Consider the following 72,089-nt stretch of genomic DNA (forward strand, 5'->3'; position numbering starts at 1 on the left):
AATATATTTCATCACTCATACACAGGGGATAACATTCTGGTTAATTGTTAAATTAGATGTCATCACTAATACACAGGGGATAATATACTGGTTAATTATTACTTTAGATGCCATCACGAAAACACAGTGCATAATATTCCGAATCATTGTTACATTAGATGCCATCACACATACACAGGCGATAATCTAATCAATTGTTAAATTAGATGTCATCACGAATACAAAGGGGATAATATTCTAGTTAATTGTTATACTAGATGCCACCACTATCACACAAAGTGCAATATACCAGTTAATTGTGAAATTAGATATCATCACTAATACACAGGTGATATTCTGGTTAATTGTTAAATTAGATGTCATCACTAATACACAGGGGTTAATATTTAGTTAATCGCTCAATTAAATGTCATCACTAATACACAGGTGATAATCCGCTTAATTGTTAAATTAAATGTCATCACTAATATACATGGCATAATACTCTGGTTAAATGGTAAATTAGATGTCACTAATACACAGGTGATAATATTCTAATTAATTGTTAAATTAGATGTCATCACTAATGGACAGGGGATAATATTCTAATTAATTGTTAAATTAGATGTCATCACTAATAAACAGGGGATAATATTCTAATTAATTGTTAAATTAGATGTCATCACCAATACATAGGTGATAATATTCTAATTAATTGCTAAATTAGATGTCATCACTAATACACAGGGGATAATATTCTATTTAATTGTTAAATCAGATGTCATCACTAATACACAGGTGATAATATTCTAATTAATTGTTAAATTAGATGTCATCACTAATACACAGGGGATAATATTCTAATTAATTGTTAAATTAGATGTCATCACTAATACACAGGGGATAATATTCTATTTAATTATTAAATTAGATGTCATCACTAATACACAGGGGACAATATTCTAATTAATTGTTAAATTAGATGTCATCACTAATACACAGGGGATAATATTCTAATTAATTGTTAAATTAGATGTCATGACTAATACACAGGGGATAATATTGTAATTAATTGTTAAATTAGATGTCATCACTAATACACAGGGGATAATATTCTAATTAATTGTTAAATTAGATGTCATCACTAATACACAGGGGATAATATTCTATTTAATTGTTAAATTAGATGTCATCACTAATACACAGGGGATAATATTCTAATTAATTGTTAAATTAGATGTCATTACTAATAAACAGGGGATAATATTCTAATTAATTGTTAAATTAGATGTCATCACGAATACACAGGTGATAATGATCTAATTAGTTGTTAAATTAGATGTCATCACTAATACACAGGTGATAATATTCTAATTAGTTGTTAAATTAGATGTCATCACTAATACACAGGTGATAATATGCTAATTAATTGTTAAATTAGATGTCATCACTAATACACAGGTGATAATATTCTAATTAATTGTTAAATTAGATGTCATCACTAATACACAGGTGATAATATTCTAATTAATTGTTAAATTAGATGTCATCACTAATACACAGGTGATAATATTCCAGTTAATTGTTAAATTAGATGTCATCACTAATACACAGGTGATAATATTCTATTTAATTGTTAAACTAGATGTCATCACTTAAACACAGGTGATAATATTCTAATTAATTGTTATATTAGATGACATCACTAATACACAGGGGATAATTTTCTAATTAATTGTTAAATTAGATGTCATCACTAATACACAGGTGATAATATTCTAATTAATTGTTAAATTAGATGTCATCACTAATACACAGGTGATAATATTCTAATTAATTGTTAAATTAGATGTCATCACTAATACACAGGTGATAATATTCTAATTAATTGTTAAATAAGATGTCATCACTAATACACAGGTGATAATATACTAATTAATTGTTAAATTAGATGTCATCACTAATGGACAGGTGATAATATTCTAATTAATTGTTAAATTAGATGTCATCACTAATACACAGGGGATAATATTCTAATTAATTGTTAAATTTCATGTCATCACTAATAAACAGGGGATAATATTCTAATTAATTGTTAAATTAGATGTCATCACTAATACACAGGTGATAATGATCTAATTAGTTGTTAAATTAGATGTCATCACTAATACACAGGTGATAATATGCTAATTAATTGTTAAATTAGATGTCATCACTAATACACAGGGGATAATATTCTAATTAATTGTTAAATTAGATGACATCACTAATGGACAGGTGATAATATTCTAATTAATTGTTAAATTAGATATCATCACTAATACACAGGTGATAATATTCTATTTAATTGTTAAATTAGATATCATCACTAATACACAGGTGATAATATTCTATTTAATTGTTAAATTAGATGTCATCACTAAAACACAGGTGATAATATTCCAGTTAATTGTTAAATTAGATGTCATCACTAATACACAGGGGATAATTTTCTAATTAATTGTTAAATTAGATGTCATCACTAATACACAGGTGATAATATTCTAATTAATTGTTAAATTAGATGTCATCACTAATACACAGGTGATAATATTCTAATTAATTGTTAAATTAGATATCATCACTAATACACAGGTGATAATATTCCAGTTAATTGTTAAATTAGATATCATCACTAATACACAGGTGATAATATTCTATTTAATTGTTAAATTAGATGTCATCACTTAAACACAGGTGATAATATTCCAGTTAATTGTTAAATTAGATGTCATCACTAATACACAGGTGATAATATTCTAATTAATTGTTATATTAGATGACATCACTAATACACAGGGGATAATTTTCTAATTAATTGTTAAATTAGATGTCATCACTAATACACAGGTGATAATATTCTAATTAATTGTTAAATTAGATGTCATCACTAATACACAGGTGATAATATTCTAATTAATTGTTAAATTAGATGTCATCACTAATACACAGGTGATAATATTCTAATTAATTGTTAAATTAGATGTCATCACTAATGGACAGGTGATAATATTCTAATTAATTGTTAAATTAGATGTCATCACTAGTACACAGGTGATAATATTCTATTTAATTGTTAAATTAGTTGTCATCATTAATACACAGGTGATAACATTCTAATTAATTGTTAAATTAGATGTCATCACTAATACACAGGGGATAATATTCTAATTAATTGTTAAATTAGATGTCATCACTAATACACAGGTGATAATATTCTAATTAATTGTTAAATTAGATGTCATCACTAATACTCTTTCTTTTGGGCCTCCTTATCTCGAGAGACAATGGATACGCGCCTGGAGGTGGTCAGTGGTTTGTGAAGCAGCGCCTGGAGTGGCTATAAAGGCCAATTCTGGAGTGACAGGCTCTTCCACAGGTGCTGCAGAGAAATATGTTTGTTGGGGCTGTTGCACAGTTGGCTCTCCCCTTGCGCCTCTGCCTTTTTTCCTGCCAACTACTAAGTCTCTTCGACTCGCCACAATTTAGCCCTGTCTTTATGGCTGCCCGCCAGCTCTGGCGAATGCTGGCAACTGACTCCCACGACTTGTGATCAATGTCACACGATTTCATGTCGCGTTTGCAGACGTCTTTATAACGGAGACATGGACGGCCGGTGGGTCTGATACCAGTGGCGAGCTCGCTGTACAATGTGTCTTTGGGGATCCTGCCATCTTCCATGCGGCTCACATGGCCAAGCCATCTCAAGCGCCGCTGACTCAGTAGTGTGTATAAGCTGGGGGTGTTGGCCGCTTCAAGGACTTCTGTGTTGGAGATATAGTCCTGCCACCTGATGCCAAGTATTCTCCGAAGGCAGCGAAGATGGAATGAATTGAGACGTCGCTCTTGGCTGGCATACGTTGTCCAGGCCTCGCTGCCGTAGAGCAAGGTACTGAGGACACAGGCCTGATACTCTCGGACTTTTGTGTTCCGTGTCAGTGCGCCATTTTCCCACACTCTCTTGGCCAGTCTGAACATAGCAGTGGAAGCCTTACCCATGCGCTTGTTGATTTCTGTATCTAGAGACAGGTTACTGGTGATAGTTGAGCCTAGGTAGGTGAACTCTTGAACCACTTCCAGAGCGTGGTCGCCAATATTGATGGATGGAGCATTTCTGACATCCTGCCCCATGATGTTCATCACTAATACACAGGTGATAATATTCTATTTAATTGTTAAATTAGTTGTCATCACTGATGCACAGGTGATAATATTCTAATTAATTGTTAAATTAGTTGTCATCACTAATACACAGGTGATAATATTCTATTTAATTGTTAAATTAGATGTCATCACTAATACACAGGTGATAATATTCTAGTTAATTGTTAAATTAGATGTCATCACTAATGGACAGGTGATAATATTCTAATTAATTGTTAAATTAGATGTCTTCACTAATGGACAGGTGATAATATTCTAATTAATTGTTAAATTAGATGTCATCACTAATACACAGGTGATAATATTCTAATGAATTGTTAAATTAGATGTCATCACTAATAGACAGGTGATAATATTCTAATTAATTGTTAAATTAGTTGTCATCACTAATGCTCAGGGGATAATATTCTAATTAATTGTTAAATAAGATGTCATCACTAATGGACAGGTGATAATATTCTAATTAATTGTTAAATTAGATATCATCAATAATACACAGGTGATAATATTCCAGTTAATTGTTAATTTGATGTCATCACTAATACACAGGTGATAATATTCTAATTAATTGTTAAATTATATGTCATCAATACACAGGGGATAATATTCTAATTAATTGTTGAATTAGATGGCATCACTAATGGACAGGTGATAATATTCTAATTAATTGTTAAATTAGATGTCATCACTAATACACAGGGGATAATATTCTAATTAATTGTTAAATTAGATGTCATCACTAATGGACAGGTGATAATATTCTAATTAATTGTTAAATTAGATGTCATCACTAATGGACAGGTGATAATATTCTAATTAATTGTTAAATTAGATGTCATCACTAATGGACAGGTGATAATCTAATTAATTGTTAAATTAGATGTCATCACTAATACACAGGTGATAATATTCTATTTAATTGTTAAATTAGATATCATCACTAATACACAGGTGATAATATTCTAATTAATTGTTAAATTAGATGTCATCACTAATACACAGGGGATAATATTCTCATTCATTGTTAAATGAGATGTCATCACTAATACACAGGTGATAATATTCTATTTAATTGTTAAATTAGATGTCATCACTAATAGACAGGTGATAATATTCCAGTTAATTGCTAAATTAGATATCATCACTGATACACAGGGGATAATATTATATTTAATTGTTAAATTAGATGTCATCACTGATACACAGGGGATAATATTCTAATTAATTGTTAAATTAGATGTCATCACTAATGGACAGGTGATAATATTCTAATTAATTGTTAAATTAGATGTCATCACTAATACACAGGGGATAATATTCTAATTAATTGTTAAATTAGATGTCATGACTAATACACAGGTGATAATATTCTAATTAATTGTTAAATTAGATATCATCACTAATACACAAGTGATAATATTCCAGTTAATTGTTAAATTAGATGGCATCACTCATACACAGGGGATAATATTCTAATTAATTGTTAAATTAGATGTCATCACTAATACACAGGTGATAATATTCTCATTCATTGTTAAATGAGATGTCATCACTAATACACAGGTGATAATATTCTATTTAATTGTTAAATTAGATGTCATCACTAATAGACAGGTGATAATATTCCAGTTAATTGCTAAATTAGATATCATCACTGATACACAGGGGATAATAGAACATAGAACATAGAACATAGAACATACAGCACAGAACAGGCCCTTCGGCCCACAATGTTGTGCCGATCCTTTGTCCTCTGTCAAGGACAATTTAATCTATACCCCATCATTCTCCTTTATCCATATACCTATCCAAAAGCCTTTTGAAAGTCCCTAAAGTTTCTGACTCAACAACTTCCCCGGGCAAGGCATTCCATGCCTCGACCACTCTCTGGGTAAAGAACCTTCCCCTGACATCCCCCTTATATCTCCCACCCTTCACCTTAAATTTATGACCCCTTGTAATGCTTTGCTCCACCCGGGGAAAAAGTTTCTGACTGTCTACCCTATCTATTCCCCTGATCATCTTATAAACCTCTATCATGTCACCCCTCATCCTTCTCCTTTCTAATGAGAAGAGGCCTAGAATGTTCAGCCTTTCCTCGTAAGACTTATTCTCCATTCCAGGCAACATCCTGGTAAATCTCCTCTGCACCCTCTCCAAGGCTTCCACATCCTTCCTAAAATGAGGCGACCAGAACTGCACACAGTACTCCAAATGAGGCCTTACCAAGGTCCTGTACAGCTGCATCATCACCTCACGGCTCTTAAATTCAATCCCTCTGCTAATGAACGCTAACACCCCATATGCCTTCTTCACAGCCCTATCCACTTGAGTTGCAACTTTCAATGATCTATGCACATAGACCCCAAGGTCTCTCTGCTCCTCCACATGCCCAAGAACCCTACCGTTAACCCAGTATTTTGCATTCATGTTTGTCCTTCCAAAATGGACGACCTCACACTTTTCAGGGTTAAACTCCATCTGCCACTTTTCAGCCCAGCACTGCAACCTATCCAAGTCCCTTTGCAGACGACAATAGCCCTCCTCGGTATCCACAACTCCACCAACCTTTGTATCATCTGCAAATTTACTGACCCACCCTTCGACTTCCTCATCCAAGTCGTTAATAAAAATCACAAACAGGAGAGGACCCAGAACTGATCCCTGCGGCACGCCACTGGTAACTGGGCTCCAGGCTGAGTATTTACCATCTAAGACCACTCTCTGCCTTCTATCAGTTAGCCAATTCTTAATCCAACTGGCCACATTCCCCACTATCCCATGCCTCCTGACTTTCTCCATAAGTCTACCATGGGGGACCTTATCAAATGCCTTACTAAAATCCATGTACACCACATCCACTGGTTTACCCTCATCCACTTGCTTGGTCACCTGCTCAAAGAATTCAATCAGGCTTGTGAGGCAAGACCTACCCCTCACAAAACCGTGCTGACTGTCCCGAATCAAGCAGTGTCTTTCCAGATGCTCAGAAATCCTATCCCTCAGCACCTTTTCCATCAACTTGCCTACCACCGAAGTAAGACTAACTGGCCTGTAATTCCCAGGGTTGTTCCTATTCCCTTTCTTGAACAGGGGCACAACATTTGCCACCCTCCAATCACCTGGTACCACCCCCGTCAGCAGAGAAGATGAAAAGATCATTGCCAGCGGCTCTGCAATTTCATCCCTTGCTTCCCATAACATCCTTGGATATACCCCGTCAGGCCCGGGAGACTTGTCTATCTTCAAGTTATTCAAAAACCCCAACACATCTTCCCTCCTAACGAGCACTTCCTCGAGCTTACCAGTCTGTTTCGCACCGTCCTCTTCAGTAATACACCCCTTCTCATTCGTAAATACCGAAGAGAAGTACTCATTCAAAACCTCACTTATCTCTTCCGGCTCAACACACAGTCTCCCGCTATTGTCCTTGACCGGACCTATGGTCCCCCTGGTCATCCTCATATTTCTGACATACGCGTAAAAGGCCTTGGGGTTTTCTTTTATCCTACCCGCCAAGCATTTTTCATGCCCTCTCTTAGCTCTCCTAATCCCTTTCTTCAGATCCTTCCTGGCCATCTTGTATCCCTCCAGAGCTATGCCTGTGCCCTTTTTCCTCAACTTTATATACGCATCCATCTTCTTCCTAACAAGACTCTCAACCTCTCTTGTCAACCACGGTTCCCTCACATGACCATCCCTTCCCTGTCTGACAGGGACATGCTTATCAATGGCCCCTACTATCTGCTCCTTGAAAAAGTTCCACATTTCGACCGTGCCCTTCCCTGCCAGCATATGCTCCCAACTTATGCTCCTCAGTTCCTGCCTGACAGCATCATATCTACCCTTCCCCCAATTGTAAACCTTGCCCTGTTGCACATACCTATCCCTCTCCATTACCACAGTGAATGCTACAGAATTGTGATCACTATCTCCAAAGTGCTCGCCCACCAACAGCTCTATCACTTGCCCTGGTTCATTACCTAGTACCAAATCCAATATTGCCTCCCCTCTGGTCGGGCAGTCTACATACTGAGTCAGAAAAGCTTCCTGGACATACTGCACAAACACTACCCCATCCAAACTATTCGATCTAAAGAGTTGCCAATCAATATTTGGGAAGTTGAAATCCCCCATAATTACTACCCTGTGACTTCTGCTCCTTTCCAAAATCTGTTTCCCAATCTGCTCTTCCACCTCCCTGCTGCTATTGGGGGGCCTATAGAAAACTCCCATCAAGGTGACTGCTCCTTTCCTGTTCCTGACCTCAACCCACAGTGCCTCAGTCGGCAGATCCTCCTCGAAAATTCTTTCAGCAGTTGTTACACTATTTCTAACTAACAATGCCACCCCCCCACCTCTTTTACCACCATTCCTAATCTTATGAAAACATCTATAACCAGGTACCTCCAAAAACCATTCCTCCCCCTCACCTATCCACGTTTCAGTGATGGCCACAACATCGTAGTCCCAAGTGCCCATCCACGCCTTCAATTCACTCACCTTATTCCTGATGCTTCTTGCGTTGAAGTATACGCACTTTAACCCTTCTCCGTGCCCATCTGTCCTCTGTGACAGTGCTACCTTCCCCAATACCTCACTACACTCTTTGTCTTTCTGAGTGGACCCACTGGTCCCTGGATTACAACTCAGGTTCCCATCCCCCTCCCAAACTAGTTTAAACCCTCCCGAACAGTACTAGCAAACCTCCCTCCCAGGATATTGGTGCCCCTCTGGTTCAGATGCAGCCCGTCCTGTTTGAACAGGTCCCATCTTCCCCAGAATGCAGTCCAATTATCCAAGAACTGGAAGCCCTCCCTCCTACACCATTCCTGCAGCCACGTGTTCAGCTGTGCTCTCTCCCTATTCCTAGCCTCACTATCACGTGGCGCCGGCAACAAACCAGAGATAACAACTCTGTCCGTCCGAGCTTTCAGCTTCCAGCCTAACTCCCTAAACTCACTTCTAACATCTGTGCCACCCTTCCTTCCTACGTCGTTGGTGCCAATGTGCACCACGACCTCTGGCTGCTCCCCCTCCCCTTTAAGGATCCTGAAGACGCGATCACAAACATTAATATTCTATTTAATTGTTAAATTACATGTCATCACTAATGGACAGGGGATAATATTCTATTTAATTGTTAAATTAGATGTCATCACTAATACACAGGTGATAATATTCTATTTAATTGTTAAATTAGATGTCATCACTAATACACAGGTGATAATATTCTATTTAATTGTTAAATTAGATGTCATCACTAATGGACAGGTGATAATATTCTATTTAATTGTTAAATTAGATGTCATCACTAATGGACAGGTGATGACATCTAATTTAACAATTAAATAGAATATTATCACCTGTGTATTAGTGATGACATCTAATTTAACAATTAATTAGAATATTATCACCTGTGTATTAGTGATGATATCTAATTTCACAATTAAATAGAATATTATCACTAATGGACAGGTGATAATATTCCAGTTAATTGCTAAATTAGATATCATCACTGATACACAGGTGATAATATTCTAATTAATTGTTAAATTAGATGTCATCACTAATACACAGGTGATAATATTCTAATTAATTGTTAAATTGGATGTCATCGCTAATACACAGGTGATAATATTCTATTTAATTGTTAAATTAGATGTCATCACTAATGGACAGGTGATAATATTCTAATTAATTGTTAAATTAGATGTCATCACTAATACACAGGTATTCTATTTAATTGTTAAATTAGATGTCAGCACTGATACACAGGTGATAATATTCTATTAAATTGTTAAATTAGATGTCATCACTAATACACAGGTGATAATATTCTAATTAATTGTTAAATTAGATGTCATCACGAATGGACAGGTGATAATATTCTATTTAATTGTTAAATTAGATGTCATCACTAATGGACAGGTGATAATATTCTAATTAATTGTTAAATTAGATGTCATCACTAATGGACAGGTGAAAATTTTCTAATTAATTGTTAAATGAGATGTCATCACTAATGCACAGGTGATAATATTCTATTTAATTGTTAAATTAGATGTCATCACTAATACACAGGTGATAATATTCCAGTTAATTGTTAAATTAGATATCATCACTAATACACAGGTATTCTATTTAATTGTTAAATTGGAAATCATCACTAATACACAGGGGATAATATTCTAATTAATTGTTAAATTAGATGTCATCACTAATACACAGGTGATAATATTCCAGTTAATTGTTAAATTAGATATCATCACTAATACACAGGGGATAATATTCTAATTAATTGTTAAATTAGATGTCATCACTAATACACAGGTGACAATATTCTAATTAATTGTTAAATTAGATGTCAGCACTGATACACAGGTGATAATATTCTAATTAATTGTTAAATTAGATGTCATCACTAATGGACAGGTGATAATATTCTATTAAATTGTTAAATTAGATGTCATCACTAATACACAGGTGATAATATTCTAATTAATTGTTAAATTAGATGTCATCACTAATACACAGGTGATAATATTCTATTAAATTGTTAATTTAGATGTCATCACTAATACACATTTGATAATATTCTAATTAATTGTTAAATTAGATGTCATCACTAATGGACAGGTGATAATAATCTAATTAATTGTTAATTTAGATGTCATCACTAATACACAGGGGATGAACATAGAACATAGAACATAGAAAAATACAGCACAGAACAGGCCCTTCGGCCCACGATGTTGTGCCGATCCTTTGTCCTCTGTCAAGGACAATTTAATCTATACCCCATCATTCTCCTTTATCCATATACCTATCTAAAAGCCATTTGAAAGTCCCTAAAGTTTCTGACTCAACAACTTCCCCAGGCAAGGCATTCCATGCCCCGACCACTCTCTGGGTAAAGAACCTTCCCCTGACATCCCCCTTATATCTCCCACCCTTCACCTTAAATTTATGACCCCTTGTAACGCTTTGCTCCACCCGGGGAAAAAGTTTCTGACTGTCTACCCTATCTATTCCCCTGATCATCTTATAAACCTCTATCATGTCACCCCTCATCCTTCTCCGTTCTAATGAGAAGAGGCCTAGAATGTTCAGCCTTTCCTCGTAAGACTTATTCTCCATTCCAGGCAACATCCTGGTAAATCTCCTCTGCACCCTCTCCAAGGCTTCCACATCCTTCCTAAAATGAGGCGACCAGAACTGCACACAGTACTCCAAATGAGGCCTTACCAAGGTCCTGTACAGCTGCATCATCACCTCACGGCTCTTAAATTCAATCCCTCTGCTAATGAACGCTAACACCCCATATGCCTTCTTCACAGCCCTATCCACCTGAGTTGCAACTTTCAACGATCTATGCACATAGACCCCAAGGTCTCTCTGCTCCTCCACATGCCCAAGAACCCTACCGTTAACCCAGTATTTTGCATTCGTGTTTGTCCTTCCAAAATGGACGACCTCACACTTTTCAGGGTTAAACTCCATCTGCCACTTTTCAGCCCAGCACTGCAACCTATCCAAGTCCCTTTGCAGACGACAATAGCCCTCCTCGGTATCCACAACTCCACCAACCTTTGTATCATCTGCAAATTTACTGACCCACCCTTCGACTTCCTCATCCAAGTCGTTAATAAAAATCACAAACAGGAGAGGACCCAGAACTGATCCCTGTGGCACGCCACTGGTAACTGGGCTCCAGGCTGAGTATTTACCATCTAAGACCACTCTCTGCCTTCTATCAGTTAGCCAATTCTTAATCCAAATGGCCACATTCCCCACTATCCCATGCCTCCTGACTTTCTCCATAAGTCTACCATGGGGGACCTTATCAAATGCCTTACTAAAATCCATGTACACCACATCCACTGGTTTACCCTCATCCACTTGCTTGGTCACCTGCTCAAAGAATTCAATCAGGCTTGTGAGGCAAGACCTACCCCTCACAAAACCGTGCTGACTGTCCCGAATCAAGCAGTGTCTTTCCAGATGCTCAGAAATCCTATCCCTCAGCACCTTTTCCATCAACTTGCCTACCACCGAAGTAAGACTAACTGGCCTGTAATTCCCAGGGTTGTTCCTATTCCCTTTCTTGAACAGGGGCACAACATTTGCCACCCTCCAATCACCTGGTACCACCCCCGTCAACAGAGAAGATGAAAAGATCATTGCCAGCGGCTCTGCAATTTCATCCCTTGCTTCCCATAACATCCTTGGATATACCCCGTCAGGCCCGGGAGACTTGTCTATCTTCAAGTTATTCAAAAACCCCAACACATCTTCCTTCCTAACGAGCACTTCCTCGAGCTTACCAGTCTGTTTCACAACGTCCTCTTCAGTAATACACCCCTTCTCATTCGTAAATACCGAAGAGAAGTACTCATTCAAAACCTCACTTATCTCTTCCGGCTCAACACACAGTCTCCCGCTATTGTCCTTGACCGGACCTACGGTCCCCCTAGTCATCTTCATATTTCTGACATACGCGTAAAAGGCCTTGGGGTTTTCTTTTATCCTACCCGCCAAGCATTTTTCATGCCCTCTCTTAGCTCTCCTAATCCCTTTCTTCAGATCCTTCCTGGCCATCTTGTATCCCTCCAGAGCTATGCCTGTGCCCTTTTTCCTCAACCTTATATACGCATCCTTCTTCTTCCTAACAAGACTCTCAACCTCTCTTGTCAACCACGGTTCCCTCACATGACCATCCCTTCCCTGTCTGACAGGGACATGCTTATCAATGGCCCCTACTATCTGCTCCTTGAAAAAGTTCCACATTTCGACCGTGCCCTTCCCTGCCAGCATATGCTCCCAACTTATGCTCCTCAGTTCCTGCCTGACAGCATCATATCTACCCTTCCCCCAATTGTAAACCTTGCCCTGTTGCACATACCTATCCCTCTCCATTACCACAGTGAATGCTACAGAATTGTGATCACTATCTCCAAAGTGCTCGCCCACCAACAGCTCTATCACTTGCCCTGGTTCATTACCTAGTACCAAATCCAATATTGCCTCCCCTCTGGTCGGGCAGTCTACATACTGAGTCAGAAAAGCTTCCTGGACATACTGCACAAACACTACCCCATCCAAACTATTCGATCTAAAGAGTTGCCAATCAATATTTGGGAAGTTGAAATCCCCCATAATTACTACCCTGTGACTTCTGCTCCTTTCCAAAATTGTTAAATTAGATGTCATCACTAATACACAGGTGATAATATTCTATTTAATTGTAAAATTAGATGTCATCACGAATACACAGGTGATAATATTCCAGTTAATTGTTAAATTAGATATCATCACTAATACACCGGTGATAATATTCTAATTAATTGTTAAATTAGATGTCATCACTAATACACAGTTGATAATATTCTAGTTGATTGTTAAATTAGTTGTCATCACTAATGGACAGGTGATAATATTCTAATTAATAGTTGAATTAGATATCATCACTAATACACAGGTGATAATATTCTATTTAATTGTTAAATTAGATGTCATCACTAATACACAGGTGATAATATTCTATTTAATTGTTAAATTAGATGTCATCACTAATACACAGGGGATAATATTCTAATTAATTGTTAAATTAGATGTCATCACTAATACACAGGGGATAATATTCCAATTAATTGCTAAATTAGATGTCATCACTAATGGACAGGTGATAATATTCTAATTAATTGTTAAATTAGATGTCATCACTAATACACGGGGGATAATATTCCATTTAATTGTTAAATTATATGTCATCACTAATACACAGGTGATAATATTCCATTAAATTGTTAAATTAGATGTCATCACTAATACACAGGTATTCTATTTAATTGTTAAATTGGATGTCATCACTAATGGACAGGTGATAATATTCTAATTAATTGTTAAATTAGATGTCATCACTAATACACAGGTGATAATATTCTAATTAATTGTTAAATTGGATGTCATCACTAATACACAGGTGATAAAATTCTATTTAATTGTTAAATTAGATGTCATCACTAATACACAGGTGATAATATTCTAATTAATTGTTAAATTAGATGTCATCACTAATGGACAGGTGATAATATTCTAATTAATTGTTAAATTAGATGTCATCACTAATACACAGGGGATAATATTCTAATTAATTGTTAAATTAGATGTCATCACTAATGGACAGGTGATAATATTCTAATTAATTGTTAAATTAGATGTCATCACTAATACACAGGTGATAATATTCCAGTTAATTGTTAAATTAGATGTCATCACTAATACACAGGGGATAATATTCTAATTAATTGTTAAATTAGATGTCATCACTAATGGACAGGTGATAATATTCTAATTAATTGTTAAATTAGATGTCATCACTAATACACAGGTGATAATATTCTATTTAATTGTTAAATTAGATGTCATCACGAATACACAGGTGATAATATTCCAGTTAATTGTTAAATTAGATATCATCACTAATACACAGGTGATAATATTCTACTTAATTGTTAAATTAGATGTCATCACTAATACACAGGTGATAATATTCTAATTAATTGTTAAATTAGTTGTCATCACTAATACACAGGGGATAATATTCTAATTAATTGTTAAATTAGATGTCATCACGAATACACAGGGGATAATATTCTAATTAATTGTTAAATTAGATGTCATCACTAATACACAGGTGAAAATATTCTATTTAATTGCTAAATTAGATGTCATCACTAATACACAGGGGATAATATTCTAATTAATTATTAAATTAGATGTCATCACTAATACACAGGTGATAATATTCTAATTAATTGTTAAATTCGATGTCATCACTAATGGACAGTTGATAATATTCTACTTAATTGTTAAATTAGATGTCATCACTAATACACAGGTGATAATATTCTAATTAATTGTTAAATTAGTTGTCATCACTAATACACAGGTGATAATATTCTATTTAATTGTTAAATTAGATGTCATCACTAATACACTGGGGATAATATTCCAATTAATTGTTAAATTAGATGTCATCACTAATGGACAGGTGATAATATTCTAATTAATTGTTAAATTAGATGTCATCACTAATACACAGGGGATAATATTCTAATTAATTGTTAAATTAGATGTCATCACTAATACACAGGGGATAATATTCTAATTAATTGTTAAATTAGATCTCATTACTAATACACAGGTGATAATATTCTAATTAATTGTTAAATAAGATGTCATCACTAATACACAGGGGATAATATTCCAATTAATTGTTAAATTAGATGTCTTCACTAATGGACAGTTGATAATATTCTAATTAATTGTTAAATTAGATGTCATCACTAATACACAGGGGATAATATTCTAATTAATTGCTAAATTAGATGTCATCACTAATACACAGGGGATAATAATCTAATTAATTGTTAATTTAGATGTCATCACTAATACACAGGTGATAATATTCTAATTAATTGTTAAATTAGATGTCATCACGAATACACAGGGGATAATATTCCAATTAATTGTTAAATTAGATGTCATCACTAATGGACAGGTGATAATATTCTAATTAATTGTTAAATTAGATGTCATCACTAATACACAGGGGATAATATTCTATTTAATTGTTAAATTATATGTCATCACAAATACACAGGTGATAATATTCTATTAAATTGTTAAATTAGATGTCATCACTTCTTTTGGGCCTCCTTATCTCGAGAGACAATGGATACGCGCCTGGAGGTGGTCAGTGGTTTGTGAAGCAGCGCCTGGAGTGGCTATAAAGGCCAATTCTGGAGTGACAGGCTCTTCCACAGGTGCTGCAGAGAAATTTGTTTGTTGGGGCTGTTGCACAGTAGGCTCTCCCCTTGCGCCTCTGTCTTTTTTCCTGCCAACTACTAAGTCTCTTCGACTCGCCACAATTTAGCCCTGTCTTTATGGCTGCCCGCCAGCTCTGGCGAATGCTGGCAACTGACTCCCACGACTTGTGATCAATGTCACACGATTTCATGTCGCGTTTGCAGACGTCTTTATAACGGAGACATGGACGGCCGGTGGGTCTGATACCAGTGGCGAGCTCGCTGTACAATGTGTCTTTGGGGATCCTGCCATCTTCCATGCGGCTCACATGGCCAAGCCATCTCAAGCGCCGCTGACTCAGTAGTGTGTATAAGCTGGGGGTGTTGGCCGCTTCAAGGACTTCTGTGTTGGAGATATAGTCCTGCCACCTGATGCCAAGTATTCTCCGAAGGCAGCGAAGATGGAATGAATTGAGACGTCGCTCTTGGCTGGCATACGTTGTCCAGGCCTCGCTGCCGTAGAGCAAGGTACTGAGGACACAGGCCTGATACTCTCGGACTTTTGTGTTCCGTGTCAGTGCGCCATTTTCCCACACTCTCTTGGCCAGTCTGGACATAGCAGTGGAAGCCATACCCATGCGCTTGTTGATTTCTGCATCTAGAGACAGGTTACTGGTGATAGTTGAGCCTAGGTAGGTGAACTCTTGAACCACTTCCAGAGCGTGGTCGCCAATATTGATGGATGGAGCATTTCTGACATCCTGCCCCATGATGTTCGTTTTCTTGAGGCTGATGGTTAGGCCAAATTCATTGCAGGCAGACGCAAACCTGTCGATGAGACTCTGCAGGCATTCTTCAGTGTGAGATGTTAAAGCAGCATCGTCAGCAAAGAGGAGTTCTCTGATGAGGACTTTAGGTACATTGGACTTCGCTCTTAGACGGGCAAGGTTGAACAACCTGCCCCCTGATCTTGTGTGGAGGAAAATTCCTTCTTCAGAGGATATCTGAATACACAGGTACACAGGTAATACACAGGTATTCTATTTAATTGTTAAATTGGATATCATCACTAATACACAGGGGATAATATTCTAATTAATTGTTAAATTAGATGTCATCACTAATGGACAGGTGATAATATTCCAATGAATTGTTAAATTAGATGTCATCAGTAATACACAGGTGATAATATTCTATTAAATTGTTAAATTAGATGTCATCACGAACACACAGGTGATAATTTTCTAATTAATTGTTAAATTAGATGTCATCACTAATACACAGGGGATAACATTCTAATTAATTGTTAAATTAGATGTCATCACAAATACACAGGTGATAATATTCCAGTTAATTGTTAAATTAGATGTCATCACTGATACACAGGTGATAATATTCTATGTAATTGTTAAATTAGATGTCATCACTAATGGACAGTTGATAATATTCTACTTAATTGTTAAATTAGATGTCATCACTAATACACATAGAACATAGAACATAGAACATACAGCACAGAACAGGCCCTTCAGCCCACAATGTTGTGCCGATCCTTTGTCCTCTGTCAAGGACAATTTAATCTATACCCCATCATTCTCCTTTATCCATATACCTATCCAAAAGCCTTTTGAAAGTCCCTAAAGTTTCTGACTCAACAACTTCCCCGGGCAAGGCATTCCATGCCTCGACCACTCTCTGGGTAAAGAACCTTCCCCTGACATCCCCCTTATATCTCCAACCCTTCACCTTAAATTTATGACCCCTTGTAACGCTTTGCTCCACCCGGGGAAAAAGTTTCTGACTGTCTACCCTATCTATTCCCCTGATCATCTTATAAACCTCTATCATGTCACCCCTCATCCTTCTCCTTTCTAATGAGAAGAGGCCTAGAATGTTCAGCCTTTCCTCGTAAGACTTATTCTCCATTCCAGGCAACATCCTGGTAAATCTCCTCTGCACCCTCTCCAAGGCTTCCACATCCTTCCTAAAATGAGGCGACCAGAACTGCACACAGTACTCCAAATGAGGCCTTACCAAGGTCCTGTACAGCTGCATCATCACCTCACGGCTCTTAAATTCAATCCCTCTGCTAATGAACGCTAACACCCCATATGCCTTCTTCACAGCCCTATCCACTTGAGTTGCAACTTTCAATGATCTATGCACATAGACCCCAAGGTCTCTCTGCTCCTCCACATGCCCAAGAACCCTACCGTTAACCCAGTATTTTGCATTCATGTTTGTCCTTCCAAAATGGACGACCTCACACTTTTCAGGGTTAAACTCCATCTGCCACTTTTCAGCCCAGCACTCCAACCTTTGTATCATCTGCAAATTTACTGACCCACCCTTCGACTTCCTCATCCAAGTCGTTAATAAAAATCACAAACAGGAGAGGACCCAGAACTGATCCCTGCGGCACGCCACTGGTAACTGGGCTCCAGGCTGAGTATTTACCATCTAAGACCACTCTCTGCCTTCTATCAGTTAGCCAATTCTTAATCCAACTGGCCACATTCCCCACTATCCCATGCCTCCTGACTTTCTCCATAAGTCTACCATGGGGGACCTTATCAAATGCCTTACTAAAATCCATGTACACCACATCCACTGGTTTACCCTCATCCACTTGCTTGGTCACCTGCTCAAAGAATTCAATCAGGCTTGTGAGGCAAGACCTACCCCTCACAAAACCGTGCTGACTGTCCCGAATCAAGCAGTGTCTTTCCAGATGCTCAGAAATCCTATCCCTCAGCACCTTTTCCATCAACTTGCCTACCACCGAAGTAAGACTAACTGGCCTGTAATTCCCAGGGTTGTTCCTATTCCCTTTCTTGAACAGGGGCACAACATTTGCCACCCTCCAATCACCTGGTACCACCCCCGTCAGCAGAGAAGATGAAAAGATCATTGCCAGCGGCTCTGCAATTTCATCCCTTGCTTCCCATAACATCCTTGGATATACCCCGTCAGGCCCGGGAGACTTGTCTATCTTCAAGTTATTCAAAAACCCCAACACATCTTCCCTCCTAACGAGCACTTCCTCGAGCTTACCAGTCTGTTTCACACCGTCCTCTTTAGTAATACACCCCTTCTCATTCGTAAATACCGAAGAGAAGTACTCATTCAAAACCTCACTTATCTCTTCCGGCTCAACACAGTCTCCCGCTATTGTCCTTGACCGGACCTATGGTTCCCCCTAGTCATCCTCATATTTCTGACATACGCGTAAAAGGCCTTGGGGTTTTCTTTTATCCTACCCGCCAAGCATTTTTCATGCCCTCTCTTAGCTCTCCTAATCCCTTTCTTCAGATCCTTCCTGGCCATCTTGTATCCCTCCAGAGCTATGCCTGTGCCCTTTTCCCTCAACCTTATATACGCATCCTTCTTCTTCCTAACAAGACTCTCAACCTCTCTTGTCAACCACGGTTCCCTCACATGACCATCCCTTCCCTGTCTGACAGGGACATGCTTATCAATGGCCCCTACTATCTGCTCCTTGAAAAAGTTCCACATTTCGACCGTGCCCTTCCCTGCCAGCATATGCTCCCAACTTATGCTCCTCAGTTCCTGCCTGACAGCATCATATCTACCCTTCCCCCAATTGTAAACCTTGCCCTGTTGCACATACCTATCCCTCTCCATTACCACAGTGATAATATTCTATTTAATTGTTAAATTAGATGTCATCACTAATACACAGGTGATAATATTCTAATTAATTGTTAAATTAGATGTCATCACTAATACACAGGGGATATATTCTAATTAATTGTTAAATTAGATGTCATCACTAATACACAGGTGATAATATTCTATTAAATTGTTAAATTAGATGTCATCACTAATACACAGGTGATAATATTCTAATTCATTGTTAAATTAGATGTCATCACTAATGGACAGGTGATAATATTCTAATTAATTGTTAAATTAGATGTCATCACTAATACACAGGGGATAATATTCGAATTAATTGTTAAATTAGATGTCATCACTAATACACAGTTGATAATATTCTACTTAATTGTTAAATTAGATGTCATCACTAATACACAGGTGATAATATTCTAATTAATTGTTAAATTAGATGTCATCACTAATACACAGGTGATAATATTCTATTTAATTGTTAAATTAGATGTCATCACTAATACACAGGTGATAATATTCTAATTAATTGTTAAATAAGATGTCATCACTAATGGACAGGTGATAATATTCTAATTAATTGTTAAATTAGATGTCATCACTAATACACAGGGGATAATATTCTAATTAATTGTTAAATTAGATGTCATCACTAATACACAGGTGATAATATTCTATTAAATTGTTAAATTAGATGTCATCACTAATGCACAGGTGATAATATTCTAATTAATTGTTAAATTAGATGTCATCACTAATGGACAGTTGATAATATTCTAATTAATTGTTAAATTAGATGTCATCACTAATACACAGGTGATAATATTCTAATTCATTGTTAAATAAGATGTCATCACTAATACACAGGGGATAATATTCCAATTAATTGTTAAATTAGATGTCTTCACTAATGGACAGTTGATAATATTCTAATTAATTGTTAAATTAGATGTCATCACTAATACACAGGGGATAATATTCTAATTAATTGTTAAATTAGATGTCATCACTAATACACAGGTGATAATATTCTATTAAATTGTTAAATTAGATGTCATCACTAATGCACAGGTGATAATATTCTAATTCATTGTTAAATTAGATGTCATCACTAATACACAGGGGATAATATTCTAATTAATTGTTAAATTAGATGTCATCACTAATACACAGGGGATAATAATCTAATTAATTGTTAAATTAGATGTCATCACGAATGGACAGGTGATTATTTTCTAATTAATTGTTAAATTAGATGTCATCACTAATGGACAGGTGATAATATTCTAATTAATTGTTAAATTAGATGTCATCACTAATACACAGGTGAAATTATGACGCGATTAGGCAAGATTTAGGATGTGTAGGATGGGGAAGGAAACTGCAGGGGATGGGCACAAACGAAATGTGGAGCGTATTCAAAGAGCAGCTAATGCGTGTCCTTGATAAGTATGTACCTGTCAGGCAGGGAGGAAGTTGTCGAGCAAGGGAGCCATGGTTTACTCAAGAAGTTGAAGCGCTTGTCAAGAGGAAGAGGGCGGCTTATGTTAGGATGAGACGTGAAGGCTCAGTTAGGGCGCTTGAGAGTTACAAGCTAGCCAGGAAGGATCTAAAGGGAGGGCTAAGAAGAGCAAGGAGAGGACACGAGAAGTCATTGGCGGATAGGATCAAAGAAAACCCTAAGGCTGTCTATAGGTATATCAGGAATAAACGAATGATAAGAGTTAGAACAGGGCCAATCAAGGATAGTAGTGGGAAGTTGTGTGCGGAATCAGAGGAGATAGGGGAAGCGTTAAATGAATATTTTTCGTCAGTATTTACAGTAGAGAAAGAAAATGTTGCCGAGGAGAATACTGAGATTCAGGCTACTAGGCTAGATGGGATTGAGATTCACAAGGAGGAGGTGTTAGCAATTTTGGAAAGAGTGAAAATAGATAAGTCCCCTGGGCCAGATGGGATTTATCCTAGGATTCTCTGGGAAGCCAGGGAGGAGATTGCAGAGCCGTTGTTGTTGATCTTCAAGACGTCATTGTCGACAGGAGTAGTGCCGGAGGACTGGAGGATAGCAAATGTTGTCCCCTTGTTCAAGAAGGGGAGTAGAGACAGCCCTGGTAATTATAGACCTGTGAGCCTTACTTCGGTTGTGGGTAAAATGTTGGAAAAGGTTATAAGAGACAGGATTTATAATCATCTTGAAAAGAATAAGTTCATTTGAGATAGTCAGCACGGTTTTGTGAAAGGTAGGTCGTGCCTCACAAACCTTATTGAGTTTTTCGAGAAGGTGACCAAACAGGTGGATGAGGGTAAAGCCGTGGATGTGGTGTATATGGATTTCAGTAAGGCGTTTGATAAGGTTCCCCACGGTAGGCTATTGCAGAAAATACGCAAGTATGGGGTTGAAGGTGATTTAGAGCTTTGGATCAGAAATTGGCTAGCTGAAAGAAGACAGAGGGTGGTGGTTGATGGCAAATGTTCATCCTGGAGTTTAGTTACTAGTGGTGTACCGCAAGGTTCTGTTTTGGGGCCACTGCTGTTTGTCATTTTTATAAACGACCTGGATGAGGGTGTAGAAGGGTGGGTTAGTAAATTTGCGGATGACACGAAGGTCGGTGGAGTTGTGGATAGTGTCGAAGGGTGTTGTAGGGTACAGAGGGACATAGGCTGCAGAGCTGGGCTGAGAGATGGCAAATGGAGTTTAATGCGGAGAAGTGTGAGGTGATTCACTTTGGAAGGAGTAACAGCAATGCAGAGTACTGGGCTAATGGGAAGACTCTTGGTAGTGTAGATGAGCAGAGAGATCTTGGTATCCAGGTACATAAATCCCTGAAAGTTGCTACCCAGGTTAATAGGGCTGTTAAGAAGGCATATGGTGTGTTAGCCTTTATTAGTAGGGGGATCGAGTTTCAGAGCCACGGGGTCATGATGCAGCTGTACAAAACTCTGGTGAGGCCGCACCTGGAGTATTGCGTGCAGTTCTGGTCACCGCATTATAGGAAGGATGTCGAAGCTTTGGAAAGGGTGCAGAGGAGATTTACTAGGATGTTGCCTGGTATGGAAGGAAGGTCTTACGAGGAAAGGCTGAGGGACTTGGGGTTGTTTTCGTTAGAGAGAAGGAGGAGGAGAGGTGACTTAATAGAGACATACAAGATAATCAGAGGGTTAGATAGGGTGGATAGTGAGAGTCTTTTTCCTCGGATGAGGATGGCAAACACGAGGGGACATAGCTTTAAGTTGAGGGGTGAAAGATATAGGACAGATGTCAGAGGTAGTTTCTTTACGCAGAGAGTAGTAGGGGCGTGGAACGCCCTGCCTGCAACAGTAGTAGACTCGCCAACTTTAAGGGCATTTAAGTGGTCATTGGATAGACATATGGATGTAAATGGAATAGTGTAGGTCAGATGATCGGCACAACATCGAGGCCGAAGGGCATGTACTGCGCTGTAATATTCTAATTCTAATTCTAATTAATTGTTAAATGAGAGGTCATCACTAATACACAGGTGATAATATTCTATTTAATTGTTAAATTAGATATCATCACGAATACACAGGGGATAACATTCTATTTAATTGTAAAATTAGATATCATCACGAATACACAGGGGATAATATTCTAATTAATTGTTAAATTAGATGTCATCACTAATGGACATGTGATAATTTCCTAATTAATTGTTAAATTAGATATCATCACTAATGGACAGGTGATAATATTCTAGTTAATTGCTAAATTAGATGTCATCACTAATGGACAGGTGATAATATTCTATTTAATTGTTAAATTAGATGTCATCACCAATACACAGGGGATAATATTCTAATTAATTGTTAAATTAGATGTCATCACTAATGGACAGGTGATAATATTCTAATTAATTGTTAAATTAGATGTCATCACTAATACACAGGGGATAATATTCTATTTAATTGTTAAATTAGATGTCATCACTAATGGACAGGTGATAATATTCTATTTAATTGTTAAATTAGATGTCATCACCAATACACAGGGGATAATATTCTAATTAATTGTTAAATTAGATGTCATCACTAATGGACAGGTGATAATATTCTAATTAATTGTTAAATTAGATGTCATCACTAATACACAGGGGATAATATTCTATTTAATTGTTAAATTAGATGTCATCACTAATACATAGAACATAGAAAAATACAGCACAGAACAGGCCCTTCGGCCCACGATGTTGTGCCGATCCTTTGTCCTCTGTCAAGGACAATTTAATCTATACCCCATCATTCTCCTTTATCCATATACCTATCTAAAAGCCGTTTGAAAGTCCCTAAAGTTTCTGACTCAACAACTTCCCCAGGCAAGGCATTCCATGCCCCGACCACTCTCTGGGTAAAGAACCTTCCCCTGACATCCCCCTTATATCTCCCACCCTTCACCTTAAATTTATGACCCCTTGTAACGCTTTGCTCCACCCGGGGAAAAAGTTTCTGACTGTCTACCCTATCTATTCCCCTGATCATCTTATAAACCTCTATCATGTCACCCCTCATCCTTCTCCGTTCTAATGAGAAGAGGCCTAGAATGTTCAGCCTTTCCTCGTAAGACTTATTCTCCATTCCAGGCAACATCCTGGTAAATCTCCTCTGCACCCTCTCCAAGGCTTCCACATCCTTCCTAAAATGAGGCGACCAGAACTGCACACAGTACTCCAAATGAGGCCTTACCAAGGTCCTGTACAGCTGCATCATCACCTCACGGCTCTTAAATTCAATCCCTCTGCTAATTAACGCTAACACCCCATATGCCTTCTTCACAGCCCTATCCACTTGAGTTGCAACTTTCAACGATCTATGCACATAGACCCCAAGGTCTCTCTGCTCCTCCACATGCCCAAGAACCCTACCGTTAACCCAGTATTTTGCATTCGTGTTTGTCCTTCCAAAATGGACGACCTCACTTTTCAGGGTTAAACTCCATCTGCCACTTTTCAGCCCAGCACTGCAACCTATCCAAGTCCCTTTGCAGACGACAATAGCCCTCCTCGGTATCCACAACTCCACCAACCTTTGTATCATCTGCAAATTTACTGACCCACCCTTCGACTTCCTCATCCAAGTCGTTAATAAAAATCACAAACAGGAGAGGACCCAGAACTGATCCCTGTGGCACGCCACTGGTAACTGGGCTCCAGGCTGAGTATTTACCATCTAAGACCACTCTCTGCCTTCTATCAGTTAGCCAATTCTTAATCCAACTGGCCACATTCCCCACTATCCCATGCCTCCTGACTTTCTCCATAAGTCTACTATGGGGGACCTTATCAAATGCCTTACTAAAATCCATGTACACCACATCCACTGGTTTACCCTCATCCACTTGCTTGGTCACCTGCTCAAAGAATTCAATCAGGCTTGTGAGGCAAGACCTACCCCTCACAAAACCGTGCTGACTGTCCCGAATCAAGCAGTGTCTTTCCAGATGCTCAGAAATCCTATCCCTCAGCACCTTTTCCATCAACTTGCCTACCACCGAAGTAAGACTAACTGGCCTGTAATTCCCAGGGTTGTTCCTATTTCGTTTCTTGAACAGGGGCACAACATGTGCCACCCTCCAATCACCTGGTACCACCCCCGTCAACAGAGAAGATGAAAAGATCATTGCCAGCGGCTCTGCAATTTCATCCCTTGCTTCCCATAACATCCTTGGATATACCCCGTCAGGCCCGGGAGACTTGTCTATCTTCAAGTTATTCAAAAACCCCAACACATCTTCCCTCCTAACGAGCACTTCCTCGAGCTTACCAGTCTGTTTCACACCGTCCTCTTCAGTAATACACCCCTTCTCATTCGTAAATACCGAAGAGAAGTACTCATTCAAAACCTCACTTATCTCTTCCGGCTCAACACAGTCTCCCGCTATTGTCCTTGACCGGACCTACGGTCCCCCTAGTCATCCTCATATTTCTGACATACGCGTAAAAGGCCTTGGGGTTTTCTTTTATCCTACCCGCCAAGCATTTTTCATGCCCTCTCTTAGCTCTCCTAATCCCTTTCTTCAGATCCTTCCTGGCCATCTTGTATCCCTCCAGAGCTATGCCTGTGCCCTTTTCCCTCAACCTTATATACGCATCCTTCTTCTTCCTAACAAGACTCTCAACCTCTCTTGTCAACCACGGTTCCCTCACATGACCATCCCTTCCCTGTCTGACAGGGACATGCTTATCAATGGCCCCTACTATCTGCTCCTTGAAAAAGTTCCACATTTCGACCGTGCCCTTCCCTGCCAGCATATGCTCCCAACTTATGCTCCTCAGTTCCTGCCTGACAGCATCATATCTACCCTTCCCCCAATTGTAAACCTTGCCCTGTTGCACATACCTATCCCTCTCCATTACCACAGTGAATGCTACAGAATTGTGATCACTATCTCCAAAGTGCTCGCCCACCAACAGCTCTATCACTTGCCCTGGTTCATTACCTAGTACCAAATCCAATATTGCCTCCCCTCTGGTCGGGCAGTCTACATACTGAGTCAGAAAAGCTTCCTGGACATACTGCACAAACACTACCCCATCCAAACTATTCGATCTAAAGAGTTGCCAATCAATATTTGGGAAGTTGAAATCCCCCATAATTACTACCCTGTGACTTCTGCTCCTTTCCAAAATCTGTTTTCCAATCTGCTCTTCCACCTCCCTGCTGCTATTGGGGGGCCGATAGAAAACTCCCATCAAGGTGACTGCTCCTTTCCTGTTCCTGACCTCAACCCACAGTGCCTCAGTCGGCAGATCCTCCTCGAAAATTCTTTCAGCAGTTGTTACACTATTTCTAACTAACAATGCCACCCCCCCACCTCTTTTACCACCATTCCTAATCTTATGAAAACATCTATAACCAGGTACCTCCTAGAACCATTCCTCCCCCTCACCTATCCACGTTTCAGTGATGGCCACAACATCGTAGTCCCAAGTGCCCATCCACGCCTTCAATTCACTCACCTTATTCCTGATGCTTCTTGCGTTGAAGTATACGCACTTTAACCCTCCTCCGTGCCCATCTGTCCTCTGCGACAGTGCTACCTTCCCCAATACCTCACTACACTCTTTGTCTTTCTGAGTGGACCCACTGGTCCCTGGACTACAAGTCCGGTTCCCATCCCCCTCCCAAACTAGTTTAAACCCTCCCGAACAGTACTAGCAAACCTCCCTCCCAGGATATTGGTGCCCCTCTGGTTCAGATGCAGCCCGTCCTGTTTGAACAGGTCCCATCTTCCCCAGAATGCAGTCCAATTATCCAAGAACTGGAAGCCCTCCCTCCTACACCATTCCTGCAGCCACGTGTTCAGCTGTGCTCTCTCCCTATTCCTAGCCTCACTATCACGTGGCGCCGGCAACAAACCAGAGATAACAACTCTGTCCGTCCGAGCTTTCAGCTTCCAGCCTAACTCCCTAAACTCACTTCTAACATCTGTGCCACCCTTCCTTCCTACGTCGTTGGTGCCAATGTGCACCACGACCTCTGGCTGCTCCCCCTCCCCTTTAAGGATCCTGAAGACGCGATCACAAACATCACGGACCCTGGCACCAGGGAGGCAGCAAACCATCCGTGCGTCTCGCTTGCGCCCACAGAACCGCCTGTCGGTACTCCTCACCATCGAGTCCCCGATGACTAGTGCTCTCCCGTTCTCCCTCCTTCCCTTCTGAGCCACAGTGCAGGACCCCGTGCCAGAGGCCCGTTCACTGCAGCCTGCCCCCGATAGGCCGTCCCACCCAACAGTATCTAAAACTGTATACTTGTTGCTGAGGGGAACGACCACAGGAGATCCCTGCACTGACCTCTTCCCACCTCTAACTGTTACCCAGCTGCCTTTGTTTTGTGGAGTAACGACATCCCTGTAGCTTCTATCTATCACCCCCTCAGCTTCCCGAATGATCCTCAGTTCATCCAGCTCCAGCTCCAGTTCCCTAACACGGTCTGATAGGAGCTGGAGACGGATGCACTTCCAGCAGGTGAAGTCGGCAGGGTCACCGGAGGTTCCCCTTACCTCGAACATACTGCAGGAGGAGCACTGCACTCCCCTGGCTGCCATTTCTTTTACTCAATTACCCCTTAATTAAGTACAAATATAGATATTAACAAAAACAGTGAAATAGCTTACCTGTTCAGTCCTTTTTGGTTAGAGGAGGAGGGTAAAAAGGGTCTTATTATTAGGTTAGAGGAGGAGGATGGTGGGAGACACTACATGTGTAGTGTCTCGGGTTAAGTCTGCTCCGCACCTTTAAAGAAAATACCTACCCAGGAGTCCTTGCTGCCGTCCAGCTTCCGGTTCCTCCCGCGCCAAAAGTAGCTTGAACACAAGGAAAACAGCAAGTACAACTTTTAAAACACAGTTCCTGGTGCCTTCACTTACCCACCGAAGAGTCGCTACCTTCTCCTGCTGCTCCGCCGGGAAATACACAGGGGATAATATTCTAATTAATTGTTAAATTAGATATCATCACTAATACACAGGGGATAATATTCTAATTAATTGTTAAATTAGATGTCATCACTAATACACAGGGGATAATATTATAATTAATTGTTAAATTTGATGTCATCACTAATGGACAGGTGATAATATTCTAATTAACTGTTAAATTAGATATCATCACTAATACACAGCTGATAGTATTCTATTTAATTGTTAAATTAGATGTCATCACTAATACACAGGGGATAATATTCTAATTAATTGTTAAATTAGATATCAAACCTTATACACAGGTGATAATATTCTAATTAATTGTTAAATGAGATGTCATCACTAATACACAGGGGATAATCTATTTAATTGTTAAGTTAGATGTCATCACTAATACACAATGGATAATATTCGAATTAATTGTTAAATTAGATATCATGACAAATGCACAGGGGATAATATTCTATTTAATTGTTAAATTAGATGTCATCACTAATGCACAGGGGATAATATTCTAATTAATTGTTAAATTAGATATCATCACTAATACACAGGGGATAATATTCTAATTAATTGTTAAATTTGATGTCATCACTAATGGACAGGTGATAATATTCTAATTAACTGTTAAATTAGATATCATCACTAATACACAGCTGATAGTATTCTATTTAATTGTTAAATTAGATGTCATCACTAATACACAGGGGATAATATTCTAATTAATTGTTAAATTAGATATCAAACCTTATACACAGGTGATAATATTCTAATTAATTGTTAAATGAGATGTCATCACTAATACACAGGGGATAATCTATTTAATTGTTAAGTTAGATGTCATCACTAATACACAATGGATAATATTCTAATTAATTGTTAAATTAGATATCATGACAAATGCACAGGGGATAATATTCTATTTAATTGTTAAATTAGATGTCATCACTAATGCACAGGGGATAATATTCTAATTAATTGCTAAATTAGATGTCATCACTAATACACAGGTGATAATATTCTAATTAATTGTTAAATTAGATGTCATCACTAATACACAGGGGATAATATTCTATTTAATTGTTAAATTAGATGTCATCACTAATGGACAGGTGATAATATTCTAATTAATTGTTAAATTAGATATCATCACTAATACACAGGTGATAATATTCTAATTAATTGTTATATTAGATGTCATCACTGATGGACAGGTGATAATATTCTAATTAATTGTTAAATTAGATATCATCACTAATACACAGGGGATAATATTCTATTTAATTGTTAAATTAGATGTCATCACTAATGGACAGGTGATAATATTCTAATTAATTGTTAAATTAGATATCATCACTAATACACAGGTGATAATATTCCAATTAATTGTTAAATTAGATGTCATCACTAATGGACAGGTGATAATATTCTAATTAATTGTTAAATTAGATGTCATCACTAATACACAGTGGCTAATATTCTAATTAATTGTTAAATTAGATGTCATCACTAATGGGCAGGTGATAATATTCTAATTAATTGTTAAATTAGATATCATCACTAATACACACGTGATAATATTCTATTTAATTGTTAAATTAGATGTCATCACTAATGGACAGGTGATAATATTCCAATTAATTGATAAATTAGATATCATCACTTAGACACAGGGGATAATATTCTAATTAATTGTTAAATTAGATGTCATCACTAATACACAGGGGATAATATTCCAATTAATTGTTAAATTAGATGTCATCACTAATACACAGGGGATAATATTCTAATCAATTGTTAAATTAGATGTCATCACTAATACACGGGGATAATATTCTAATTAATTGTTAAATTAGATCTCATCACTAATACACAGGGGATAATATTGTAACTAATTGTTAAATTAGAAGTCATCACTAATACACAGGGGATAATATTCTAATTAATTGTTAAATTAGATGTCATCACTACTGCACAGGGGATAATACTCTAATTAATTGTTAAATTAGATGTTATCACTAATACACAGGGGATAATATTCTAATTAATTGTTAAATTAGATGTCATCACTAATACACAGGGGATAATATTCTTATTAATTGTTAAATTAGATGACATCACTAATGGACAGGTGATAATATTCTAATTAATTGTTAAATTAGATGTCATCACTAATGGACAGGTGATAATATTCTAATTAATTGTTAAATTAGATGTCATCACTAATACACAGGGGATAATATTCTATTTAATTGTTAAATTAGATGTCATCACTAATACACAGGTGATAATATTCTAATTAATTGTTAAATTAGATGTCATCACTAATACACAGGGGATAATATTCTAATTAATTGTTAAATTAGATGTCATCACTAATGGACAGGCGATAATATTCTAATTAATTGTTAATTTAGTTGTCATCACTATTGGACAGGTGATAATATTCTAATTAATTGTTAAATTAGATGTCATCACTAATGAACAGGTGATAATATTCTAATTAATTGTTAAATTAGATGTCATCACTAATGGACAGGTGATAATATTCTAATTAATTGTTAAATTAGATGTCATCACTAATACACAGGGGATAATAATCTAATTAATTGTTAAATTGGATGTCATCACTAATACACAGGGGATAATATTCTAATTAATTGTTAAATTAGATATCATCACTAATACACAGGGGATAATATTCTAATTAATTGTTAAATTAGATGTCATCACTAATACACAGGGGATAATATTATAATTAATTGTTAAATTTGATGTCATCACTAATGGACAGGTGATAATATTCTAATTAACTGTTAAATTAGATATCATCACTAATACACAGCTGATAGTATTCTATTTAATTGTTAAATTAGATGTCATCACTAATACACAGGGGATAATATTCTAATTAATTGTTAAATTAGATATCAAACCTTATACACAGGTGATAATATTCTAATTAATTGTTAAATGAGATGTCATCACTAATACACAGGGGATAATCTATTTAATTGTTAAGTTAGATGTCATCACTAATACACAATGGATAATATTCGAATTAATTGTTAAATTAGATATCATGACAAATGCACAGGGGATAATATTCTATTTAATTGTTAAATTAGATGTCATCACTAATGCACAGGGGATAATATTCTAATTAATTGTTAAATTAGATATCATCACTAATACACAGGGGATAATATTCTAATTAATTGTTAAATTAGATGTCATCACTAATACACAGGGGATAATATTATAATTAATTGTTAAATTTGATGTCATCACTAATGGACAGGTGATAATATTCTAATTAACTGTTAAATTAGATATCATCACTAATACACAGCTGATAGTATTCTATTTAATTGTTAAATTAGATGTCATCACTAATACACAGGGGATAATATTCTAATTAATTGTTAAATTAGATATCAAACCTTATACACAGGTGATAATATTCTAATTAATTGTTAAATGAGATGTCATCACTAATACACAGGGGATAATCTATTTAATTGTTAAGTTAGATGTCATCACTAATACACAATGGATAATATTCTAATTAATTGTTAAATTAGATATCATGACAAATGCACAGGGGATAATATTCTATTTAATTGTTAAATTAGATGTCATCACTAATGCACAGGGGATAATATTCTAATTAATTGTTAAATTAGATGTCATCACTAATACACAGGTGATAATATTCTAATTAATTGTTAAATTAGATGTCATCACTAATACACAGGGGATAATATTCTATTTAATTGTTAAATTAGATGTCATCACTAATGGACAGGTGATAATATTCTAATTAATTGTTAAATTAGATATCATCACTAATACACAGGTGATAATATTCTAATTAATTGTTATATTAGATGTCATCACTGATGGACAGGTGATAATATTCTAATTAATTGTTAAATTAGATATCATCACTAATACACAGGGGATAATATTCTATTTAATTGTTAAATTAGATGTCATCACTAATGGACAGGTGATAATATTCTAATTAATTGTTAAATTAGATATCATCACTAATACACAGGTGATAATATTCCAATTAATTGTTAAATTAGATGTCATCACTAATGGACAGGTGATAATATTCTAATTAATTGTTAAATTAGATGTCATCACTAATACACAGTGGCTAATATTCTAATTAATTGTTAAATTAGATGTCATCACTAATGGGCAGGTGATAATATTCTAATTAATTGTTAAATTAGATATCATCACTAATACACACGTGATAATATTCTATTTAATTGTTAAATTAGATGTCATCACTAATGGACAGGTGATAATATTCCAATTAATTGATAAATTAGATATCATCACTTAGACACAGGGGATAATATTCTAATTAATTGTTAAATTAGATGTCATCACTAATACACAGGGGATAATATTCCAATTAATTGTTAAATTAGATGTCATCACTAATACACAGGGGATAATATTCTAATCAATTGTTAAATTAGATGTCATCACTAATACACGGGGATAATATTCTAATTAATTGTTAAATTAGATCTCATCACTAATACACAGGGGATAATATTGTAACTAATTGTTAAATTAGAAGTCATCACTAATACACAGGGGATAATATTCTAATTAATTGTTAAATTAGATGTCATCACTACTGCACAGGGGATAATACTCTAATTAATTGTTAAATTAGATGTTATCACTAATACACAGGGGATAATATTCTAATTAATTGTTAAATTAGATGTCATCACTAATACACAGGGGATAATATTCTTATTAATTGTTAAATTAGATGACATCACTAATGGACAGGTGATAATATTCTAATTAATTGTTAAATTAGATGTCATCACTAATGGACAGGTGATAATATTCTAATTAATTGTTAAATTAGATGTCATCACTAATACACAGGGGATAATATTCTATTTAATTGTTAAATTAGATGTCATCACTAATACACAGGTGATAATATTCTAATTAATTGTTAAATTAGATGTCATCACTAATACACAGGGGATAATATTCTAATTAATTGTTAAATTAGATGTCATCACTAATGGACAGGCGATGATATTCTAATTAATTGTTAATTTAGTTGTCATCACTATTGGACAGGTGATAATATTCTAATTAATTGTTAAATTAGATGTCATCACTAATGGACAGGTGATAATATTCTAATTAATTGTTAAATTAGATGTCATCACTAATACACAGGGGATAATAATCTAATTAATTGTTAAATTGGATGTCATCACTAATACACAGGGGATAATATTCTAATTAATTGTTAAATTAGATGTCATCACTAATACACGGGATAATATTCTAATTAATTGTTAAATTAGATGTCATCACTAATGGACAGGTGATAATATTCTAATTAACTGTTAAATTAGATATCATCACTAATGCACAGGGGATAGTATTCTATTTAAATGTTAAATTCGATGTCATCACTCATCCACAGGGGATAATATTCTAATTAATTGTTAAATTAGATGTCATCACTAATACACAGGGGATAATATTCTAATTAATTGTTAAATTAGATGTCATCACTAATGGACAGGTGATAATATTCTAATTAATTGTTAAATTAGATGTCATCACCAATACACAGGGGATAATATTCTAATCAATTGTTAAATTAGATGTCATCACTAATGGACAGGTGATAATATTCTAACTAATTGTTAAATTAGATATCATCACTAATACACAGGGGATAATATTCTATTTAATTGTTAAATTAGATGTCATCACCAATGGACAGGTGATAATATTCTAATTAATTGTTAAATTAGATGTCATCACCAATGGACAGGTGATAATATTCTAATTAATTGTTAAATTAGATGTCATCACTAATGGACAGGTGATAATATTCTATTTAATTGTTAAATTAGATGTCATCACTAATACACAGGTGATAATATTCCAGTTAATTGCTAAATTAGACATTATCACTAATACACAGGTGATAATATACTATTTAATTGTTAAATTAGATGTCATCACTAATACACAGGTGATAATATTCTAATTAATTGTTAAATTAGATGTCATCACTAATGGACAGGTGATAATATTCTAATTAACTGTTAAATTAGATATCATCTCTAATGCACAGGGGATAGTTTTCTATTTAAATGTTAAATTAGATGTCATCACTCATCCACAGGGGATAATATTCTAATTAATTGTTAAATTAGATGTCATCACTAATACACAGGGGATAATATTCTAATTAATTGTTAAATTAGATGTCATCACTAATAGACAGGTGATAATATTCTAATTAATTGTTAAATTAGATGTCATCACTAATGGACAGGTGATAATATTCTAATTAATTGTTAAATTAGATGTCATCACTAATACACAGGGGATAATAATCTAATTAATTGTTAAATTGGATGTCATCACTAATACACAGGGGATAATATTCTAATTAATTGTTAAATTAGATGTCATCACTAATACACGGGATAATATTCTAATTAATTGTTAAATTAGATGTCATCACTAATGGACAGGTGATAATATTCTAATTAACTGTTAAATTAGATATCATCACTAATGCACAGGGGATAGTATTCTATTTAAATGTTAAATTCGATGTCATCACTCATCCACAGGGGATAATATTCTAATTAATTGTTAAATTAGATGTCATCACTAATCCACAGGGGATAATATTCTAATTAATTGTTAAATTAGATGTCATCACTAATGGACAGGTGATAATATTCTAATTAATTGTTAAATTAGATGTCATCACTAATGGACAGGTGATAATATTCTAACTAATTGTTAAATTAGATGTCATCACTAATACACTGGGGATAATATTCTAATTAATTGTTAAGTTAGATGTCATCACTAATGGACAGGTGATAATATTCTAATTAACTGTTAAATTAGATATCATCACTAATACACAGGGGATAGTATTCTATTTAATTGTTAAATTAGATGTCATCACTAATACACTGGGGATAATATCCTAATTAATTGTTAAATTAGATGTCATCACTAATACACAGGGGATAATATTCTAATTAATTGTTAAATTAGATGTCATCAGTAATACACAGGTGATAATATTCTAATTAATTGTTAAATTAGATGTCATCACTAATACACAGGGGACAATATTCAAATTAATTGTTAAATTAGATGTCATCACTAATACACAGAGGATAATATTCTAACTAATTGTTAAATTAGATATCATCACTAATACACAGGGGATAATATTCTATTTAATTGTTAAATTAGATGTCATCACCAATGGACAGGTGATAATATTCTAATTAATTGTTAAATTAGATGTCATCACTAATGGACAGGTGATAATATTCTATTTAATTGTTAAATTAGATGTCATCACTAATACACAGGTGATAATATTCCAGTTAATTGCTAAATTAGACATCATCACTAATACACAGGTGATAATATACTATTTAATTGTTAAATTAGATGTCATCACTAATACACAGGTGATAATATACTAATTAATTGTTAAATTAGATGTCATCACTATTGGACAGGTGATAATATTCTAATTAACTGTTAAATTAGATATCATCTCTAATGCACAGGGGATAGTATTCTATTTAAATGTTAAATTAAATGTCATCACTCATCCACAGGGGATAATATTCTAATTAATTGTTAAATTAGATGTCATCACTAATACACAGGGGATAATATTCTAATTAATTGTTAAATTAGATGTCATCACTAATGGACAGGTGATAATATTCTAATTAATTGTTAAATTAGATGTCATCACTAATGGACAGGTGATAATATTCTAATTAATTGTTAAATTAGATGTCATCACTAATACACAGGGGATAATATTCTAATTAATTGTTAAATTGGATGTCATCACTAATACACAGGGGATAATATTCTAATTAATTGTTAAATTAGATGTCATCACTAATACACGGGATAATATTCTAATTAATTGTTAAATTAGATGTCATCACTAATGGACAGGTGATAATATTCTAATTAACTGTTAAATTAGATATCATCACTAATGCACAGGGGATAGTATTCTATTTAAATGTTAAATTAGATGTCATCACTCATCCACAGGGGATAATATTCTAATTAATTGTTAAATTAGATGTCATCACTAATACACAGGGGATAATATTCTAATTAATTGTTAAATTAGATGTCATCACTAATGGACAGGTGATAATATTCTAATTAATTGTTAAATTAGATGTCATCACTAATGGACAGGTGATAATATTCTAATTAATTGTTAAATTAGATGTCATTACCAATACACAGGGGATAATATTCTAATCAATTGTTAAATTAGATGTCATCACTAATACACTGGGGATAATATTCTAATTAATTGTTAAGTTAGATGTCATCACTAATGGACAGGTGATAATATTCTAATTAACTGTTAAATTAGATATCATCACTAATACACAGGGGATAGTATTCTATTTAATTGTTAAATTAGATGTCATCACTAATACACTGGGGATAATATTCTATTTAATTGTTAAATTAGATGTCATCACTAATACACATGGGATAATATTCTAATTAATTGTTAAATTAGATGTCATCACTAATGGACAGGTGATAATATTCTAATTAATTGTTAAATTAGATGTCATCACTAATACACAGGGGATAATATTCTAATTAATTGTTAAATTAGATATCATCACTAATACACAGGGGATAATATTCTAATTAATTTTTAAATTTGATGTCATCACTAATACACAGGGGATAATATTCTAATTAATTGTTAAATTTGATGTCATCTCTAATGGACAGGTGATAATATTCTAATTAACTGTTAAATTAGATGTCATCACTAATACACAGGGGATAATATTCTAATTAATTGTTAAATTAGATATCAAACCTTATACACAGGTGATAATATTCTAATTAATTGTTAAATGAGATGTCATCACTAATACACAGGGGATAATATTCTATTTAATTGTGAAGTTAGATGTCATCACTAATACACAGTGGATAATATTCTAATTAATTGTTAAATTAGATATCATGACTAATGCACAGGGGATAATATTCTATTTAGTTGTTAAATTAGATGTCATCACTAATGCACAGGGGATAATATTCTAATTAATTGTTAAATTAGATGTCATCACTAATACACAGGTGATAATATTCTAATTAATTGTTAAATTAGATGTCACCACTAATACACAGGGGATAATATTCTATTTAATTGTTAAATTAGATGTCATCACTAATGGACAGGTGATAATATTCTAATTAATTGTTAAATTAGATATCATCACTAATACACAGGTGATAATATTCTAATTAATTGTTATATTAGATGTCATCACTAATACACAGGGGATAATATTCTAATTAATTGTTAAATTAGATGTCATCACTGATGGACAGGTGATAATATTCTAATTAATTGTTAAATTAGATATCATCACTAATACACAGGGGATAATATTCTATTTAATTGTTAAATTAGATGTCATCACTAATGGACAGGTGATAATATTCTAATTAATTGTTAAATTAGATATCATCACTAATACACAGGTGATAATATTCCAATTAATTGTTAAATTAGATGTCATCACTAATGGACAGGTGATAATATTCTAATTAATTGTTAAATTAGATGTCATCACTAATACACAGTTGCTAATATTCTAATTAATTGTTAAATTAGATGTCATCACTAATGGGCAGGTGATAATATTCTAATTAATTGTTAAATTAGATATCATCACTAATACACAGGTGATAATATTCTATTTAATTGTTAAATTAGATGTCATCACTAATGGACAGGTGATAATATTCCAATTAATTGATAAATTAGATGTCATCACTAATACACGGGGATAATATTCTAATTAATTGTTAAATTAGATCTCATCACTAATACACAGGGGATAATATTCTAATTAATTGTTAAATTAGATGTCATCACTAATACACAGGAGATAATATTCTAATTAATTGTTAAATTAGATGTCATCACTAATACACGGGGATAATATTCTAATTAATTGTTAAATTAGATGTCATCACTAATACACTGGGGATAATATTCTTATTAATTGTTAAATTAGATGTCATCACTAATGGACAGGTGATAATATTCTAATTAATTGTTAAATTAGATGTCATCACTAATGGACAGGTGATAATATTCTAATTAATTGTTAAATTAGATATCATCACTAATACACAGGTGATAATATTCTATTTAATTGTTAAATTAGATGTCATCACTAATGGACAGGTGATAATATTCCAATTAATTGATAAATTAGATATCATCACTTAGACACATGGGATAATATTCTAATTAATTGTTAAATTAGATGTCATCACTAATACACAGGGGATAATATTCTAATTAATTGTTAAATTAGATGTCATCACTAATACACAGGAGATAATATTCTAATTAATTGTTAAATTAGATGTCATCACTAATACACGGGGATAATATTCTAATTAATTGTTAAATTAGATCTCATCACTAATACACAGGGGATAATATTGTAACTAATTGTTAAATTAGATGTCATCACTAATACACAGGGGATAATATTCTAATTAATTGTTAAATTAGATGTCATCAATACTGCACAGGGGATAATACTCTAATTAATTGTTAAATTAGATGTTATCACTAATACACAGGGGATAATATTCTAATTAATTGTTAAATTAGATGTCATCACTAATACACTGGGGATAATATTCTTATTAATTGTTAAATTAGATGTCATCACTAATGGACAGGTGATAATATTCTAATTAATTGTTAAATTAGATGTCATCACTAATGGACAGGTGATAATATTCTAATTAATTGTTAAATTAGATGTCATCACTAATACACGGGATAATATTCTATTTAATTGTTAAATTAGATGTCATCACTAATACACAGGTGATAATATTCTAATTAATTGTTAAATTAGATGTCATCACTAATACACAGGGGATAATATTCTAATTAATTGTTAAATTAGATGTCATCACTAATGGACAGGCGATAATATTCTAATTAATTGTTAATTTAGTTGTCATCACTATTGGACAGGTGATAATATTCTTATTAATTGTTAAATTAAATGTCATCACTAATGGACAGATGATAACATTCTAATTAATTGTTAAATTAGATGTCATCACTAATACACAGGTGATAATATTCTAATTAATTGTTAAATTAGATGTCATCACCAATGGACAGGTGATAATATTCTAATTAATTGTTAAATTAGATGTCATCACTAATACACGGGATAATATTCTAATTAATTGTTAAATTAGATGTCATCACTAATGGACAGGTGATAATATTCTAATTAACTGTTAAATTAGATATCATCACTAATGCACAGGGGATAGTATTCTATTTAAATGTTAAATTAGATGTCATCACTCATCCACAGGGGATAATATTCTAATTAATTGTTAAATTAGATGTCATCACTAATACACAGGGGATAATATTCTAATTAATTGTTAAATTAGATGTCATCACTAATGGACAGGTGATAATATTCTAATTAATTGTTAAATTAGATGTCATCACTAATGGACAGGTGATAATATTCTAATTAATTGTTAAATTAGATGTCATCACCAATACACAGGGGATAATATTCTAATCAATTGTTAAATTAGATGTCATCACTAATACACTGGGGATAATATTCTAATTAATTGTTAAGTTAGATGTCATCACTAATGGACAGGTGATAATATTCTAATTAACTGTTAAATTAGATATCATCACTAATACACAGGGGATAGTATTCTATTTAATTGTTAAATTCGATGTCATCACTAATACACTGGGGATAATATACTAATTAATTGTTAAATTAGATGTCATCACTAATACACAGGGGATAATATTCTAATTAATTGTTAAATTAGATGTCATCACTAATACACAGGTGATAATATTCTAATTAATTGTTAAATTAGATGTCATCACTAATACACAGGGGATAATATTCAAATTAATTGTTAAATTAGATGTCATCACTAATACACAGAGGATAATATTCTAATTAATTGTTAAATTAGATATCATCACTAATACACAGGGGATAATATTCTATTTAATTGTTAAATTAGATGTCATCACTAATACACATGGGATAATATTCTAATTAATTGTTAAATTAGATGTCATCACTAATGGACAGGTGATAATATTCTAATTAATTGTTAAATTAGATGTCATCACTAATACACAGGGGATAATATTCTAATTAATTGTTAAATTAGATATCATCACTAATACACAGGGGATAATATTCTAATTAATTGTTAAATTAGATGTCATCACTAATACACAGGGGATAATATTATAATTAATTGTTAAATTTGATGTCATCACTAATGGACAGGTGATAATATTCTAATTAACTGTTAAATTAGATGTCATCACTAATACACAGGGGATAATATTCTAATTAATTGTTAAATTAGATGTCATCACTACTGCACAGGGGATAATACTCTAATTAATTGTTAAATTAGATGTTATCACTAATACACAGGGGATAATATTCTAATTAATTGTTAAATTAGATGTCATCACTAATACACAGGGGATAATATTCTTATTAATTGTTAAATTAGATGTCATCACTAATGGACAGGTGATAATATTCTAATTAATTGTTAAATTAGATGTCATCACTAATGGACAGGTGATAATATTCTAATTAATTGTTAAATTAGATGTCATCACTAATACACAGGGGATAATATTCTATTTAATTGTTAAATTAGATGTCATCACTAATACACAGGTGATAATATTCTAATTAATTGTTAAATTAGATGTCATCACTAATACACAGGGGATAATATTCTAATTAATTGTTAAATTAGATGTCATCACTAATGGACAGGCGATAATATTCTAATTAATTGTTAATTTAGTTGTCATCACTATTGGACAGGTGATAATATTCTAATTAATTGTTAAATTAGATGTCATCACTAATGGACAGATGATAACATTCTAATTAATTGTTAAATTAGATGTCATCACTAATACACAGGTGATAATATTCTAATTAATTGTTAAATTAGATGTCATCACCAATGGACAGGTGATAATATTCTAATTAATTGTTAAATTAGATGTCATCACTAATACACGGGATAATATTCTAATTAATTGTTAAATTAGATGTCATCACTAATGGACAGGTGATAATATTCTAATTAACTGTTAAATTAGATATCATCACTAATGCACAGGGGATAGTATTCTATTTAAATGTTAAATTAGATGTCATCACTCATCCACAGGGGATAATATTCTAATTAATTGTTAAATTAGATGTCATCACTAATACACAGGGGATAATATTCTAATTAATTGTTAAATTAGATGTCATCACTAATGGACAGGTGATAATATTCTAATTAATGGTTAAATTAGATGTCATCACTAATGGACAGGTGATAATATTCTAATTAATTGTTAAATTAGATGTCATCACCAATACACAGGGGATAATATTCTAATCAATTGTTAAATTAGATGTCATCACTAATACACTGGGGATAATATTCTAATTAATTGTTAAGTTAGATGTCATCACTAATGGACAGGTGATAATATTCTAATTAACTGTTAAATTAGATATCATCACTAATACACAGGGGATAGTATTCTATTTAATTGTTAAATTAGATGTCATCACTAATACACTGGGGATAATATACTAATTAATTGTTAAATTAGATGTCATCACTAATACACAGGGGATAATATTCTAATTAATTGTTAAATTAGATGTCATCACTAATACACAGGTGATAATATTCTAATTAATTGTTAAATTAGATGTCATCACTAATACACAGGGGATAATATTCAAATTAATTGTTAAATTAGATGTCATCACTAATACACAGAGGATAATATTCTAATTAATTGTTAAATTAGATATCATCACTAATACACAGGGGATAATATTCTATTTAATTGTTAAATTAGATGTCATCACTAATACACATGGGATAATATTCTAATTAATTGTTAAATTAGATGTCATCACTAATGGACAGGTGATAATATTCTAATTAATTGTTAAATTAGATGTCATCACTAATACACAGGGGATAATATTCTAATTAATTGTTAAATTAGATATCATCACTAATACACAGGGGATAATATTCTAATTAATTGTTAAATTAGATGTCATCACTAATACACAGGGGATAATATTATAATTAATTGTTAAATTTGATGTCATCACTAATGGACAGGTGATAATATTCTAATTAACTGTTAAATTAGATGTCATCACTAATACACAGGGGATAATATTCTAATTAATTGTTAAATTAGATATCAAACCTTATACACAGGTGATAATATTCTAATTAATTGTTAAATTAGATATCATGACTAATGCACAGGGGATAATATTCTATTTAATTGTTCAATTAGATGTCATCACTAATGCACAGGGGATAATATTCTAATTAATTGTTAAATTAGATGTCATCACTAATACACAGGTGATAATATTCTAATTAATTGTTAAATTAGATGTCACCACTAATACACAGGGGATAATATTCTATTTAATTGTTAAATTAGATGTCATCACTAATGGACAGGTGATAATATTCTATTTAATTGTTAAATTAGATGTCATCACTAATACACAGGTGATAATATTCCAGTTAATTGCTAAATTAGACATCATCACTAATACACAGGTGATAATATACTATTTAATTGTTAAATTAGATATCATCACTAATACACAGGTGATAATATTCTAATTAATTGTTAAATTAGATATCATCACTAATACACAGGTGATAATATTCCAATTAATTGTTAAATTAGATGGCGCAGTGGCGCAGTGGTTAGCACCGCAGCCTGACAGCTCCAGGGACCCGGGTTCGATTCCGGGTACTGCCTGTGTGGAGTTTGCAAGTTCTCCCTGTGTCTGCGTGGGTTTTCTCCGGGTGCTCCGGTTTCCTCCCACAAGCCAAAAGACTTGCAGGTTGATAGGTAAATTGGCCATTATAAATTGTCACTAGCATAGGTAGGTGGTAGGGAAATATAGGGACAGGTGGGGATGTTTGTTGGGAATATGGGATTAGTGTAGGATTAGTATAAAATGGGTGGATGATGTTCGGCACAGACTCGGTGGGCCGAAGGGCCTGTTTCAGTGCTGTATCTCTAATCTAATATTCCAATTAATTGTTAAATTAGATGTCATCACTAATGGACAGGTGATAATATTCTAATTAATTGTTAAATTAGATGTCATCACTAATACACAGTTGCTAATATTCTAATTAATTGTTAAATTAGATGTCATCACTAATGGGCACGTGATAATATTCTAATTAATTGTTAAATTAGATATCATCACTAATACACAGGTGATAATATTCTAATTAATTGTTAAATTAGATATCATCACTAATACACAGGTGATAATATTCTAATTAATTGTTAAATTAGATGTCATCACCAATGGACAGGTGATAATATTCTAATTAATTGATAAATTAGATGTCAGCACTAATACACAGGGGATAATATTCTAATTAATTGTTAAATTAGATGTCATCATTAATACACAGGGGATAATATTCTAATTAATTGTTAAATTAGATGTCATCACTAATACACAGGGGATAATATTCTAATTAATTGTTAAATTAGATCTCATCACTAATACACAGGGGATAATATTGTAATTAATTGTTAAATTAGATGTCGTCACTAACACACATGGGATAATATTCTAATTAATTGTTAAATTAGATGTCATCACTACTACACAGGGGATAATATTCTAATTAATTGTTAAATTATATATCATCACTAATACACAGGGGATAATATTCTATTTAATTGTTAAATTAGATGTCATCACTAATACACAGGGGATGATATTCTAATTAATTGTTAATTTAGATGTCATCACTAATGGACAGGTGATAATATTCTAATTAATTGTTAAATTAGAAGTCATCACTAATACACAGGGGATAATATTCTAATTAATTGTTAAATTAGATATCATCACTAATACACAGGGGATAATATACTAATTAATTGTTAAATTAGATGTCATCACTAATACACAGGGGATAATATTCTAATTCATTGTTAAATTAGATGTCATCACTAATGGACAGGTGATAATATTCTAATTAACTGTTAAATTAGATATCATCACTAATACACAGGGGATAGTATTCTATTTAATTGTTAAATTAGATGTCATCACTCATACACAGGGGATGATATTCTAATTAATTGTTAAATTAGATATCATCACTTATACACAGGTGATAATATTCTAATTAATTGTTAAGTTAGATGTCATCACTAATACACAGGGGATAATATTCTATTTAATTGTTAAGTTAGATTTCATCACTAATCCACAGTGGATGATATTCTAATTAATTGTTAAATTAGATATCATGACTAATGCACAGGGGATAATATTCTATTTAATTGCTAAATTAGATGTCATCACTGATACACAGGGGATAATATTCTAATTAATTGTTACATTAGATGTCATCACTAATACACAGGAGATAATATTCTAATTAATTGTTAAATTAGATGTCATCACTAATACACAGGGGATAATATTCTATTTAATTGTTAAATTAGATGTCATCACTAATGGACAGGTGATAATATTCTAATTAATTGTTAAATTAGATATCATCACTAATACACAGGTGATAATATTCTAATTAATTGTTAAATTAGATGTCATCACTAATACACAGGGGATAATATTCTAATTAATTGTTAAATTAGACGTCATCACTAATGGACAGGTGACAATATTCTAATTAATTGTTAAATTAGATATCATCACTAATACACAGCTGATAATATTCTATTTAATTGTTAAATAAGATGTCATCACTAATGGACAGGTGATAATATTCTAATTAATAGTTAAATTAGATATCATCACTGATACACAGGTGATAATATTCTAATTAATTGTTAAATTAGATGTCATAACTAATACACAGGGGATAATATTCTAATTAATTGTTAAATTAGATGTCATAACTAATACACTGGGGATAATATTCTAATTAATTGTTAAATTAGATGTCATCACTAATGGACAGGTGATAATATTCTAATTAATTGTTAAATTATATGTCATCACTAATACACAGGTGAGAATATTCTATTTAATTGTTAAATTAGATGTCATCACTAATGGACAGGTGATAATATTCTAATTAATTGTTAAATTAGATGTCATCACTAATGCACAGGGGATAATATTCTAATTAATTGTTAAATTAGATGTCATCACTAATGGGCAGGTGATAATATTCTAATTAATTGTTAAATTAGATATCATCACTAATACACAGGTGATAATATTCTATTTAATTGTTAAATTAGATGTCATCACCAATGGACAGGTGATAATATTCTAATTAATAGATAAATCAGATGTCATCACTAATACACAGGGGATAATATTCTAATTAATTGTTAAATTAGATGTCATCATTAATACACAGGGGATAATATTCTAATTAATTGTTAAATTAGATGTCAACACTAACACACAGGGGATAATATTCTAATTAATTGTTGAATTAGATGTCATCACTACTACACAGGGATAATATTCTAATTAATTGTTAAATTAGATGTTATCACTAATACACAGGGGATAATATTCTAATTAATTGTTAAATTAGATGTCATTACTAATACACAGGGGATAATATTCTTATTATTTGTTAAATTAGATGTCATCACTAATGGACAGGTGATAATATTCTAATTAATTGTTAAATTAGATGTCATCACTAATGGACAGGTGATAATATTCTAATTAATTGTTAAATTAGATGGCATCACTAATACACAGGTGATAATATTCTAATTAATTGTTAAATTAGATGTCATCACTAATACACAGGGGATAATATTCTAATTAATTGTTAACTTAGATGTCATCACTAATGGGCAGGTGATAATATTCTAATTAATTGTTAAATTAGATATCATCACTAATACACAGGTGATAATATTCTATTTAATTGTTAAATTAGATGTCATCACCAATGGACAGGTGATAATATTCTAATTAATTGATGAATTAGATGTCATCACTAAAACACAGGGGATAATATTCTAATTAATTGTTAAATTAGATGTCATCACTAATACACAGGTGATAATATTCTAATTAATTGTTAAATTAGATGACATCACTAATACACAGGGGATAATATTCTAATTAATTGTTAATTTTGATGTCATCAATAATACACAGGGGATAATATTCTAATTAATTGTTAAATTAGATATCATCACTAATACACAGGGGACAATATTCTATTTAATTGTTAAATTAGATGTCATCACTAATACACAGGTGATAATAAAATATTTAATTGTTAAATTAGATGTCTTCACCAATACACAGGGGATAATATTCTATTTAATTGTTAAATTAGATGTCATCACTAATACACAGGGGATAATATTCTAATTAATTGTTAAATTAGATGTCATCACTAATACACAGGGTATAATATTCTATTTAATTGTTAAATTAGATATCATCACTAATACACAGGGGATAATATTCTATTTAATTGTTAAATTAGATGTCATCACTAATACACAGGGGATAATATTCTAATTAATCGTTAAATTAGATGTCATCACTAATGGACAGGTGATAATACTCTAATTAATTGTTAAATTAGATGTCATCACTAATACACAGGTGATAATATTCTAATTAATTGTTAAATTAGATGTCATCACTAATACACAGGGGATAATATTCTATTTAATTGTTAAATTAGATGTCATCACTAATGGACAGGTGATAATATTCTAATTAATTGTTAAATTAGATATCATCACTAATACACAAGTGATAATATTCTAATTAATTGTTAAATTAGATGTCATCACTCATACACAGGGGATAATATTCTAATTAATTGTTAAATTAGACGTCATCACTAATGGACAGGTGACAATATTCTAATTAATTGTTAAATTAGATATCATCACTAATACACAGGTGATAATATTCTATTTAATTGTTAAATTAGATGTCATCACTAATGGACAGGTGATAATATTCTAATTAATTGTTAAATTAGATATCATCACTAATACACAGGTGATAATATACTAATTAATTGTTAAATTAGATGTCATAACTAATACACAGGGGATAATATTCTAATTAATTGTTAAATTAGATGACATCACTAATACACAGGGGATAATATTCTAATTAATTGTTAAATTTGATGTCATCACTAATACACAGGGGATAATATTCTAATTAATTGTTAAATTAGATATCATCACTAATACACAGGGGATAATATTCTATTTAATTGTTAAATTAGATGTCATCACTAATACACAGGGGATAATATTCTAATTAATTGTTAAATTAGATGTCATCACTAATACACAGGGGATAATATTCTATTTAATTGTTAAATTAGATATCATCACTAAGACACAGGGGATAATATTCTATTTAATTGTTAAATTAGATGTCATCACGAATACACAGGGGATAATATTCTAATTAATCGTTAAATTAGATGTCATCACTAATGGACAGGCGATAATATTCTAATTAATTGTTAAATTAGATGTCATCACTAATACACAGGGGATAATATTCTATTTAATTGTTAAATTAGATGTCATCACTAATGGACAGGTGATAATATTCTAATTAATTGTTAAATTAGATATCATCAGTAATACACAGGTGATAATATTCTAATTAATTGTTAAATTAGATGTCATCACTAATACACAGGTGATAATATTCTAATTAATTGTTAAATTAGACGTCATCACTAATGGACAGGTGACAATATTCTATTTAATTGTTAAATTAGATGTCTTCACCAATACACAGGGGATAATATTCTATTTAATTGTTAAATTAGATGTCATCACTAATACACAGGGGATAATATTCTAATTAATTGTTAAATTAGATGTCATCACGAATACACAGGGGATAATATTCTAATTAATCGTTAAATTAGATGTCATCACTAATGGACAGGCGATAATATTCTAATCAATTGTTAAATTAGATGTCATCACTAATACACAGGGGATAATATTCTATTTAATTGTTAAATTAGATGTCATCACTAATGGACAGGTGATAATATTCTAATTAATTGTTAAATTAGATATCATCAGTAATACACAGGTGATAATATTCTAATTAATTGTTAAATTAGATGTCATCACTAATACACAGGTGATAATATTCTAATTAATTGTTAAATTAGACGTCATCACTAATGGACAGGTGACAATATTCTAATTAATTGTTAAATTAGATATCATCACTAATACACAGGTGATAATATTCTATTTAATTGTTAAATTAGATGTCATCACTAATGGACAGGTGATAATATTCTAATTAATTGTTAAATTAGATATCATCACTAATACACAGGTGATAATATACTAATTAATTGTCATCAGGTGGCAGGACTATATCTCCAACACAGAAGTCCTTGAAGCGGCCAACATCCCCAGCTTATACACACTACTGAGTCAGCGGCGCTTGAGATGGCTTGGCCATGTGAGCCGCATGGAAGATGGCAGGATCCCCAAAGACACATTGTACAGCGAGCTCGCCACTGGTATCAGACCCACCGGCCGTCCATGTCTCCGTTATAAAGACGTCTGCAAACGCGACATGAAATCGTGTGACATTGATCACAAGTCGTGGGAGTCAGTTGCCAGCATTCGCCAGAGCTGGCGGGCAGCCATAAAGACAGGGCTAAATTGTGGCGAGTCAAAGAGACTTAGTAGTTGGCAGGAAAAAAGACAGAGGCGCAAGGGGAGAGCCAACTGTGCAACAGCCCCAACAAACAAATTTCTCTGCAGCACCTGTGGAAGAGCCTGTCACTCCAGAATTGGCCTTTATAGCCACTCCAGGCGCTGCTTCACAAACCACTGACCACCTCCAGGCGCGTATCCATTGTCTCTCGAGATAAGGAGGCCCAAAAGAATTGTTAAATTAGATGTCATAACTAATACACGGGGATAATATTCTAATTAATTGTTAAATTAGATGTCATCACTAATGGACAGGTGATAATATTCTAATTAATTGTTAAATTAGATATCATCACTAATACACAGCTGAGAATATTCTATTTAATTGTTAAATTAGATGTCATCACTAATGGACAGGTGATAATATTCTAATTAATTGTTAAATTAGATATCATCACTAATACACAGGTGATAATATACTAATTAATTGTTAAATTAGATGTCATAACTAATACACAGGGGATAATATTCGAATTAATTGTTAAATTAGATGACATAACTAATACACAGGGGATAATATTCTAATTAATTGTTAAATTAGATGACATCACTAATACACAGGGGATAATATTCTAATTAATTGTTAAATTAGATATCATCACTAATACACAGGTGATAATATTCTATTTAATTTTTAAATTAGATGTCATCACTAATGGACAGGTGATAATATTCTAATTAATAGTTAAATTAGATATCATCACTAATACACAGGTGATAATATTCTAATTAATTGTTAAATTAGATGTCATAACTAATACACAGGGGATAATATTCTAATTAATTGTTAAATTAGATGTCATAACTAATACACTGGGGATAATATACTAATTAATTGTTAAATTAGATGTCATCACTAATGGACAGGTGATAATATTCTAATTAATTGTTAAATTAGATGTCATCACTAATACACAGGTGAGAATATTCTATTTAATTGTTAAATTAGATGTCATCACTAATGGACAGGTGATAATATTCTAATTAATTGTTAAATTCGATGTCATCTCTAATGCACAGGGGATAATATTCTAATTAATTGTTAAATTAGATGTCATCACTAATGGGCAGGTGATAATATTCTAATTAATTGTTAAATTAGATATCATCACTAATACACAGGTGATAATATTCTATTTAATTGTTAAATTAGATGTCATCACCAATGGACAGGTGATAATATTCTAATTAATTGATAAATCAGATGTCATCACTAATACACAGGGGATAATATTCTAATTAATTGTTAAATTAGATGTCATCATTAATACACAGGGGATAATATTCTAATTAATTGTTAAATTAGATGTCATCACTAATACACAGGGGGTAATATTCTAATTAATTGTTAAATTAGATGTCATCACTAATACACGGGGATAATATTCTAATTAATTGTTAAGTTAGATCTCATCACTAATACACAGGGGATAATATTGTAATTAATTGTTAAATTAGATGTCAACACTAACACACAGGGGATAATATTCTAATTAATTGTTAAATTAGATGTCATCACCAATGGACAGGTGATAATATTCTAATTAATTGATGAATTAGATGTCATCACTAAAACACAGGGGATAATATTCTAATTAATTGTTAAATTAGATGTCATCACTAATACACAGGTGATAATATTCTAATTAATTGTTAAATTAGATGACATCACTAATACACAGGGGATAATATTCTAATTAATTGTTAATTTTGATGTCATCAATAATACACAGGGGTTAATATTCTAATTAATTGTTAAATTAGATATCATCACTAATACACAGGGGACAATATTCTATTTAATTGTTAAATTAGATGTCATCACTAATACACAGGTGATAATATTCTATTTAATTGTTAAATTAGATGTCTTCACCAATACACAGGGGATAATATTCTATTTAATTGTTAAATTAGATGTCATCACTAATACACAGGGGATAATATTCTAATTAATTGTTAAATTAGATGTCATCACTAATACACAGGGTATAATATTCTATTTAATTGTTAAATTAGATATCATCACTAATACACAGGGGATAATATTCTATTTAATTGTTAAATTAGATGTCATCACTAATACACAGGGGATAATATTCTAATTAATCGTTAAATTAGATGTCATCACTAATGGACAGGTGATAATATTCTAATTAATTGTTAAATTAGATGTCATCACTAATACACAGGGGATAATATTCTATTTAATTGTTAAATTAGATGTCATCACTAATGGACAGGTGATAATATTCTAATTAATTGTTAAATTAGATATCATCACTAATACACAAGTGATAATATTCTAATTAATTGTTAAATTAGATGTCATCACTAATACACAGGGGATAATATTCTAATTAATTGTTAAATTAGACGTCATCACTAATGGACAGGTGACAATATTCTAATTAATTGTTAAATTAGATATCATCACTAATACACAGGTGATAATATTCTATTTAATTGTTAAATTAGATGTCATCACTAATGGACAGGTGATAATATTCTAATTAATTGTTAAATTAGATATCATCACTAATACACAGGTGATAAAATACTAATTAATTGTTAAATTAGATGTCATAACTAATACACAGGGGATAATATTCTAATTAATTGTTAAATTAGATGACATCACTAATACACAGGGGATAATATTCTAATTAATTGTTAAATTTGATGTCATCACTAATACACAGGGGATAATATTCTAATTAATTGTTAAATTAAATATCATCACTAATACACAGGGGATAATATTCTATTTAATTGTTAAATTAGATGTCATCACTAATAAACAGGGGATAATATTCTAATTAATTGTTAAATTAGATGTCATCACTAATACACAGGGGATAATATTCTATTTAATTGTTAAATTAGATATCATCACTAAGACACAGGGGATAATATTCTATTTAATTGTTAAATTAGATGTCATCACGAATACACAGGGGATAATATTCTAATTAATCGTTAAATTAGATGTCATCACTAATGGACAGGCGATAATATTCTAATTAATTGTTAAATTAGATGTCATCACTAATACACAGGGGATAATATTCTATTTAATTGTTAAATTAGATGTCATCACTAATGGACAGGTGATAATATTCTAATTAATTGTTAAATTAGATATCATCAGTAATACACAGGTGATAATATTCTAATTAATTGTTAAATTAGATGTCATCACTAATACACAGGTGATAATATTCTAATTAATTGTTAAATTAGACGTCATCACTAATGGACAGGTGACAATATTCTATTTCATTGTTAAATTAGATGTCTTCACCAATACACAGGGGATAATATTCTATTTAATTGTTAAATTAGATGTCATCACTCATACACAGGGGATAATATTCTAATTAATTGTTAAATTAGATGTCATCACTAATACACAGGGTATAATATTTTATTTAATTGTTAAATTAGATATCATCACTAATACACAGGGGATAATATTCTATTTAATTGTTAAATTAGATGTCATCACTAATACACAGGGGATAATATTCTAATTAATCGTTAAATTAGATGTCATCACTAATGGACAGGTGATAATACTCTAATTAATTGTTAAATTAGATGTCATCACTAATACACAGGTGATAATATTCTAATTAATTGTTAAATTAGATGTCATCACTAATACACAGGGGATAATATTCTATTTAATTGTTAAATTAGATGTCATCACTAATGGACAGGTGATAATATTCTAATTAATTGTTAAATTAGATATCATCACTAATACACAAGTGATAATATTCTAATTAATTGTTAAATTAGATGTCATCACTAATACACAGGGGATAATATTCTAATTAATTGTTAAATTAGACGTCATCACTAATGGACAGGTGACAATATTCTAATTAATTGTTAAATTAGATATCATCACTAATACACAGGTGATAATATTCTATTTAATTGTTAAATTAGATGTCATCACTAATGGACAGGTGATAATATTCTAATTAATTGTTAAATTAGATATCATCACTAATACACAGGTGATAATATACTAATTAATTGTTAAATTAGATGTCATAACTAATACACAGGGGATAATATTCTAATTAATTGTTAAATTAGATGACATCACTAATACACAGGGGATAATATTCTAATTAATTGTTAAATTTGATGTCATCACTAATACACAGGGGATAATATTCTAATTAATTGTTAAATTAGATATCATCACTAATACACAGGGGATAATATTCTATTTAATTGTTAAATTAGATGTCATCACTAATACACAGGGGATAATATTCTAATGAATTGTTAAATTAGATGTCATCACTAATACACAGGGGATAATATTCTATTTAATTGTTAAATTAGATATCATCACTAATACACAGGGGATAATATTCTATTTAATTGTTAAATTAAATGTCATCACGAATACACAGGGGATAATATTCTAATTAATCGTTAAATTAGATGTCATCACTAATGGACAGGCGATAATATTCTAATCAATTGTTAAATTAGATGTCATCACTAATACACAGGGGATAATATTCTATTTAATTGTTAAATTAGATGTCATCACTAATGGACAGGTGATAATATTCTAATTAACTGTTAAATTAGATATCATCAGTAATACACAGGTGATAATATTCTAATTAATTGTTAAATTAGATGTCATCACTAATACACAGGTGATAATATTCTAATTAATTGTTAAATTAGACGTCATCACTAATGGACAGGTGACAATATTCTAATTAATTGTTAAATTAGATATCATCACTAATACACAGGTGATAATATTCTATTTAATTGTTAAATTAGATGTCATCACTAATGGACAGGTGATAATATTCTAATTAATTGTTAAATTAGATATCATCACTAATACACAGGTGATAATATACTAATTAATTGTTAAATTAGATGTCATAACTAATAAACGGGGATAATATTCTAATTAATTGTTAAATTAGATGTCATCACTAATGGACAGGTGATAATATTCTAATTAATTGTTAAATTAGATATCATCACTAATACACAGCTGAGAATATACTATTTAATTGTTAAATTAGATGTCATCACTAATGGACAGGTGATAATATTCTAATTAATTGTTAAATTAGATATCATCACTAATACACAGGTGATAATATACTAATTAATTGTTAAATTAGATGTCATAACTAATACACAGGGGATAATATTCGAATTAATTGTTAAATTAGATGACATAACTAATACACAGGGGATAATATTCTAATTAATTGTTAAATTAGATGACATCACTAATACACAGGGGATAATATTCTAATTAATTGTTAAATTAGATATCATCACTAATACACAGGTGATAATATTCTATTTAATTTTTAAATTAGATGTCATCACTAATGGACAGGTGATAATATTCTAATTAATAGTTAAATTAGATATCATCACTAATACACAGGTGATAATATTCTAATTAATTGTTAAATTAGATGTCATAACTAATACACAGGGGATAATATTCTAATTAATTGTTAAATTAGATGTCATAACTAATACACTGGGGATAATATACTAATTAATTGTTAAATTAGATGTCATCACTAATGGACAGGTGATAATATTCTAATTAATTGTTAAATTAGATGTCATCACTAATACACAGGTGAGAATATTCTATTTAATTGTTAAATTAGATGTCATCACTAATGGACAGGTGATAATATTCTAATTAATTGTTAAATTAGATGTCATCTCTAATGCACAGGGGATAATATTCTAATTAATTGTTAAATTAGATGTCATCACTAATGGGCAGGTGATAATATTCTAATTAATTGTTAAATTAGATATCATCACTAATACACAGGTGATAATATTCTATTTAATTGTTAAATTAGATGTCATCACCAATGGACAGGTGATAATATTCTAATTAATTGATAAATCAGATATCATCACTAATGCACAGGGGATAATATTCTAATTAATTGTTAAATTAGATGTCATCATTAATACACAGGGGATAATATTCTAATTAATTGTTAAATTAGATGTCATCACTAATACACAGGGGATAATATTCTAATTAATTGTTAAATTAGATGTCATCACTAATACACGGGGATAATATTCTAATTAATTGTTAAGTTAGATCTCATCACTAATACACAGGGGATAATATTGTAATTAATTGTTAAATTAGATGTCAACACTAACACACAGGGATAATATTCTAATTAATTGTTAAATTAGATGTCATCACTACTACACAGGGGATAATATTCTAATTAATTGTTAAATTAGATGTTATCACTAATACACAGGGGATAATATTCTAATTAATTGTTAAATTAGATGTCATCACTAATACACAGGGGATAATATTCTTATTATTTGTTAAATTAGATGTCATCACTAATGGACAGGTGATAATATTCTAATTAATTGTTAAATTAGTTGTCATCACTAATGGACAGGTGATAATATTCTAATTAATTGTTAAATTAGATGTCATCACTAATACACAGGTGATAATATTCTAATTAATTGTTAAATTAGATGTCATCACTAATACACAGGTGATAATATTCTAATTAATTGTTAAATTAGATGACATCACTAATACACAGGGGATAATATTCTAATTAATTGTTAAATTAGATATCATCACTAATACACAGGGGACAATATTCTATTTAATTGTTAAATTAGATGTCATCACTAATACACAGGTGATAATATTCTATTTAATTGTTAAATTAGATGTCTTCACCAATACACAGGGGATAATATTCTATTTAATTGTTAAATTAGATGTCATCACTAATACACAGGGGATAATATTCTAATTAATTGTTAAATTAGATGTCATCACTAATACACAGGGGATAATATTCTATTTAATTGTTAAATTAGATATCATCACTAATACACAGGGGATAATATTCTATTTAATTGTTAAATTAGATGTCATCACTAATACACAGGGGATAATATTCTAATTAATCGTTAAATTAGATGTCATCACTAATGGACAGGTGATAATACTCTAATTAATTGTTAAATTAGATGTCATCACTAATACACAGGTGATAATATTCTAATTAATTGTTAAATTAGATGTCATCACTAATACACAGGGGATAATATTCTATTTAATTGTTAAATTAGATGTCATCACTAATGGACAGGGGATAATATTCTAATTAATTGTTAAATTAGATATCATCACTAATACACAAGTGATAATATTCTCATTAATTGTTAAATTAGATGTCATCACTAATACACAGGGGATAATATTCTAATTAATTGTTAAATTAGACGTCATCACTAATGGACAGGTGACAATATTCTAATTAATTGTTAAATTAGATATCATCACTAATACACAGGTGATAATATTCTATTTAATTGTTAAATTAGATGTCATCACTAATGGACAGGTGATAATATTCTAATTAATTGTTAAATTAGATATCATCACTAATACACAGGTGATAATATCCTAATTAATTGTTAAATTAGATGTCATAACTAATACACAGGGGATAATATTCTAATTAATTGTTAAATTAGATGACATCACTAATACACAGGGGATAATATTCTAATTAAATGTTAAATTTGATGTCATCACTAATACACAGGGGATAATATTCTAATTAATTGTTAAATTAGATATCATCACTAATACACAGGGGATAATATTCTATTTAATTGTTAAATTAGATGTCATCACTAATACACAGGGGATAATATTCTAATTAATTGTTAAATTAGATGTCATCACTAATACACAGGGGATAATATTCTATTTAATTGTTAAATTAGATATCATCACTAATACACAGGGGATAATATTCTATTTAATTGTTAAATTAGATGTCATCACTAATACACAGGGGATAATATTCTAATTAATCGTTAAACTAGATGTCATCACTAATGGACAGGCGATAATATTCTAATTAATTGTTAAATTAGATGTCATCACTAATACACAGGGGATAATATTCTATTTAATTGTTAAATTAGATGTCATCACTAATGGACAGGTGATAATATACTAATTAATTGTTAAATTAGATATCATCAGTAATACACAGGTGATAATATTCTAATTAATTGTTAAATTAGATGTCATCACTAATACACAGGTGATAATATTCTAATTAATTGTTAAATTAGACGTCATCACTAATGGACAGGTGACAATATTCTAATTAATTGTTAATTTAGATATCATCACTAATACACAGGTGATAATATTCAATTTAATTGTTAAATTAGATGTCATCACTAATGGACAGGTGATAATATTCGAATTAATTGTTAAATTAGATATCATCACTAATACACAGGTGATAATATACTAATTAATTGTTAAATTAGATGTCATAACTAATACACAGGGGATAATATTCTAATTAATTGTTAAATTAGATGTCATCACTAATGGACAGGTGATAATATTCTAATTAATTGTTAAATTAGATATCATCACTAATACACAGCTGAGAATATTCTATTTAATTGTTAAATTAGATGTCATCACTAATGGACAGGTGATAAGATTCTAATTAATTGTTAAATTAGATATCATCACTAATACACAGGTGATAATATACTAATTAATTGTTAAATTAGATGTCATAACTAATACACAGGGGATAATATTCTAATTAATTGTTAAATTAGATGACATCACTAATACACAGGGGATAATATTCTAATTAATTGTTAAATTTGATGTCATCACTAATACACAGGGGATAATATTCTAATTAATTGTTAAATTAGATGTCATCACTAATGGGCAGGTGATAATATTCTAATTAATTGTTAAATTATATATCATCACTAATACACAGGTGATAATATTCTAATTAATTGTTAAATTAGATATCATCACTAATACACAGGGGACAATATTCTATTTAATTGTTAAATTAGATGTCATCACTAATACACAGGGGATAATATTCTATTTAATTGTTAAATTAGATATCATCACTAATACACAGGGGATAATATTCTATTTAATTGTTAAATTAGATGTCATCACTAATACACAGGGGATAATATTCTAATTAATCGTTAAATTAGATGTCATCACTAATGGACAGGTGATAATACTCTAATTAATTGTTAAATTAGATGTCATCACTAATACACAGGGGATAATATTCTAATTAATTGTTACATTAGATATCATCACTAATACACAGGGGATAATATTCTAATTAATCGTTAAATTAGTTGTCATCACTAATGGACAGGTGATAATACTCTAATTAATTGTTAAATTTGATGTCATCACTAATACACAGGTGATAATATTCTAATTAATTGTTAAATTAGATGTCATCACTAATACACAGCGGATAAAATTCTATTTAATTTTTAAATTAGATGTCATCACTAATGGACAGGTGATAATATTCTAATTAATTGTTAAATTAGATATCATCACTAATACACAGGTGATAATATTCTAATTAATTGTTAAATTAGATTTCATCACTAATACACAGGGGATAATATTCTAATTAATTGTTAAATTAGACGTCATCACTAATGGACAGGTGACAATATTCTAATTAATTGTTAAATTAGATATCATCACTAATACACAGGTGATAATATTCTAATTAATTGTTAAATTAGATTTCATCACTAATACACAGGGGATAATATTCTAATTAATTGTTAAATTAGATGTCATCACTAATACACAGGGGATAATATTCTATTTAATTGTTAAATTAGATATCATCACTAATACACAGGGGATAATATTCTATTTAATTGTTAAATTAGATGTCATCACTAATACACAGGGGATAATATTCTAATTAATCGTTAAACTAGATGTCATCACTAATGGACAGGCGATAATATTCTAATTAATTGTTAAATTAGATGTCATCACTAATACACAGGGGATAATATTCTATTTAATTGTTAAATTAGATGTCATCACTAATGGACAGGTGATAATATACTAATTAATTGTTAAATTAGATATCATCAGTAATACACAGGTGATAATATTCTAATTAATTGTTAAATTAGATGTCATCACTAATACACAGGTGATAATATTCTAATTAATTGTTAAATTAGACGTCATCACTAATGGACAGGTGACAATATTCTAATTAATTGTTAATTTAGATATCATCACTAATACACAGGTGATAATATTCAATTTAATTGTTAAATTAGATGTCATCACTAATGGACAGGTGATAATATTCGAATTAATTGTTAAATTAGATATCATCACTAATACACAGGTGATAATATACTAATTAATTGTTAAATTAGATGTCATAACTAATACACAGGGGATAATATTCTAATTAATTGTTAAATTAGATGTCATCACTAATGGACAGGTGATAATATTCTAATTAATTGTTAAATTAGATATCATCACTAATACACAGCTGAGAATATTCTATTTAATTGTTAAATTAGATGTCATCACTAATGGACAGGTGATAAGATTCTAATTAATTGTTAAATTAGATATCATCACTAATACACAGGTGATAATATACTAATTAATTGTTAAATTAGATGTCATAACTAATACACAGGGGATAATATTCTAATTAATTGTTAAATTAGATGACATCACTAATACACAGGGGATAATATTCTAATTAATTGTTAAATTTGATGTCATCACTAATACACAGGGGATAATATTCTAATTAATTGTTAAATTAGATGTCATCACTAATGGGCAGGTGATAATATTCTAATTAATTGTTAAATTATATATCATCACTAATACACAGGTGATAATATTCTAATTAATTGTTAAATTAGATATCATCACTAATACACAGGGGACAATATTCTATTTAATTGTTAAATTAGATGTCATCACTAATACACAGGGGATAATATTCTATTTAATTGTTAAATTAGATATCATCACTAATACACAGGGGATAATATTCTATTTAATTGTTAAATTAGATGTCATCACTAATACACAGGGGATAATATTCTAATTAATCGTTAAATTAGATGTCATCACTAATGGACAGGTGATAATACTCTAATTAATTGTTAAATTAGATGTCATCACTAATACACAGGGGATAATATTCTAATTAATTGTTACATTAGATATCATCACTAATACACAGGGGATAATATTCTAATTAATCGTTAAATTAGTTGTCATCACTAATGGACAGGTGATAATACTCTAATTAATTGTTAAATTTGATGTCATCACTAATACACAGGTGATAATATTCTAATTAATTGTTAAATTAGATGTCATCACTAATACACAGCGGATAAAATTCTATTTAATTTTTAAATTGGATGTCATCACTAATGGACAGGTGATAATATTCTAATTAATTGTTAAATTAGATATCATCACTAATACACAGGTGATAATATTCTAATTAATTGTTAAATTAGATTTCATCACTAATACACAGGGGATAATATTCTAATTAATTGTTAAATTAGACGTCATCACTAATGGACAGGTGACAATATTCTAATTAATTGTTAAATTAGATATCATCACTAATACACAGGTGATAATATTCTAATTAATTGTTAAATTAGATTTCATCACTAATACACAGGGGATAATATTCTAATTAATTGTTAAATTAGACGTCATCACTAATGGACAGGTGACAATATTCTAATTAATTGTTAAGTTAGATATCATCACTAATACACAGGTGATAATATTCTATTTAATTGTTAAATTAGATGTCATCACTAATGGACAGGTGATAATATTCTAATTAATTGTTAAATTAGATATCATCACTAATACACAGCTGAGAATATTCTATTTAATTGTTAAATTAGATGTCATCACTAATGGACAGGTGATAATATTCTAATTAATTGTTAAATTAGATGTCATCACTAATACACAGGGGATAATAGTCTATTTAATTGTTAAATTAAATGTCATCACTAATGGACAGGTGATAATATTCTAATTAATTGTTAAATTAGATATCATCACTAATACACAGGTGATAATATTCTAATTAATTGTTAAATTAGATGACATCACTAATGGGCAGGTGATAATATTCTAATTAATTGTTAAATTAGATATCATCACTAATACACAGGGGACAATATTCTATTTAATTGTTAAATTAGATATCATCACTAATACACAGGGGACAATATTCTGTTTAATTGTTAAATTAGATGTCATCACTAATACACAGGTGATAATATTCTATTTAATTGTTAAATTAGATGTCATCACTAATACACAAAGGATAATATTCTAATTAATTGTTAAATTAGATGTCATCACTAATACACAGGGAATAATATTCTATTTAATTGTTAAATTAGATATCATCACTAATACACAGGGGATAATATTCTATTTAATTGTTAAATTAGATGTCATCACTAATACACAGGGGATAATATTCTAATTAATCGTTAAATTAGATGTCATCACTAATGGACTGGTGATAATACTCTAATTAATTGTTAAATTAGATGTCATCACTAATACACAGGTGATAATATTCTAATTAATTGTTAAATTAGATGTCATCACTAATACACAGGTGATAATATTCTAATTAATTGTTAAATTAGATGTCATCACTAATACACAGGTGATAATATTCTAATTAATTGTTAAATTAGATGTCATCACTAATACACAGGGGATAATATTCTAATTAATTGTTAAATTAGATGTCATCACTAATGGGCAGATGATAATATTCTAATTAATTGTTAAATTAGATATCATCACTAATACACAGGTGATAATATTCTATTTAATTGTTAAATTAGATGTCGTCACCAATGGACAGGTGATAATATTCTAATTAATTGATAAATTAGATGTCATCACTAATACACAGGGGATAATATTCTAATTAATTGTTAAATTAGATGTCATCACTAATACACAGGGGATAATATTCTAATTAATTGTTAAATTAGATGTCATCACTAATACACGGGGATAATATTCTAATTAATTGTTAAATTAGATCTCATCACTAATACACAGGTAATAATATTGTAATTAATTGTTAAATTAGATGTCATCACTAACACACAGGGGATAATATTCTAATTAATTGTTAAATTAGATGTCATCACTACTACACAGGGGATAATATTCTAATTAATTGTTAAATTAGATGTCATCACTAATGGACAGGAGATAATATTCTAATTAATTGTTAAATTAGATGTCATCACTAATACACGGGGATAATATTCTAATTAATTGTTAAATTAGATCTCATCACTAATACACAGGTAATAATATTGTAATTAATTGTTAAATGAGATGTCATCACTAACACACAGGGGATAATATTCTAATTAATTGTTAAATTAGATGTCATCACTAATGGACTGGTGATAATATTCTAATTAATTGTTAAATTAGATGTCATCACTAATGGACAGGAGATAATATTCTAATTAATTGTTAAATTAGATGTCATGACTAATACACAGGGGATAATATTCTATTTAATTGTTAAATTAGATGTCATCACTAATACACAGGTGATAATATTCTAATTAATTGTTAAATTAGATGTCATCACTAATGAACAGGTGATAATATTCTAATTATTGTTAAATTAGATGTCATCACTAATGGACAGGCGATAATATTCTAGTTAATTGTTAATTTTGTTGTCATCACTAATGGACAGGTGATAATATTCTAATTAATTGTTAAATTAGATATCATCACTAATGGACAGGTGATAATATTCTAATTAATTGTTAAATTAGATGTCATCACTAATACACAGGGGATAATATTCTATTTAATTGTTAAATTAGATGTCATCACTAATACAGAGGTGAGAATATTCTATTTAATTGTTAAATTAGATGTCATCACTAATGGACAGGTGATAATATTCTAATTAATTGTTAAATTAGATGTCATCACTAATACACAGGGGATAATATTCTATTTAATTGTTAAATTAGATGTCATCACTAATGGACAGGTGATAATATTCTAATTAATTGTTAAATTAGATATCATCACTAATACACAGGTGATAATATTCTAATTAATTGATAAATTAGATGTCATCACTAATACACAGGGGATAATATTCTAATTAATTGTTAAATTAGATGTCATCATTAATACACAGGGGATAATATTCTAATTAATTGTTAAATTAGATGTCATCACTAATGGACAGGTGATAATATTCTAATTAATTGTTAAATTAGATGTCATCACTAATACACAGGGGATAATATTCTATTTAATTGTTAAATTAGATGTCATCACTAATACACAGGTGATAATATTCTAATTAATTGTTAAATTAGATGTCATCACTAATGGACAGGTGATAATATTCTAATTATTGTTAAATTAGATGTCATCACTAATGGACAGGCGATAATATTCTAGTTAATTGTTAATTTTGTTGTCATCACTAATGGACAGGTGATAATATTCTAATTAATTGTTAAATTAGATATCATCACTAATGGACAGGTGATAATATTCTAATTAATTGTTAAATTAGATGTCATCACTAATACACAGGTGATAATATTCTAATTAATTGTTAAATTAGATGTCATCACTAATACACAGGGGATAATATTCTATTTAATTGTTAAATTAGATGTCATCACTAATACAGAGGGGATAATATTCTATTTAATAGTTAAATTAGATATCATCACTAATGGACAGGTGATAATATTCTAATTAATTGTTAAATTAGATGTCATCACTAATACACAGGGGATAATATTCTATTTAATTGTTAAATTAGATGTCATCACTAATACACAGGTGATAATATTCTATTTAATTGTTAAATTAGATGTCATCATTAATACACAGGGGATAATATTCTAATTAATTGTTAAATTAGATGTCATCACTAATACACGGGGATAATATTCTAATTAATTGTTAAATTAGATCTCATCACTAATACACAGGGGATAATATTGTAATTAATTGTTAAATTTGATTTCATCACTAACACACAGGGGAAAATATTCTAAATAATTGTTAAATTAGATGTCATCACTACTACACAGGGGATAATATTCTATTTAATTGTTAAATTAGATGTCATCACCAATGGACAGGTGATAATATTCTAATTAATTGATAAATTAGATGTCATCACTAATACACAGGGGATAATATTCTAATTAATTGTTAAATTAGATGTCATCATTAATACACAGGGGATAATATTCTAATTAATTGTTAAATTAGATGTCATCACTAATACACGGGGATAATATTCTAATTAATTGTTAAATTAGATCTCATCACTAATACACAGGGGATAATATAGTAATTAATTGTTAAATTTGATGTCATCACTAACACACAGGGGAAAATATTCTAAATAATTGTTAAATTAGATGTCATCACTACTACACAGGGGATAATATTCTAATTAATTGTTAAATTAGATGTTATCACTACTACACAGGGGATAATATTCTCATTAATTGTTAAATTAGATGTTATCACTAATACACAGGGGATAATATTCTAATTAATTGTTAAATTAGATGTCATCACTAACACACAGGGGATAATATTCTAATTAATTGTTAAATTAGATGTCATCACTACTACACAGGGGATAATATTCTAATTAATTGTTAAATTAGATGTTATCACTAACACACAGGGGATAATATTCTAATTAATTGTTAAATTAGATGTCATCACTAATACACAGGGGATAATATTGTTATTATTTTTTAAATTAGATGTCATCACTAATGGACTGGTGATAATATTCTAATTAATTGTTAAATTAGATGTCATCACGAATGGACAGATGATAATATTCCAATTAATTGTTAAATTAGATGTCATCACTAATACACAGGGGATAATATTCTATTTAATTGTTAAATTAGATGTCATCACTAATACACAGGTGATAATATTCTAATTAATTGTTAAATTAGATGTCATCACTAATGGACAGGTGATAATATTCTAATTATTGTTAAATTAGATGTCATCACTAATGGACAGGCGATAATATTCTAATTAATTGTTAATTTTGTTGTCATCACTAATGGACAGGTGATAATATTCTAATTAATTGTTAAATTAGATGTCATCACTAATACACAGGTGATAATATTCTAATTAATTGTTAAATTAGATGTCATCACTAATACACAGGGGATAATATTCTATTTAATTGTTAAATTAGATGTCATCACTAATACAGAGGTGAGAATATTCTATTTAATTGTTAAATTAGATGTCATCACTAATGGACAGGTGATAATATTCTAATTAATTGTTAAATTAGATGTCATCACTAATACACAGTGGATAATATTCTATTTAATTGTTAAATTAGATGTCATCACTAATGGACAGGTGATAATATTCTAATTAATTGTTAAATTAGATATCATCACTAATACACGGGGATAATATTCTAATTAATTGTTAAATTAGATCTCATCACTACTACACAGGGGATAATATTCTAATTAATTGTTAAATTAGATGTTATCACTAATACACAGGGGATAATATTCTAATTAATTGTTAAATTAGATGTCATCACTAATACACAGGGGATAATATACTTATTATTTGTTAAATTAGATGTCATCACTAATGGACTGGTGATAATATTCTAATTAATTGTTAAATTAGATGTCATCACTAATGGACAGGAGATAATATTCTAATTAATTGTTAAATTAGATGTCATCACTAATACACAGGGGATAATATTCTATTTAATTGTTAAATTAGATGTCATCACTAATACACAGGTGATAATATTCTAATTAATTGTTAAATTAGATGTCATCACTAATGAACAGGTGAAAATATTCTAATTATTGTTAAATTAGATGTCATCACTAATGGACAGGCGATAATATTCTAGTTAATTGTTAATTTTGTTGTCATCACTAATGGACAGGTGATAATATTCTAATTAATTGTTAAATTAGATATCATCACTAATGGACAGGTGATAATATTCTAATTAATTGTTAAATTAGATGTCATCACTAATACACAGGTGATAATATTCTAATTAATTGTTAAATTAGATGTCATCACTAATACACAGGGGATAATATTCTATTTAATTGTTAAATTAGATATCATCACTAATACACAGGGGATAATATTCTAATTAATCGTTAAATTAGTTGTCATCACTAATGGACAGGTGATAATACTCTAATTAATTGTTAAATTTGATGTCATCACTAATACACAGGTGATAATATTCTAATTAATTGTTAAATTAGATGTCATCACTAATACACAGCGGATAAAATTCTATTTAATTTTTAAATTAGATGTCATCACTAATGGACAGGTGATAATATTCTAATTAATTGTTAAATTAGATATCATCACTAATACACAGGTGATAATATTCTAATTAATTGTTAAATTAGATTTCATCACTAATACACAGGGGATAATATTCTAATTAATTGTTAAATTAGACGTCATCACTAATGGACAGGTGACAATATTCTAATTAATTGTTAAATTAGATATCATCACTAATACACAGGTGATAATATTCTAATTAATTGTTAAATTAGATTTCATCACTAATACACAGGGGATAATATTCTAATTAATTGTTAAATTAGACGTCATCACTAATGGACAGGTGACAATATTCTAATTAATTGTTAAATTAGATATCATCACTAATACACAGGTGATAATATTCTATTTAATTGTTAAATTAGATGTCATCACTAATGGACAGGTGATAATATTCTAATTAATTGTTAAATTAGATATCATCACTAATACACAGCTGAGAATATTCTATTTAATTGTTAAATTAGATGTCATCACTAATGGACAGGTGATAATATTCTAATTAATTGTTAAATTAGATGTCATCACTAATACACAGGGGATAATAGTCTATTTAATTGTTAAATTAAATGTCATCACTAATGGACAGGTGATAATATTCTAATTAATTGTTAAATTAGATATCATCACTAATACACAGGTGATAATATTCTAATTAATTGTTAAATTAGATGACATCACTAATGGGCAGGTGATAATATTCTAATTAATTGTTAAATTAGATATCATCACTAATACACAGGGGACAATATTCTATTTAATTGTTAAATTAGATATCATCACTAATACACAGGGGACAATATTCTATTTAATTGTTAAATTAGATGTCATCACTAATACACAGGTGATAATATTCTATTTAATTGTTAAATTAGATGTCATCACTAATACACAAAGGATAATATTCTAATTAATTGTTAAATTAGATGTCATCACTAATACACAGGGAATAATATTCTATTTAATTGTTAAATTAGATATCATCACTAATACACAGGGGATAATATTCTATTTAATTGTTAAATTAGATGTCATCACTAATACACAGGGGATAATATTCTAATTAATCGTTAAATTAGATGTCATCACTAATGGACTGGTGATAATACTCTAATTAATTGTTAAATTAGATGTCATCACTAATACACAGGTGATAATATTCTAATTAATTGTTAAATTAGATGTCATCACTAATACACAGGTGATAATATTCTAATTAATTGTTAAATTAGATGTCATCACTAATACACAGGTGATAATATTCTAATTAATTGTTAAATTAGATGTCATCACTAATACACAGGGGATAATATTCTAATTAATTGTTAAATTAGATGTCATCACTAATGGGCAGATGATAATATTCTAATTAATTGTTAAATTAGATATCATCACTAATACACAGGTGATAATATTCTATTTAATTGTTAAATTAGATGTCGTCACCAATGGACAGGTGATAATATTCTAATTAATTGATAAATTAGATGTCATCACTAATACACAGGGGATAATATTCTAATTAATTGTTAAATTAGATGTCATCACTAATACACAGGGGATAATATTCTAATTAATTGTTAAATTAGATGTCATCACTAATACACGGGGATAATATTCTAATTAATTGTTAAATTAGATCTCATCACTAATACACAGGTAATAATATTGTAATTAATTGTTAAATTAGATGTCATCACTAACACACAGGGGATAATATTCTAATTAATTGTTAAATTAGATGTCATCACTACTACACAGGGGATAATATTCTAATTAATTGTTAAATTAGATGTCATCACTAATGGACAGGAGATAATATTCTAATTAATTGTTAAATTAGATGTCATCACTAATACACGGGGATAATATTCTAATTAATTGTTAAATTAGATCTCATCACTAATACACAGGTAATAATATTGTAATTAATTGTTAAATGAGATGTCATCACTAACACACAGGGGATAATATTCTAATTAATTGTTAAATTAGATGTCATCACTAATGGACTGGTGATAATATTCTAATTAATTGTTAAATTAGATGTCATCACTAATGGACAGGAGATAATATTCTAATTAATTGTTAAATTAGATGTCATGACTAATACACAGGGGATAATATTCTATTTAATTGTTAAATTAGATGTCATCACTAATACACAGGTGATAATATTCTAATTAATTGTTAAATTAGATGTCATCACTAATGAACAGGTGATAATATTCTAATTATTGTTAAATTAGATGTCATCACTAATGGACAGGCGATAATATTCTAGTTAATTGTTAATTTTGTTGTCATCACTAATGGACAGGTGATAATATTCTAATTAATTGTTAAATTAGATATCATCACTAATGGACAGGTGATAATATTCTAATTAATTGTTAAATTAGATGTCATCACTAATACACAGGGGATAATATTCTATTTAATTGTTAAATTAGATGTCATCACTAATACAGAGGTGAGAATATTCTATTTAATTGTTAAATTAGATGTCATCACTAATGGACAGGTGATAATATTCTAATTAATTGTTAAATTAGATGTCATCACTAATACACAGGGGATAATATTCTATTTAATTGTTAAATTAGATGTCATCACTAATGGACAGGTGATAATATTCTAATTAATTGTTAAATTAGATATCATCACTAATACACAGGTGATAATATTCTAATTAATTGATAAATTAGATGTCATCACTAATACACAGGGGATAATATTCTAATTAATTGTTAAATTAGATGTCATCATTAATACACAGGGGATAATATTCTAATTAATTGTTAAATTAGATGTCATCACTAATGGACAGGTGATAATATTCTAATTAATTGTTAAATTAGATGTCATCACTAATACACAGGGGATAATATTCTATTTAATTGTTAAATTAGATGTCATCACTAATACACAGGTGATAATATTCTAATTAATTGTTAAATTAGATGTCATCACTAATGGACAGGTGATAATATTCTAATTATTGTTAAATTAGATGTCATCACTAATGGACAGGCGATAATATTCTAGTTAATTGTTAATTTTGTTGTCATCACTAATGGACAGGTGATAATATTCTAATTAATTGTTAAATTAGATATCATCACTAATGGACAGGTGATAATATTCTAATTAATTGTTAAATTAGATGTCATCACTAATACACAGGTGATAATATTCTAATTAATTGTTAAATTAGATGTCATCACTAATACACAGGGGATAATATTCTATTTAATTGTTAAATTAGATGTCATCACTAATACAGAGGGGATAATATTCTATTTAATAGTTAAATTAGATGTCATCACTAATGGACAGGTGATAATATTCTAATTAATTGTTAAATTAGATGTCATCACTAATACACAGGGGATAATATTCTATTTAATTGTTAAATTAGATGTCATCACTAATACACAGGTGATAATATTCTATTTAATTGTTAAATTAGATGTCATCATTAATACACAGGGGATAATATTCTAATTAATTGTTAAATTAGATGTCATCACTAATACACGGGGATAATATTCTAATTAATTGTTAAATTAGATCTCATCACTAATACACAGGGGATAATATTGTAATTAATTGTTAAATTTGATTTCATCACTAACACACAGGGGAAAATATTCTAAATAATTGTTAAATTAGATGTCATCACTACTACACAGGGGATAATATTCTATTTAATTGTTAAATTAGATGTCATCACCAATGGACAGGTGATAATATTCTAATTAATTGATAAATTAGATGTCATCACTAATACACAGGGGATAATATTCTAATTAATTGTTAAATTAGATGTCATCATTAATACACAGGGGATAATTTTCTAATTAATTGTTAAATTAGATGTCATCACTAATACACGGGGATAATATTCTAATTAATTGTTAAATTAGATCTCATCACTAATACACAGGGGATAATATAGTAATTAATTGTTAAATTTGATGTCATCACTAACACACAGGGGAAAATATTCTAAATAATTGTTAAATTAGATGTCATCACTACTACACAGGGGATAATATTCTAATTAATTGTTAAATTAGATGTTATCACTACTACACAGGGGATAATATTCTCATTAATTGTTAAATTAGATGTTATCACTAATACACAGGGGATAATATTCTAATTAATTGTTAAATTAGATGTCATCACTAACACACAGGGGATAATATTCTAATTAATTGTTAAATTAGATGTCATCACTACTACACAGGGGATAATATTCTAATTAATTGTTAAATTAGATGTTATCACTAACACACAGGGGATAATATTCTAATTAATTGTTAAATTAGATGTCATCACTAATACACAGGGGATAATATTGTTATTATTTTTTAAATTAGATGTCATCACTAATGGACTGGTGATAATATTCTAATTAATTGTTAAATTAGATGTCATCACGAATGGACAGATGATAATATTCCAATTAATTGTTAAATTAGATGTCATCACTAATACACAGGCGATAATATTCTATTTAATTGTTAAATTAGATGTCATCACTAATACACAGGTGATAATATTCTAATTAATTGTTAAATTAGATGTCATCACTAATGGACAGGTGATAATATTCTAATTATTGTTAAATTAGATGTCATCACTAATGGACAGGCGATAATATTCTAATTAATTGTTAATTTTGTTGTCATCACTAATGGACAGGTGATAATATTCTAATTAATTGTTAAATTAGATGTCATCACTAATACACAGGTGATAATATTCTAATTAATTGTTAAATTAGATGTCATCACTAATACACAGGGGATAATATTCTATTTAATTGTTAAATTAGATGTCATCACTAATACAGAGGTGAGAATATTCTATTTAATTGTTAAATTAGATGTCATCACTAATGGACAGGTGATAATATTCTAATTAATTGTTAAATTAGATGTCATCACTAATACACAGTGGATAATATTCTATTTAATTGTTAAATTAGATGTCATCACTAATGGACAGGTGATAATATTCTAATTAATTGTTAAATTAGATATCATCACTAATACACGGGGATAATATTCTAATTAATTGTTAAATTAGATCTCATCACTACTACACAGGGGATAATATTCTAATTAATTGTTAAATTAGATGTTATCACTAATACACAGGGGATAATATTCTAATTAATTGTTAAATTAGATGTCATCACTAATACACAGGGGATAATATACTTATTATTTGTTAAATTAGATGTCATCACTAATGGACTGGTGATAATATTCTAATTAATTGTTAAATTAGATGTCATCACTAATGGACAGGAGATAATATTCTAATTAATTGTTAAATTAGATGTCATCACTAATACACAGGGGATAATATTCTATTTAATTGTTAAATTAGATGTCATCACTAATACACAGGTGATAATATTCTAATTAATTGTTAAATTAGATGTCATCACTAATGAACAGGTGATAATATTCTAATTATTGTTAAATTAGATGTCATCACTAATGGACAGGCGATAATATTCTAGTTAATTGTTAATTTTGTTGTCATCACTAATGGACAGGTGATAATATTCTAATTAATTGTTAAATTAGATATCATCACTAATGGACA

The sequence above is a fragment of the Heterodontus francisci genome, chromosome 46 (assembly GCF_036365525.1).
Source record: "Heterodontus francisci isolate sHetFra1 chromosome 46, sHetFra1.hap1, whole genome shotgun sequence".
Classification (NCBI taxonomy): Eukaryota; Metazoa; Chordata; class Chondrichthyes; order Heterodontiformes; family Heterodontidae; genus Heterodontus; species Heterodontus francisci.